At 40.2% G+C, this 72,089-nt stretch overlaps 1 protein-coding gene and 1 pseudogene across 1 annotated transcript; both read right to left on the minus strand.

Moving 5' to 3' along the window:
- Positions 1-18,272: 18,272 nt before the first annotated feature.
- Positions 18,273-41,768, minus strand: LOC121480994 (annotated as a pseudogene).
- Positions 41,769-64,480: 22,712 nt separating this feature from the next.
- Positions 64,481-66,145, minus strand: POU4F2 (POU class 4 homeobox 2). The gene is made up of 2 exons (XM_041737787.1): positions 65,861-66,145; positions 64,481-65,422 (listed from the first exon to the last, which is right to left on the minus strand). The coding sequence occupies exons 1-2, from the start codon at positions 66,143-66,145 to the stop codon at positions 64,481-64,483; spliced, it is 1,227 nt and encodes a 408-aa protein (XP_041593721.1).
- Between the last annotated feature and the right edge of the window lie 5,944 nt (positions 66,146-72,089).

Consider the following 72,089-nt stretch of genomic DNA (forward strand, 5'->3'; position numbering starts at 1 on the left):
CGCTATCCTGGAGACCCAGGATCGAATCCCACATCAGGCTCCCGGTGCATGGAGCCTGCTTCTCCCTCTGCCTGTGTCTCTGCCTCTCTCTCTCTCTCTGTGTGACTATCGTAGATAAATAAATAAATAAATAAATAAATAAATAAATAAATAAATAAATAAAGAGGGACCTGGAGTTATTGCTAATGGCAAGGTCTAAGTATATCTATGGGAATCAACGCTTGCAGAAGGGTGTGGGACCAGATCTCAAAGAACAGAGCTCAAGTAATTAAGACCCAGGGTGAAGAATCCTCTGCTTGTACATTTAAATTGCTAAATTAAGACAGAAGTAGTGAGGTAAAATGAGCCAATGATAAAATCAACTGAGAATGATCCCAGTTGTAGGTAGACCACAACAATAGTTGATTGTATAAACTGATAACTGAATTTTAGGAAGAGAAAGAAAGGAGGTGAACGTCCTGGAAGGGAACAATAGGGTGCAAGCAGAATACCTATCCATCTCCAGCCCCAATGGTAGCAAAACTGACAGAAAGAAAAACAAAAAAGTCTGCTAGGTTGGCAGTGTCTACTGAGGACAGCCCCATTTCCTTTAGAAAGTAAAGGAAATTTCAGAAAATGTAATAAGGATACATGAAATGTTTCAGAAGTTGTGGTAGGAGATGGGGACAAAATAGAATACAGGAAATGAAGAGAGATCTGGAGACTAAGGCCTGCGAAAAGCAAGAATAAGGAGCATATTATTAGATTACTACCAGTGAATTCAACTCAAAAGCTAAAGGCCAGACATGAAAGTTAAGTACAAAATTAACATGTCTATTTATATGTATAAACTTCCCATATCTGATTTAATAATTTTGGATACTTTATATTGCTCTCTAAATTAATTTTCTTTCTGAGTATTGCTTCAAGTCATTTTATCCCCCAAAAGGTGGCTGTTCCAGTTACCATTTATTTATATGTCACAAGAATCTTGTGGGTTAGGAATTTAAGCATGTTTTGGCTAGACCTCAGTTGAGGTCACCACTGGTGGTGCTCAGCTGAAAGATGGCTAGTTTGAAGGATCCAGGACAGTTTCCCTACAGACTAGAGCCTTAGAGGGATGGCTGGAAGTTTGGACTCAGATGGAACTGTCAAACTGGAGCATCTTACATGTGAACTCTCCAGGATGGCAGGGCGGTTATTATATGGTGACTTGCTCCCTCCAAAGAAAGCATCCCAAGAGAACCAGCAGGAAGCTGCACAGGGAGAAATACCAATACAATAAGCCTTTTCTGACCTTGCCTCAGAAATCATGTAGCCACTTTCTCCACATTCCAATGATTAGAAGAGTCCTAAGCCTAGCCCAGTTTCCACAGAAGGTGAATTAGATTCCACCTCTGGATGGGGGAGTGACAAGGTCATATTGTTGAGGAACATGTAAAGTAGGGGATATCGTGGCTATCTTTGACCAATATAATCTACCCTGGTGACACAGTGGTATATACACTTTTTTATACAGGTGATAAGGGTAGATATCTCTGCAAAAGGATTCCCAGGTTCAAGTTCAATATAACTGTAAATTGTATTTGTGATAAATCATTACATTCATACATCTTTTTTCCTGTAGGAGGATCTAGAAGATCCACAAGGGAAAGTTTATGTCAAATCCCAGAGAATTTGGAAGAAGAACTCAGTGGGTATGATAAATCAAGTAAAAAGTTTTTATTGCATACAAATTAGGCAAGATACTAAGTATAAACTGATTCTTCAAACACAAGAAGAATAATTTCATCTAGTACTTGATAATACTAAAAACTGTCTAAAAAAATCACAGATTTACTTTAAAATATCACATAAGTTCAAGCATTTTTCATTTTTTAAGCTATGTGTGAAAATTAAAAAAAAAAAACAAAAAAGTATCTTTCAAGTGAATGTTTTTACTTTCTCCCTCAAAATAAAATTAAATATTCTAATTTTCTATTTCAGATTTCCTGATAATCAAAAAACTGAGACTTAAACCAGCTTTGGACTCAGCAACAAAGCAAGAAGAAATTTATCATGTCACCTTTGTCTTCATAACTATAATAGGAATATGTTTCAAATTAATACAGATAGAATTGTAATAAAACTATGACTACGTTTAGATTGGGTTTTGGTATTGCAGTGTACTAATTCATTCTAAATCATCTAAATTCATAAAAATAATAATACATCTCAAATGGTTAGAAATATCAATAATCATTCATAAAACAAACTAAAATTTTGCTCTTATCCACTCTCCCACAAGAAGAGTGTTATTATAGAATCAGAATTTGGTTGTATCTAATGAGAAAATCATTTTAAACTTAAGGAAATCTATGTTGAATAAATATGGGAAAATATTTATTAAAATTCGGGAAGTCTTTTCAACATAGATGAAAGGATTATAAGCAGCAGAGACTATTGTACCATTCAAAACAGTTTCCTTTACAGAGATAAAGATGGCTTTACCTCTGTAAAGGAAACTTCTGTTTCCTCTACTCACACCACTTCTGACACCAAATGCATGGGGTTTTACACACCAAGCAATTCTCCAATTCTCAGCAGATACCGACTGGCTGTCTTACAATTTAACTCAATTCTGACACTAACTGCCAGGAGTTAGTACAGATCTCAGACTAAGGGATAAGTTCCACAAGATTCTTTCCCACCTTAAATTCTAATCACAATGCCCAGGGTGTCACTTATACTTCTGTCTGACTTGGCTACATACTGGGGACTCCCACAAACCCCTCCTTAACTTCAATAATTTGCTATATCAGCTCATGGAACTTACAGAAACAGATACTTACCTTGCCCGTTTACCATGAAGAATACAATAAAAGATAGAGATAAGCAGCCAAATAGAAAAGAGACACTGGCAAGGAATGGGAGAGAAGGCCTAAGCTTTCATGCCCTCTCTGGGTGAATCACCCTCCCAGCACCCCTGTACATTCACCGACCAGAAGCTCTCCAAATCCTTTCAGATGAGGTTTATATGGAGTCTTGGCAGCATAGGTATGATTGATTAAATCACTGGCCATCACTGATTAACTCAGCCTCCAACCTCTCCTCTTTGCAAGGTCAGGAGATGGGCCTGAAAGTTTCAACACTCTAATCACATGGTTGGCTCCCATTGCACCCAGACTCCATCCTTTAGAGCTTTCCAAAATCCACCTCATTAATAAAAATTCCATGTAGTTGAAAGGGTCTTGTTATGAATGACAAAAGATGATCCTTTCTTTTTTTATTATTTTTTTTATTGGAGTTCAATTTGCCAACATATAGCATAGCACCCAGTGCTCATCCCGCCTAGTGCCCCCATCAGTGTCCATCACCCAGTCACCCCAACCCCCCACCCACCTCCCTTTCCACTACCCCTTGTTCGTTTCCCAGAGTTAGGTGTCTCTCATGTTTTGTCACCCTCACTGATATTTTCACTCATTTTCTCTCCTTTCCCTTTATTCCCTTTCACTAATTTTTATATTCCCCAAATGAGTGAGACCATATAATGTTTGTCCTTTTCCAATTGACTTATTTCACTCAGCATAATACCCGCCAGTCCCATCCACATCAAAGCAAATGGTGGGTATTTGTCGTTTCTAATGGCTGAGTAATATTCCATTGTAGATGAATGGATAAAGAAGATGTGGTATATATATATAAGATGATCCTTTCATGTTTATCATTCCAGAGCTATTTCCAGAACTGGGGACAAAACCCAAATATTATAACAAAAGATGTTTCTTTCACCTTTAGCTCTCTGGAGCCAGGCACAAAACCCAAATCTTAATTTATTTCCTTTCTATGCCAGGAATCGGGTACAAAGACCAAATATGTACTTCTTACACTATTACAACATTACACTGTATAAAGCCATATTTTATACTTTTAGCTCATCATATATCTGACTCTTGAACAACACAGGTCTGAACTATGTAAGTCCACTTATATGTGTATTTTTTACATATAAATATAGTACAGTACTAAGTATTTTGGCTTCCTTGTGATTTTCTTAACACTTGCGTTTCTGTAGCTTACTTTGTTGTAAGAATACAGTATATAGTACATATACAAAATATGTGTTAATCAACTGTTTATGTTATCAGGCTTCCAGCCAACATTAGGCTATTAATAGTTTAGTTTTAGGGGAGTCAAAATTGTATGTGTATTTTGACTGTGCAGGGGATTGGTGCTCCTAACCCCCACCTTGTCCAAGGATCAACTGTATAGTAAAATGTGTCCATGTCAATTTTAAAAGATTAAGAAAAGTCTTCAGTCTTAGGTCCTTCCCCTATTGCATCTTACCATAATAAATGTGCTGAAATCACTTGTTTTCTATACAAGAGCAAAATCTGTGTGCTCATCATCTCATATAATCTGATCACATAGAACTACAAACATACAGAATCAAACAGAGGGGCTTGTGTTTCTAATCTCGGGCTGGGGAATGCCTTGCTAATTAACAAACCAGGTCAGGTGCAGAATTAACAATGACTACAACATATGTGATTACATTAAAATATTCATTCAGTGAAAAGGTCACTAAACAAAGTTAAGAGACCAATGACAAAAGAGAATATGGGCAGCCCCAGTAGCTCAGCAGTTTAGCACCGCCTGCCTTCAGCCCAGGGCGGGATCCTGGAGACCCGGGATCAAGTCCCCTGCATGGAGCCTGCTTCTCCCTCTGCCTGTGTCTCTGCCTCTCTCTATATATGTCTCTCATAAATAAATAAAATATTTAAAAAAAAAAAAAAGAGAGAAGAATTTGCAACAACAGTCAAAAAACCAATGCCCATAAAACACAAATAATTTATGAAAAAAAGATTAATAAAGAAGAAGAGCAGGGAAAAGAAGAAGAGAAAAAGAAAAAGACAATCTAATAAGAAAAAGGATAGAACATAGCATTGGAACTTTAGTTGTTATCAGCTTAAAATAAACTGTTATAAATATGAGATGTTTTATATAAGCCTTACTGGTAACCACAAAGCAAAAGCCTATGGTAGTTACACAGAACATAAAGGGATATGAACATAACACTACAGAATATCATCAAATCACAGAGGAAAAGAGCAAGAGAAGAAGAAAGAAAAGAATTACAAAGCAGCTGGAAAACAAGTTTAAAATGGCAAAAAATCCAATCAATACTTTTTTTTTAAGTGCAAATGGACTAAATACTGCAATCAAAAGACATTGAGTGGCTAAAAGGATTAAAAACAAAAACAAGACCCAACTGCATGTCACCTACAAGAGACTCTCTTCAGCTTTAAAGATTCACAAGACTGCAAGTGAAGGGGTAGGAAAGCATGTTACATAAAAATGGAAACCCAAAGAAAGCTAGGATGCTATACTTATATAAGACAAAATAGACATTAAGTCAAAGACTGTAATAGGACACAAAGAAACACATTATGTAATAATAAAGGGAACAATCCAACAGGATCTAACATTTGTAAATATTTATGCACCCAACATAGGAACACCTAAATATAGGAAGCAAATATTAACAGACCTAAAGGGAGAAATAGACAGCAATACAATAATACTAGGAAACTTTAATACCTCCACTTTCATCAATAGATAGATCATCAAGACAGAAAATCAATAAGGAAACATTGGCCTTAAATGACACATTAGACCAAATGGACTTAACAGACATATCCAGAACATTTCATCCAAAAGAAACAGAGTATGTATGGAACATTCTCCAGGATAGATCATATGTTTAAGCCACAAAACACATCTTTAAAAATTTAAGGTTGAAAACATATTAAGCATCTTTTCCACCCACAATGGTATGAAACCTGTAATCAATTACAAGAAAAAAAAAAGGAAAATTCATAAATATGGGGAGATTAAACAACCTGCTACCGAACAATCAATTGGTCAGCAAAGAAATCAAGAAATATAAAAAATGTCTTGAGATAAATGAAAATGGAAATATGAAATGTCAAAACTTAAGGGATGCAGGAAAAATAGTTCTGAAAGTTAAGGTAAATGAAGCCCAAAATTAACAGAGGAAGGAAATAACAAAGATCAAAATGCAAATAAATAAAATAGAGACTAACAAGATAATAGAAAAGATCAATGAAAATAAGACCTGGGGTTTTTTTTTTTGAAAAAAATAAAACAGACAAAACTTTAGCTAGACTTACCAAAAAAAGGAAGCGGATTCAAAGTGAGAAATGAAAGAGTAGATGTTACAACTGAAAACACAGAAATAGAAAGGATCATAACAGACTGCTATAAACAATTAGACACCAACAAATTGGACAACCTAGAAGAAATGGAGAGAGTCCTAGAAGCAAAAAACCTACCAATACTGAATCATGAAATAGAAAATCTGAATAGACCAATTACTAGTAAGGAGATTGAATTAGTAATCAAAAACCTCCCAACAAACAGAAGGCCACGACTGATGGCTTCACTGTCAGTGTCTACCAAATATTTTTATTTTTTTCCTATTTATTTGTTATTTTTTCCTCCGAATTTTTATTTAAATTCTAGTTAACATATAGTATAGTATTGATTTCAGGTTTAGATTTTAGTGATTCATCGCTTACATACAACAGTGCTCATCATAACAAGTGTCCTCCTAATACCCACCATCCATCTAGCGCATCCCCCACTCATCTTCCATCAATCCTCAGTTTGCTCTTTATCGTTAAGAGTCTCTATGGTTTGCTTCCCCCTCTCCTTTTTTTCCCCTTTCTCATACATTCATCTATTTTGTTTCCTAAATTCCACATAGTAGAATTTCCTAATTCCACAAGTGAAATCATATGGCATTTGTCTTTCTCTGACATTTCACTTAGCATAATACACTCTAGCTCAGGGCACCTGGGTGACTCAGTGGTTGAGGATCTGCCTTTGGCTCAGGTCATGATCTGGGGTCCTGGGATTGAGTCAGTCATCAGGCTGCCCGCAGGAAGCCTGCTTCTCCCTCTGCCAATGTCTCTGCCTTTCTCTCTGTGTCTTTCATGAATAAATAAATAAAATCTTAAAAAAAAATACACTCTAGCTCTATCCATATTGTTGCAAATGGCAAGACTTCATTTACAGATGGCTGAGTAATAGTCCATTGTAGGACTATTGTATACAATAGTATACATTGTATATGTATACCACATCTTTTTCCATTCATCAGTTGATGGGCACTTCTACCAAATATTTTTACAAGAATTAAGATAAATCCTTCTCAAACTCTTCCAAAAAAAAAAAAGAATAAAATCCATATATAATAAAAAACATCCAACAAAATGAGTATAGATGGAACATACCACAACATAACAGAGGCCATATATGACAAGCCCGTAGCAAACATCATACTCAATGGTGAAAAACTGAAAGCTTTTCCCCTAAGATCAGGAATAAGACAGGATGCCCACTCTCAACACTTTTATTCAACATAGTCCTAGCCACAGCAATTAGACAAGTAAAATAAATAAAAGACATTAGAAAGGAAAGGCAATGGTCTCCATTTGCAAATGACATGATTCTATATCTAGAAAACCCTAAAGACCCACTAAATAACTCTCAGAGTGAATAATAAATTCAGTAAAGTTACACGATACAATATCAATATATAAAAATTAGTTCTGTTTCTACAAACTAATTATCATAAAGAGAAATTAAGAAAATAATCCCATGGTATCAAAAAGACTAAAATACCTAGGAATGAAAATTATAAGACACTGATAAATTGAAGAAGTCACAAAAAATAGATAATTCTGTGCTCACGGATTCAAAGAATTAATATTTTTAAAATGTCCTTACAACCCAAAAGAATCTACAGATTCAGTACAGTCCCTATCAAAAGTCCAATGGCACTTTTCACAGAAATAGGAAAACTATCCTAAAATGTCTATGAAACCACAAAAAACTCTGAAGTTAAAGCAATTTTGAGAAAGAACAAAACCAGAGGCACCACATTTTCTGATTTCAAACTATATTACAAAATTATAGTAATCAAAATAGCATGGTATTGGCATAAAAACAGACACATAGATCAATACAACAGAATAGAGAGCTTTATTAATTTACAAGAGCCAAGAATTTACAACAGGGAAAGGATAGTGTTATCTTTTGGCGGGGGGGAGTAGTCTTTTCAATAAGGGTGTTGGGAAAACTGGACAGTCACATAAAAAAGAATGAAATTGGACCAGTATTTTATAGCATACACAAAAATAAACTCAAAATGGATTAAACAATTGACTGTGAGACTTGAAAACATAATTCTCCTGGAGAAAAAACATAGATCATAAGCTCTCTGACATCAGTCTTCATGATTGTTTTGGATTTGGCAACAAAAGCAAAATAAACAAGTGGGACTATAGTAAACTAAAAAGCATCTGTGCTGCAAGTGAAAGCATCAACCAAATGAAAAGGCAACTTAAATGGGAGGAAAATATTTACATATCATTTATCTAATAAGGAGTTAATGTCCAAAATATAAATACAACTCAATAGCAAAAGCAATTCAATTTAAAAATAGGCAGAGGAACTGAACAGACATTTTTCCAAAGAAGACCAACAGGTACATGAAAAGATGCTCAACATCACTAATCATCAGAGAAATGCAAATCAAAACCACACTGAGGTATCACTTCACACCTGTTAGAATAGCTATTACCAAAAAAGAAAAAAAAAAAAAAACAAGATATAACAAGTGTTGATAAGGATGTGGAGAAAAGAAAGATTATTATCTCAAAAAATATATGCACCTCCATGTTCATTGTAGCATTATTTATGATAGCTAAGATATGAAACAATTTAAGTTTCCATTGATAGATAAATATATAAAGAAAATGTGATATATGTAATTATAATATATATGTATTTCATTTATCCCATACATACATACTAATTGAATTTTATTCAACCATAAAAAAAAAGAAATTCTGCCATTTCCAACAATATTGATGGACCTTGAGGGCATTGTGGTAAGTGAAATAAGTCAGACAAACACTATATGTGGAATCAACAACAACAACAACAGAAAAAAAAAAAACCCTCATAGATAGAACAGATCGGTGGTTGCCAGAGTCAGAGAATGGGTAATGTTCAAAATGGGTGAAGGTGGTCAAAAGGTACAAATGTCTAGCTATAAAATAAATAACTAGCTGGCTCAGTTGGTGGAACACATAACCCTTGATCTTGGGGTTGTGAGTTTGAGCCCTATGTTGGGCGTACAGATTATTTAAAAATAAAATTTAAATAAATACCCTTATTTTTTATTTTTTATTTTTGGTAAATATAAATAAATAAATAAATAAATAAATAAATAAATAAATAAATAAATAAAATATGTTCTGGGGATATAACATACAACATAGTGACTATAGTTACCAATGGTATATTGTATTTTTGAAAGTTTCTGACAGAGTAGATCCTAAAAGTTCTCATCACAAGAGAGAATCCAAAGTAGACTCCCCAAGGAGAGCCAGGGCCCTGACCTCACTACCATGAGATTATGACCTAAGCAGAAATCAAGAATCAGACACCTAACCAACTGAGCCACCCAGGGGCCTCTGTTTTTTAGATTCTTTAGTAAGACTTCCCAAAAGTTGTTTAGAAAAATGCATCCCAGTTTACAATAAACAAATACGTTTGTGCTTTTATATCTTAGCTAACACTGAATATATCCTAGTAGATATCTATTGATCTAGTTTTTAATGGACCCTTTATCTTTCTTCCTTTCTCCCACATCTTCTCTTCGAAGGCCTTCCTTCTCCCTGCTGGGAGTGATATGCATATCGCCTCAGGGATGATGGCATATGTGGAAATGTAGAAGACAGAGACATGTTCATTTCGCTCTCAAAAGCCACATTTAAAGGTAAAATATAGGAAGGCTTTAGAAAAATAAATGAATGAGACTTCCTCTAAGGTGGATAGTTTTAATGCCTTCTTCCCAAAGTTACTTTGCCCAGATACAAATTACAAACTATATTATGGAAAGTAGTGTGGCCATGTAATTATCATGGGATTTTTATATTAAAAAAAGGTGATCTAAAAAAAATAAAAATAAAAATAAAAAGGTGATCTAAATTCACTGAAAATCAAAGAAAGGAAAAGACTCCAATGCTGCTGGTTTAATTACTACTCTATTAAAAATATTTTCTTTCCAAATATCTTGCTTTTGTATCTAACTTCTCCAGCTCTATCTGAAATAACAGTTCTCTGTAGCATCATACCTATGAAACTATGAAACTGCAATTGATTCTATGAGGTTAGTGTCCCACAAATCCTGAATTCTGAGTATATGTATATATGGATTACCTCAAAATTTCTTTTAAATATTCTCAATAATTATTTGCTTAGACAATCTAGAATTTACCAGGCTGAATAAATTTGGCCTCAGAGAACAATAACCTTATCACCACTTTACAATCCCTAAACTGTAAACATGTTCTGCACCCATGTTCATGAACATGAACACAAATTTGCATTTCTTTGTGCTCAAAGAAATGCAAATTAAAACAACTATATAATATTTGGCCTATTATATGATCAAAAATTTAAAAGAATAAAAATAACCAGTGTTACAATGTTGAGTGAACAAGGGGGTAGAAATATAAATTGTAAAAAAAGAAAAAAAAGTGATTTGACAGTATGTACTAAAAGCTTTTAAAAACTCTTTGACCCTGCAATTTCATTTCTAAGAATTTATCTCAGGAAATAATCAGACAAGTGAGAAATGATGAAGGTACAATGCTATTTATAAAGTTTCTTTCTCATACTAGCATAAGAACAAACAAATAATACCTAGATTCAACCTAAATTCCCAATAATAATAAATATTGGGTCAAATAATTTATAGTACCTTCATACTAAGCATATTAGTTTTCTATTGCTGCTGTAATAAATTACTATAAATATAGCAGTTTAAAACAATACTCATTTGTTAACCTCACAGTTCTGCAGTTCAAAAGCCTAGGCTGGCTTGGCTGGGTTTTCTGCTGTGGGTCTCAAAAAGCCAAATCAGGGTATCTGCTGAGCTGGGTTCATTATCTGCCCGATCTGGGATGGCAGCTGCTTCCACCATTAGTTAGGCTGTTGGCAGAATTCAAGTCATTGTAGCTGTAGGACTGAGGTCTCTGTTGCCCAGCTGGCTGTCAGCCACAGGCCACGCTCAGCAACTGAGGCCACCAGCATTCCTTCCTATAGCTGCCTCATTCTTAGCGGTAGCAATAGTGCAGAGAGTCCTTCTAGGTTTCAAGACGCTCTAATTTCCCTTCTGTAACAGCCAGAAAAAATTCTCTGCTTTTAAGGGCTCGAATGATTAGATTAGGCTCATCCAGACACTTTCCCCAACTGTGCCATATAAAGTAATACAATCATGACGTGGTATGTCCTCATTAGTCACAAGTTCCTGTGACTAGGGTGAGACATCGTGAGGAGCAGCGAGCAGGGGCAGAGGCATAATTCTACCCTACCATACCACGGACCGAAACACAATAACCACAAATCATGATGGTAGAACTGAATCTGGCTTGCCTGCCCCGAAATATAAACTAGGAATTAAAATTCTGATATGTTTCTATAGCCTTTGGCTGCAATTCTGTAGCACTGCCTTGGGTCCTGGATGCTCTCCGAACCCCTCCTCTAGCACGACCTCAGCCCACCCTGCTCTAGCAATGAAAGGACGGCTGCATGCTACGGCAATAAACCTCTGGGCCACAGTCTGCCCTTTTTTTGCTTGGTACCCATGAAATAGCAACCATTAAGTATTTTTAATACCACCCGTGGATTTGGCAGTATATTTAATAGCAGAAAAGAAGGATATTAGAATACTATTAAGTAAGGAAAGAACACATGTTTACTTAGAATGAATAGATAGATACATAGGTACATTTATGATAGATTTGATAGATAGATACACACATACACACAAATATGTATGTATGTTTGTATTGGCTTATTCATACTAGTGAATATATATGAGAGCAATTCCTGAAATTTGCATGGTTTATTTATATTACTGAATATGCATAGAAGTAATTCCTGAAAGATAAACCATAAAATATTAACAGTTGTTATTTCTAAAAGATAGAATTTCAGGTGATAGAAATCTAATCTTTAAAATTTTCTGTATTTTCCACTGAACATGTATTATCGGCATGATGAAAAGAATATATGATAAAGGCACAACAAGTTCTGTACCTTTCCTTCTATGAGGGGAAAAAAAATCCCTCAGTTTTGAACCTCTATTTCTTAATCAGCAAAATAAACTACATATTTTTCATCCTTTCCAGCTCTATGAGCTTCTGATTCTAAACACGCACTTAACAATGTACTTAAGTTCAATCCTGGTTAAAAGAGGAGGGGGGTGGGAAAGGAAGCCATTAGAGTTATAAGATATTAAGTATTCATTTTGTCCACTTAAAACATTGTAAAAAACTGTAATTTCTTTTTAAGATGACATGATTCACTCAAGATCAAGGTTCTCATTGCAATTGTTTGTTGGTCTTTGCTAATTGTAAAGGTGCTGTAGGTTTATTCTAGCTTTTAAACTGCATTTCCTGAACTGTCATTATCAAAGTAGTGACAAGCACTGAGGATACTGTAGATTACAGTGGAAAAGAGAGAGGCTACATCCATGGAGCCAACATTCAAGATGAAGAACAATGTCCTAACAAGTGAGTAAATAAACAAGACGTATTGCTATAAAAACTTGAAGGTAATAAAAGAGAAAGTAACAGTTGAACTGAGACCTGCAGTATGAGAAGAATAGAGCAGTTTGAAAAAGCCAAAAGAAGCGGAGAGAACAGCAGTGCAAAAGCTCTGCGACAAGAAAGGGCTGGAGTATTTGCGGAATACAAATGAGAATGGTGTGATTGCATTAGAATGAGTGGGAAACAGTGTCACTGAATGAAGTTAAAGCGAAATGTGCAGGTACCAGATTACATAAGTATCCCTTAGACCAGAGAAAAGAATTCAGATTTTATTATATGTATCAATGGGAGGGCAGCTGGATGGCTCAGCGGTTTAGCGCTGCCTTCAGCCCAGGGCGTGATCCTGGAGACCCTGGGATCGAGTCACATGTCGGGCTCCCTGCATGGAGCCTGCTTCTCCCTCTGCCTGTGTCTCTGCTTCTCTCTCTCTCTCTCTCTAGTTCTGTGCCTCTCATGAATAAATAAATAAAATCTTATAAATAAATAAATAAATAATCAATGGGAAGCCATTCAAAACTTCTAAACAGAAAGAGATATGTTTTGAAAGTGTTAAAGACAACTTTGGCGTAGGGAAGAGATTATAAGAGGGCAAAGGTGGTACCTTGGAGACCTATGAGGATTCCTGCAGTAATCCAGGCAAGAGATAGATGAGTATCACTAAGAATAACAGGGTGTCAATGAAGATGGACAAAAGCAAATGGTTTATAACATATTTTTAAGGTATAATCTGCAAAATTTGCTGATGAGACTGGTTGAGATGGTAAGAAAAAAGAGGAAAATCAAAATGGATCCTAGAGTTTTTCCTTGAGCAAAGTGATGATTGGTAGTATATTTACTAAGATGAGAAAAGCTAGAGGAAGATCAATATTTGAGGGTAAAATCAAAAGCTCTGTTTTAAACACAGGTTTGAGATGCTTATTAAACCTCCTACAGGAGAAGTCAAAGAGGCAGACATCAAAGTGCAGAACTCAAAGAGGAAGTCAGGGTAGAGATAACAGTTTGGAAGTCAACAGAATATGAATGGTAGTTAAAAAAGAGAGGCCAAGATGGACATATTCAATTCAAAATTTAGGGACAGTAAGCTTGAATATAGGAAAAGGAAATCAATTATGTTAACATAAAGCACACTAGTATCAAAAAAAACACGCACTTAACACATATTCAATGATTCATTGAGAAGTACAAGCGTTATTAAATGCACATATTTAGGACTAAAGTTTAGAACCTAGAATTACCTACTAAGCAACAACTGGAGAAAAACAATCTCATTCCCTAAGAGAAATACCAATCTGAAATGTCTAGCTTGTTATTGGCAAGTCATTTACTCATGAATAGAAATAGCAAACAAGTCAACAACACTTACTACGAGCCCAGTACTGCTCACCATGGAGTATGGTAGCCATTAGGACTTCTAGCCAAACATTGTGACAAATTTCTAAGTAGCAGTTAATTATAATGAATTCATAATGCTCTTAATTCTGAAAGCATTACCATGGCATGTGTGAACATTTATATATTACAAATGTTGAATATACAAACTTATATTAAGTGTTTAAAGAAGAAATGCAGTAAGTTTGATATGACATTTTAATGATTTGGTAAATTGGATTTTTTTTCTCTAACTTTCAGTTAGATATTGACATTAAGAGGAGAGATTTTCAAAATTCACATTGTTGGAAATTTTTGTAAGTCAATTTTAAGTATACTTTTAACCAAATTTATTTTTTGAAGTTCCCTCTGAAGAAATAAAATGATCATACATAATATGTCACTTCAGAATATATTTGTTGGCTTAGGATAACATTTAACATATGTATACATAAAATTAATTTTACATAAATCCAATACATTTGATAGTCTTCAGATATTTAAACTGATTTATTAGCATCTTTCATGCCAGGTTATGTGTTAGATATGCGAAACACATAAGATACCATTCCTACTTCCAAAGAGATTAAGAATTTGTATCAGTTTTCTCATCATCAAAATTTGAATTTGATTACAGGTTACATTAATATAGGTCAAGAACTTATGTGATAGAATATGAGCAAATGTTTTCATTTTCTTTACTATTATAAAAATATTTCTTCAGCAATAAATTTTAAGGCATTCAATATCATGACTTTTCATCATGATATATTTCCAAAACCTAAGTCCTGAATTTTTTTTTTTAAAGATTTTATTCTTTTGGCCAGCCCAGGTGGTTCAGTGGTTTAGCACCGCCTTGAGCCCAGGGCCTGATCCTGGAGACCCAGGATCGAGTCCCATGTCAGGCTCGCTGCATAGAGCCTGCTTCTCCCTCTGCCTGTGTCTCTGCCTCTCTCTCTCTCTCTCTCTCTCTCTCTCTCTCTCGTCTCTCATGAATGAATAAAAATCTTTTAAAAATAAAAAAAAAAGATTTTATTCTTTTGAGATAAACGGAGACACATGGAGAGAGCACAAGCAGGGAGAGAGGCAGATGGAGAAGCAGACTCCCCGCTGAGCAGGGATCCCTATGTGGGGCTCCATCCCAGGACCCCGGGATCATGACCTGAGCCGAAGGCAGATGCTTAACCATCTGAGCCACTCAGATGCCCCAAGTCCTGAATTTTAATCTGACACTGTTTCTTAAAGATAATTTTACTACACTAAAACACAGATAGGGTGAACAATGCTATGAGACAGGACAACATAAAAGTTAATAGTTGTAAAATGTATCAGGATCTCATTTTTTATTATTGCTGAATAATATCTATTAAATGACATAACAGGGATCCCTGGGTGGCGCAGCGGTTTGGCGCCTGCCTTTGGCCCAGGGCGCGATCCTGGAGACCCGGGATCGAATCCCACGTCGGGCTCCCGGTGCACGGAGCCTGCTTCTCCCTCTGCCTGTGTCTCTGCCTCTCTGTGTGTGTGTGACTATCATAAATAAATAATAAATAAAAAAATAAATAAATAAATGACATAACACATTTTGTTTACCCACTCATCTGTTTATGCACATTTGGATTGTTGCACTTTTTGGCTATTATAAATAGTGCTACTACAAACTTTTGTGTACACCCAACGTTTCTAGCAGCAATGTCCACAACAGCCAAACTGTGGAAGGAGCCTCAGTGTCCATCGACAGATGAATGGATAAAGAAGATGTGGTCTCTGTATACAATGGACTATTACTCAGCCATCAGAAAGAACAAATACCCACCATTTGCTTCAATGTGGATGGAACTTGAGGGTATTATGCTGAGTGAAGTAAATCAATCCGAGAAGGACAGACATATGGTTTCACTCATACGGGGAATATAAGAAATAATGAAAGGGATTATAGGGGAAAGGAGGGAAAATGAGTGGGAAAAATTAGAGAGGGTGACAAAACATGAGAAACTCCTAACTCTGGGAAATGAACAAAGGGTAGCGGAAGGGGAGGTGGGTGGGGGGATGGGGTGACTGGGTGATGGGCACTGAGGGGGGCACTTGATGGGATAAACACTGGGTGTTATACTATATGTTGGCAAATCGAACTCCAATAAAAACACACACACACACACACACACTATATATATATATATATATATATATATATATATATACACAAAAAACAAACATTTGTGTACATTTTTGTTTGGACATTTGTTTTCAATTCTTTTGGAGTGAAATCTCTGGATCATAAATCAACTCTAGGTTTAGGTTTTTGAGGAACTGCCAAATTGTTCTCCAAAGCAGCTGCGCTTTTTATATTTTCACCGGCAAATAGGATTCCAGCTTTTCTGCATTCTTCCAACACTTGTGATTGTTCAACCTATTTGGGTACAAAGAATGAGATGCTGATACATTTTACAACACGGATGAACTTTTAAAACATTAGGCTAAGTGAAAAAAGCCAGACACAAGATGCCACATATTGTCTGAGTCTGTTTATAGGAAATGCCCAGAATAGGCAAAAATACAGAAGCAGAAAGTGTACTAATGGTTACCTGAGACAGGGGACTTAAGAGGAAATAGAGAGCGATTCCTAGTGGGTGTGGAGGTTCTTTGTTCTGAGATCACGTTGTGGTAATGATTGCACACTTCTATGAATATACAAAAATTGCTGGTTGTACATTTTTTAAAGGATATGTTTTGTGGTATGTGAATGATATCTCAATAAAGCTACTATTTGTAAAAACAACAATAAAAAATAATATAGGATACTGATAGCACCCTGTTTCATGTGTGTCATCAGGATTAAGATGAGTTAATATTTAAAAATGCTTAAATAAAAATACTTGACCTACAGTAAATGATAAATAAGAGACTTTCTCATCAAGGTAAAAGTTCACTTTTTTTTTTTTGATACACCCCTCCCCACACTCCAAACACATTGTGTTAATAGCACAAAAATAATTTGTAATATATACAACCAATAAAATATTACTATTTAGAATGTAATAAATTACACAAATAAATAGGAAAGACCAATACTATGTAAAAATGGCCAACTTATAAGAATACACAGTTCATAGGCTAAGAACTCCAAAAAGTCAAGAAAAATATGATAATATAATTACCTTGCAGTTAATCAAGAAAATACATAGTAAAATAACAAGATACATCTTATATGCATCCAATTTGGCAAAAATAAACAAAATTATAATAACCCAAAGTATTTGCGAGAACGTGGAGAAGTAGAACAAACCCTTTAGAAAGCAAATGGACACTATCTAGTAAAGTCAAAGATACTTATACCCTATGAATTGCAGAGCACATACTCTAAAGAAACTCTCTCATATATGCCTAACAAAACAAACATTATTGCATCTTTGTTTATATAATGAAAAACTGGAAATATCTGTTATTATGAGATTAAATATATTGTGGATACAATGGAAACCATATACAGCAGCTAATGAACTAGGATTATATCAACACAGACAAATCTCCAAAAACAGAATTTTGTATAAAAATAAATGCCTCAAAGATATGCATAACATTATAACATTTCAACAAAATTTTAAAAATGTAAAACAATGCTATATATTTTACATATGGATATGTGTGTGTGTGTGTGTGTGTGTGTGTATGGCTAAAGAACAAAAGCAAACTGAGGATAATTAACAACAAATTCAAGAAAACGATTACTTTTTACTTAGTCATTTTATTATTCATACCACAGTCACATTTAATTGGCAGAACAGTTCCCATGAGTATGTCCCATGACAGAGAAATGTCACACAAGGAAAAATAGTGAAGGTTTTCATAAAGTTTGAGGGGAGAAGTGCCAGGACACCAGGCTGGCTGCAGCAAACCTCACACAGTAGTGCAGAGGTGAGTGAACCAAGGGTACTCCAGCAGTAGGGGGCCTACATGTGTTGCTTGAGGCCACTGCTGTTTCCCAAGGAGAATTTCCTAATATTCTTGTAAGTAGATCACTCGTAACACAGATGTAAATGGGGCAATGTGCCACTTCTGCAGAATAAACCTGACAAATTCTGGGGCAAGGCCTACTAATCTCATGTGATAAATGGTTGCTGAATTATGATTCTGCAAATGTATTCCCATAACCATATATTCAGGGAAATTTTACAACCAGTGAAATTCTTGGGCCAAAAGATAAACAGTCAAATGTAAAGAAATGGTGCCATGTTAGGGCTTCTGAAAGAGCCAGAGCAGGAAAGATTGTTCATCCAGAAGATCCTTGCCCTTCTCTTCAGCCAAAGATCCATAGACGCCATCACTTCTCCAGCTGCCCTCCATTGCTCCAAGTCCTTCTCCAATTTTTCCTTGAGAATCTTTTTCTTCTGAATTTTCTTTAACCTATTGAACTCTTCTCAGTCTCTCTCATCCAGCTCTGTGATGATATGTGCCAGGGTACTTTCAGTCTGGGGAATGATGACATGTTCAGTGGCATTTACACACCTGATGGTTCTCTTAATAGCTTCAGGCAAAATAGCAAAGGAAGTCTGAGGAGGCTTAATTCTTTTGGCTAAACTAGTCGGTTCACAGTTGTTGGTTTGTCCCTTCAGGTAATGTTCAAACTGCTGGCAGAGTAACACCAGCTGCATTATTTTTCTTCTCTGGAAGTCTCACTTGGAATTGTAGATAACCTGTGTTGCAGAAGTCCCTTGCTTTGAACATGGCCTCAGCAAATGAAAAGGGAGCTTCTCTCATCACTTCACCCATCAGCATCTTAGTCTCTATTATCTTCTTTAGGATCTGTTGAAATGGAAGAGTTAAGGCATCCGAAGTTTTCTTCAGGAGGTTTCAAACTGTCTGAGCATTCATGACAGTCTGGTGCCACTCGAGAGGGGAAGATTTCAGTTTGGTCTTTGTGACTGGATTGCAGGACATTGATAGTTTGGCTGCAATAGTCCCAGCCCGAGTCTCCCTCCACCCGAGTCAGCTGGTGGTGTCAGGACAGTGCTTACTCTTCGGGAGGGAAGGAGGAAAGTGAAATCAGGGAGGGACAAATGGAGATAGCAATGATATCTGTAATGTTGCAGTTCTTGAAAAATGAAGTAACTGAAGTAAACAGAATAATATAAAGATTTGATAAAGGTAAATGGTGGGAACACAGGTAGATATTACATTTTACAAAGTTATCTATATAATAAAAAATAACTTTTAAAAAATAAGATTTACCAAAAATTTCATGCCCTCTAGTCCCCAAGCAAAAAGGTTTTTTCAAACAAATGCACTACTTTTTCTAATTTTTTCTTGATATTTCATTCGTGATTTAAATTCTTCCCTATTAGCCTCCATGATAAGTACCTTTGATTATAATTAACTATTTAATTAAGAGATAATTTTTAAAACTTTTATAAAAGAGATCCTTTTATATTTACATAGTTATAAAGCATACCCTTTTATAAAGGTTAATATACAATATAAATTATTACCAATTTGCAATAAAGTCCCTTCCATACACTGAATTTTTGTTATGAATGTATACTCTAATTGCTGTTCCATTTTCAGACTTTCTGCAGAGTATTTTTAACAGCATAGACATTTTTATTATTGTTCAATGATTTAAGGAGGAAATTGCTCAAATCTTGACATCATTTTGTAATCATAATTTATTCAATTTAGATTAACCTACCCTTTAAAAAAATATTATTGCTATGATTGACCTGTGAGCCTTTGGTAGACATAAATAAGAAAAAGAATAGTCTTTGCTCTTCCTTTACCCAGTTAATCCACCAGAAGCAATTTAAGTCAAAAAGCTTAGGAATAATTAAATTTCAAAGCAAAAATATATGGAGAAATATAAGCTTCAGATTTTGATACAATAATCTAGCTAACAAAGGATATAGGAATGGGATTAGGAAAATCATGGTCACTCTTATAATGTACAGGATGAATAGATCTTTTTTTTTTTCAAACCATCCAGATTAACAAATTAATTTTTTCTTGTGGTTATCTAGTTGGTTGCAAAACGTTAAGGAGATTGTTTTGTGAGGACACTGTAACAGGCACTGCATACATATTTTTTAATAGGCCATATAATCTCTCCTCTTAAGAAGTATACATAGGAGTGAGGAGTAAAGACTCCATAAAGAACACTGGAAACAATCATAATGCAAAACACTAGCAAATTAATCAACTCCAGGATCTTATTTCTAATATGTGATTCAAATTGCAAGGAAATTACACATCACTATATTTTTATATCTATAGCACAAAATAGTGACAGAATTAGGAGGTAGTTGAGAAGTTTGGGTTTGGCGCCCCAGCCTTGAAATTTTGTCATGGTTTCTCTTCAACAGCTCTATTTCTTCAAGGTTATATTTATATACTTAATGTACACTATGTGCCAGATACTGTTATAAGCATGTTAGAAATAATAATTCATTTCTATAAATAAGATTAAAGTTAAAAGATGCAATAAGACATGACCCCAAATCTCAGTGGCTCATAACAACGTGTATATCTCACTTATCTGTTGACTTTGACTGTGGCTCTGCTTCATGCCCTCTTTACTCCAGGATTCAGGCTGAAGGAACATCTGAGACATTGCCATTCTCACAGCAGAGAGGAGAGAGAGTGGTGAAAATATGTGTTGTATCTTAAAGGGTTTTTTGCTTATAAGTTATATATATATATATATATATATATATATATAACATATATGTATATGTATATATGTATAACATATATATAGTTATATAGTTATATATATATATATATATATATATATATATTATATATATATCACATTCGAAGGCCAAAAAAAAAGATGGCTTGTGTCAAGTCTGACAATGGAGCAAAGATGGGTAATCTTCCCAGGAGGAAGAGCCATGAAAATTGAAAATGTTATAGTGTACCGTCATCATAGCAAGTATATAAGCAAAGATATGATTATTATTATCCCCATTTTACAGTTGAGGTAACTGAAGCATTAGGATATTAAGTAGCTTGATGAGGACCACACAAACAGCTCATAAGTAGCAGAGCCAGGATTTGACACTCAGGCAATTCATGGTCTTAACAACTATACTACACTGATTCCCTATGTTCTTGAACATAGCCAGGATTTGACACTCAGGCAGTTCATGGTCTTAACAACTATACTACACTGATTCCCTATGTTCTTGAACTATTATTTTCATTTCTTCATCAAAATTCTGAAGTTCATTCACACAGAAATATTTGACAGGTAAAAGTTTTAATAGACACTCTCCCAAAGGTATTTGCATTTTAAGGCAATAAAGTCTTAAGATAAAGGTGGAGTTCAGACAGCTGGAGTTCAGAAGCTTAGTGGAAAATGCAGCCTTTCCAATGCATCTGAAATGACATCTAATAACCAGCCCCTTATTCTGTGTATATACAATCCCTTAACTGCTTTACTTGAGGTCTATGCTCCAATATCACCTATTCAGACAGGCCTTTCTTCAAAATCCTATCTTTAAAAACACACATGCATCATTATTACCACAATAGCTACCTCTTTTATTCATTATACCACTCCTCTGCTTTCTTTTTCCTTCATAGGATACTAATTTTATCTTATACAGTTACTTGTTTATTTCCTTATTATTTGTTTCCCTCACTGTTGTGACTTCGTTAAATTAACATTTGTTAAGTAGAGCACATGGTGCCAGATGGCGAGCAATAAAAGACCACAAGAGAAATTAAAATAGAGAAGTTCATTACTGACAAGTCCTAGAGGAAGTACACAGCATGCCTAGAGGGACCACATGGGGGGAAGTCGAGGCAGGGTGCAGTCAGAAAGAGATAGCACCTGGGGCATGTGCCTTTATTATTAGGGTCTATGGGTTGAATACTTTGGAATTCCCAGACTAAGGCTGGATTGGTCAATTTAAACCAAAGGGGCTTTGTAAGCCCCATGGCTGTCTTATATAAGAGACATGCAAGGCCAAGGCCCTCTTATGAGGAAGATAATTTACTGTGAGGGGCTTTGGGGAAGCTTTATCAGGAATTTACAATTACCTATGAGTCTGTTATCAAGGGCATGTGCTTACGTGAGGGAATGTCCAGGCTGTTTGGCCAAACAAAATGGATGCCAAGGCAGCAATACCATAGAGTACCTTAGCTAAACTCTCAACGTCTACTAATTCATACGTCCTATGAGGGTGTAAACATTGTTCATCTTATCACTGTTGTAATCACAGCACCAGGACAGGAACTGGCATATGGTACATTCTTAATAAATATTTGTTGAATGAATAGATGAATGAATGTATGAGCTAATGAATGAATAAACTCAATATTTCCTACCCATAAAAGTGGAGTAAGACTAGCTATGCAAGAAATAGTAGAGAAAGCTCAAAGGACCCCAGCAAGACATTCTTCTTGTCATTAAGAACAATAACTTTTATTGAATGCCAGCTGTGTGTCTGTGTCAAATGCCATGACTACAAAGAAATATAAAATAAAGATCCATCCCTGAGGCTCACAATGTAATTAAGGAAATAGAATATACTTACAAAGAAATTAATAATAATAGAAGGTAATATTTTAATGATTTGTAAAATATTTCAAGTGATACAAGATGTTTCAACTTCATGAAAACAGGTATGTGTGTATAAATGTATATGAGAAATTTTTGTGATTTTCACAAATAAATGCTACTTACTGAAAAAAAGCCACAGCAGAATTATCATGACCAAAGGGATCTGCCAGTAATTTATTGTGTTTTACAACATACCACTCAAGAGCTTTCAAAAGAAGAAAAAAATCCAGTCTATCCAAAATGTATCAAACCATTGTCCAACATAAAATAATAAATTATTAGACATGAAAAATTAAGAAATCATGATCCATAACCAAGAAAATAGCAAGCAATAGACACAGACCTGAGATGATCCAGATGTTACTATCAGCAGATAAGAACTTTAAAGCAGATTTTACAGATTTGTTCACAGGTTTAAAGGAAAGATGATCATCGTAAGTAAACATATGAGCAATCTTAGCAGAGAAATAGAAACTATTAAAAAAAGAGCTGAAGGGAAGTCCTAGAACTGAAAATTATGCTGATGCATATTAATAAATTACTAGATAGGCTTAACAGTATGTTGGAGGCTGCAGAGAAAGTTATAGTGAACTTAAAGCAAATCAAAAGGAACTATCCAACAGAACAGAGAAAAAAAGATTGAAAAAAATGGATGGACACTCAGTTACCTGTAGGATAATATAAAATGGTCTAATATGTATAGTGTCACTACAGTCCCAGATGGAGAGGAGAGATAAGACAAAAATATATATATTTTTACAAATAATAGCCAAAAATTTCCAAATGTGTTGAAAAACATTGCTTAGAGAACCAATAAGCTTAGTGAACTCCAAACAAAATAAATTCAAAGGGAGAAAAAACTGGGTACATCAAACTGCTGAGAGCTAAACAGTAAATCTAAAAGTACTCAGAGGAAAAAAGATACAGAATATATAATAACACAAAGGAAGACTTTGCATCAGAAATAATGGCAGTCATAAGACAATTGAATGACATTTTTAAACCACTAAAGGTGTCTGGGTGGCTCAGCTAGTTAAGCATCTGACTCTTGATTTTGTCTCAGGACATGATCACAGAGATCGAATCCTGAGTAAAGCTCCAGGCTTAATGCAGAGTCTGCCTGGGAGTCTCTTCCTGTCCCTGTGCGCCTCTCCACCCCCCACTCAACGTAGGCACTCTCTCTCTCAAAAATAAAATAAAATAACTTTTAAGAAAACCATAGCTGGGGGCATCACAATGCCAGATTTTGGGTTGTACTACAAAGCTGTGGTCATCAAGACAGTGTGGTACTGGCACAAAAACAGACACATAGATCAATGGAACAGAATAGAGAACCCAGAAGTGGACCCTGAAATGTACGGTCATCTAATATTCGATAAAGGAGGAAAGACTATCCATTGGAAGAAAGACAGTCTCTTCAATAAATGGTGCTGGGAAAATTGGACATCCACATGCAGAAGAATGAAACTGGACCACTCTCTTTCACCATACACAAAGATAAACTCAAAATGGATGAGAGATCTAAATGTGAGACAAGAGTCCATCAAAATCATAGAAGAGAACACAGGCAACACCCTTTTTGAACTTGGCCACAGTAACTTCTTGCAAGACACATCCACAAAGGCAAAAGAAACAAAAGCAAAAATGAACTATTGGGACTTCATCAAGATAAGAAGCTTTTGCACAGCAGAGGATACAGTCAACAAAACTAAAAGACAACCTACAGAATGGGAGAAGATATTTGCAAATGAGGTATCAGATAAAGGGCTAGTTTCCAAAATCTATAAAGAACTTATTAAACTCAACACCAAAGAAACAAACAATCCAATCATGAAATGGGCAAAAGACATGAAGAGAAATCTCACAGAGGAAGACATGGACATGGCCAACAAGCACATGAGAAAATGCTCTGCATCACTTGCCATCAGGGAAATACAAATCAAAACCACAATGAGATACCACCTCACACCAATGAGAATGGGGAAAATTAACAAGGCAGGAAACAACAAATGTTGGAGAGGATGTGGAGAAAAGGGAACCCTCTTACACTGTTGGTGGGAATGTGAACTGGTGCAGCCACTCTGGAAAACTGTGTGGAGGGTCCTCAAAGAGTTAAAAATAGACCTGCCCTACGACCCAGCAATTGCACTGTTGGGGATTTACCCCAAAGATTCAGATGCAATGAAACGTCGGGACACCTGCACCCCGATGTTTCTAGCAGCAATGGCCACAATAGCCAAACTGTGGAAGGAGCCTCGGTGTCCATCTAAAGATGATTGGATAAAGAAGCTGTGGTTTATGTATACAATGGAATATTACTCAGCAATTAGAAACGACAAATACCCACCATTTGCTTCAACGTGGATGGAACTGGAGGGTATTATGCTGAGTGAAATAAGTCAATCGGAGAAGGACAAACAGTGTATTTTCTCATTCATTTGGGGAATATGAATAATAGTGAAAGGGAATATAAAGGAAGGGAAAAGAAATGTTGGGAAATATCAGGAAGGGAGACAGAACATAAAGACTCCTAACTCGGGGAAACGAACTAGGGGTGGTGGAAGGGGAGGAGGGCGGGTGTTGGAGGGGAATGGGTGACGGGCACTGAGGTGGACACTTGACGGGATGAGCACTGGGTGTTTTTCTGTATGTTGGTAAATTGAACACCAATAAAAATTAATTTAAAAATAAATAAATAAATAAATAAATAAACTGTTGAAGGAAAAAACTGTTAAAATAAAACTCTATAGTTAGTGAATATATCCCAAATGGGTGGAATAAAGATATTTGAAAATGAAAAAAACAAACAAAACAACACATTCAAAAACCAGGAGCCCTCCCTCCTGCTGATTAACCTATTGTGAAAATAAACTCAAACCACAGTTTGGCAGCAGCCCAGGTGGCTCAGTGGTTTAGCACCACCTTCATCCCAGGGCCTGATCCTGGAGATCCGGGATCGGGTCCCACGTCAAGCTCCCTGCATGGAGCCTGCTTCCTGTGTCTCTGCCATTCTGTGTGTGTGTGTGTATGTGTGTGTGTGTGTGTGTGTGTGTGTGTGTCATGAATAAATAAATTCTTTTTTTTTAATTTTTTAAAAACCACAGTTTGGGAAAAATTATTCACAATACAAATATATGACATAGGTCTTTTTAAAAAGATTTTATTTATGTATTCATGTGAGACATAGGGAGAAAAGCAGAGACATAGGCAGATGGAAGAAGTAGGCTCCCCACAGGAAACATGATGCAGGACTCGATCCCAGGACCAGATACTCAATCAATGAGCCACCCAGGTGCTCCAACATAGGTCTTATATCTAGAATATAGAAAGAACTCATACAACTCAGTAATAGCAAGATACACATTTCAATTTATTCAATAGGCAAAAGACTTGAACAGACACTTCACAAAAGAGTATTTTTGAGTAGACAAGCACATGGAAAGATGTTCAAAATAGTCATCAGGATAATGCAAATTAAATGAAACAATGAGATATTATTTGATACTCACTAAAATGGCTAATATTTAAAAACTGGCACCCTTAAACACTGGGCAGGGATGTGGAGCAACTGGAACTCTCATGCACTGCTAATGGGAATGTAAAATGGCCAAACCACCTTGGAAAATAATTTGGCAGTTTCTCATCAATTTAAATATATTCTTACCATATTACCCTTCATTCCACTTTCAGGCACTTATCAAGAGAAATCTAAATGACTTGTATGTGAATATTTACAGCAGTTTTATCCATAATATACAAAAAATGAAAACAACCCAATGACCACCAACAGTACAATGGCTTAAAAAATTGTGGAATATCTACACTATAAAATATTACTCAACAATAAAAAAAAATTGATTAATTATAGATATACATAAAGTGTGAATAAATTTGCTCAAACATTATATTGAGCAAAAAAAATCCAGGCACAAAAGAGAATACACCCAATGGATTTACTTATTTAAGATTCAAGAACATAGAGAACTGACTTATAATGAGAGAAAGCAAAACAGTGGTTGCTTCCAGTAGGTAGGAAATAATAGACAGGGGCCACAGGGAACTTTCTGAGGTGACATAAATATTCTATATATTGATTAGCTATTGGTTAATACGGTCATACATTTTTCAAAAATCACTGAATTGTACATTTGATCTGTGTTTTGCTGTATGTAAACTAAAGTGTATTTCAAAAAACAAAAACCACAGCAGAATTTTCAGATGAATTGTAACCTAGTGTTAAACTTTATAAGAAAAGCAGAACTTACAAATACCCAAGACACTGTTGAAGAAGGAGGAGGAGAAAAGCAAGGAAAATACTTTTTGCACATAAAAGCCAAGATTTATTATAAAACTATTGTAATTTTTTTAAGATTTTGTTTATTCGAGAGAAAGGCAGAGACACAGGCAGAAGGAGAAGCAGAAGGATCCCTGGGTGGCTCAGCAGTTTGGTGCCTGCCTTTGGCCCAGGGCCTGATCCTGGAGGCCCGGGATCGAATCCCACATCGGGCTCCTGGTGCATGGAGCCTGCTTCTCCCTCTGCCTATGTCTCTGCATCTCTCTCTCTCTCTCTCTGTGACTATCATAAATAAAAAAAAAAGAAGAAGAAGAAGAAGAAGGAGAAGCAGAGAGCCCGATGTGGGACTCGATCCCGGGACCCAGGGTCATGACCTGGGCCAAAGGCAGACGCTCAACCCGAGCCACCCAGGGGCCCCAAACCTATTATGATTTTTAACTGTGGCATTTGTGAAGGGAGAAATTGACCTATGGAATAGAATAGAGAGGCTGCAAACAGAATCACACACAAATGGAACCTTGGTTTATGCTGGAGATGGCATTGAAAATCACTAAAACGATATCTGATGAGTAGTACAGGAGGAGTTGGTCATTCAAGTTAATATAGAATACACACATAAAAGATTGATTCTGAGTTGACTGGAGATTTAAATGTGATGAGCAAAACATGAAAAATTATTAGAAAAAGTATAACAGAATATTCTTATGATCTCATGTTGGAAAGAACTTTTCAAACAAAAGATATTGATAGATTTGATAGATTAAATTTTAGATTTCTGTCAAAAGACTCCAAAAGCAAAGTGGGAAAAAATTTACAAAACGAGTAATAGAACAAGAATAAACTAAATTTATGAAGAACTCTTACAAAACTATAAGAAAAAGCACAAATACTCTCCTCCAAAATGGACAAATTCCAGTAAATATGTCACAGAGAAGAGAGAAATAACAAAACAAACAGCAACAAAGAAAAACCCAGAGGAAAAGATCAACCTTATTAGCAGCATTATGAGTTCTCCCTTTCTTATGTACTATGTGCTGCGGGAGTGATACCCTAAAGACATAGAGCGGTGCCAAATTATGGGTGATGCAAAAGAAGCAAATGTTAAGATCAATGTTCAGCTAAAACTACGACCCAGACCTGAGTTCACTATCATAATTGAACTTCTCAGATGTCAGAATCTTGGAATTTTACCCAAAAGTAATTTCTACTGGAATTTTATCATTAAAACCAGTAGCAAATTCTTAAAATTTTGACACAGTACAAGGAGAACATTTTATCAGTACTGTCAACTGAAAGATTGCTCCTGTGCTCACCATAAACTCATGTATGATATGAAATAGAAGCGTCCTTGCAACTGAGGTTGATAGAGAAGCGTGTCATTTTAGGAGTTTCTCATTTTTCCTTATCTTCCTTGATTCTGTATATTCTTTGTTATACCTAGATTAAAGATGATTTATCACAGGTATTGTACATGATTTAGGTTGTTTTCTCACCTGGTGAAATTTTTTTTTTAAATTTTTTTTTAATTTTTATTTATTTATGATAGGCACACAGTGAGAGAGAGAGAGAGAGGCAGAGACACAGGCAGAGGGAGAAGCAGGCTCCATGCACCGGGAGCCTGATGTGGGATTCGATCCCGGGTCTCCAGGATCGCGCCCTGGGCCAAAGGCAGGCGCTAAACCGCTGCGCCACCCAGGGATCCCCTCACCTGGTGAAATTTTAACAAAGCAAACTTTTTGCTTTGTTTTGCTTTTTATCCATTCCTCCAAGCTGTAAAGAATTTCCAAAGTGAACTTTTTCCTGAAAAACTCATAGCCTAATGAAATTAAGTGACAAGAAAATAAAAACACTATAAAAAAAATAATTTGAGGGGCACCTGGGTGGTTCAGTTGATTAAGCATCTGACTCTTGATTTCTGCTGCTTGGATCATGAACTCAGGATTGTGAGATGGAGCTCTGCATTGAGCTGTGTGCTAGGCATGGAGCCTGCTTAGAATTCTCTCTCTCCCTCTGCCCCTTCTATCTCTTAAAAATAAATAAATATATAGACTTCTTCATTAAAAATACATATAATAATAATTTGAAAGATTTTTTAAATTAATATTTGAATACTGATACAGCTTCAAAGACTAATTCTACTCTTCATAATGTGATTTCTATTATTCTTTCTTACGTTATTTAAATTTTATAAATATTTACTCACTCTAAGAGAACATAATTTCTTCCTAATGTTATCTAGCTATTATATGCTCCTTTACTTTAAATCTATTTCCTTATAAATTTATTACCTAAAAACTTCTGATTATTTTTGTATTAAAGCTAGCAATCTGCACAATCATCATTAAATATTGCCCTATTTTACTCTTGCAATAACATTTACATTTGTATTTCAAAGAGTTGATAGACTACCATTTTAAATCTATAGACATATTTTTCATTCCAAAACACATGTAGAATATATATCTACATTTGAAAGAAAATATTTAGATAGTAGAAATAAATCTGAATTATATGCTTTGTTCCTGTTGTTGGCATTGCTATGCAGATTCAGTGTGATAGTAACCTATATGATCACATTGCTGATTTTGCAAACATTTAGGATGACAATTGAAGTAAGTATTTGGCCTCCATTGGACTTAGGCTAAACCAAAGACAAAAATTTTGGCCAAATACTTAAGCTAACACCAAACCATGAATGCATCTCTAAAAGGAAGTATGAAAAACATCTATTTCCTAGACAGCAACTTATCTTAAATCCACATAAATATATACACAAATTCTTTATCTTCAAACTTTAAATTTGCCCAGATACAGAAAAACACAGAGATTAGACATAAAGATGCTCAGTGGATCATGCTATTGTTATTCTTGTTCTCCTTGATAACAATGATTTATTCTCATCCATACTGCACTGCCACTAATAAACACAGAAGCCTCTAGGCAACCACCACACATAGCCATAGCCCATCCCAACATACATCCCCGACATGGTCATTGTACTGCCTCAGAATGTCTTGGACTTTATTTTTAAAAAATCTTAAAACACACACACACACACACACACACACACACACACACATACACACACAAACCCCAAGATGTCAATTTCACTTACAAAGGGGCAGGGCAGACACCTGGGTGACTCAGCCGCTGAGCATCTGCCTTCAGCTCAGGGCGTGATCCCTGGGAGCTGGGATGGAGTCCCACATTGGGCTCTTTGCAGGGAGCCTACTTCTCCCTCTGCCTATGATCTGCCTCTCTCTTTGTGTCTCTCATGAATAAATAAATAAAATCTTTAAAAAATGGCGGGGGGTGGTTAGGGAAGTAGGAAAGGGAAGTGTGCTTGGCTGGCTCAGGCAGTGGAGCATGTGACTCTTGATCAGGTTGTGGGTTTGAGCCTCACATTGGGTGTAGAGATTACTTAAAAATAAAATTCAAAAAACAACAACAACAACAACAACAACAACAAAATGGGCACCTGGGTGGCTCAGGCAGGTAAGCATCTACCTTCAGCTCAGGTCATGATCTCAGGGTCCTGGGATGGAACAGACACCAGGCTCTCTGCTCAGCAGGGAGTCTGTTTGTTTCTCCTCTTCTGTGTGCTCTCCCTCTCTCTCTCCCTCTCACTCTCTCCTCTCTCTCAAATAAAATCTTAAGAAAAAAAAAGAATGAACTTGGACAACATGGACTTCATTGTGAATTATGAATAAAAGAATAAAAAAAGTTTATTGAAGGCATAAAAGGTTTGATATGAACAGGAATCATCTGGCTAGAGCAAAATGGTAAAAATAGAAAGGAAAGAAGGACTGAACAATGTTTACAATAGTTTATCTCAGTTGATGCACTATTCTAAAGCAAACCAACTTCCACTTGTGGCAGTGGAAACCTAATTGACTCAAAATAGATTGTGCACATAACAAAAATGAATAACTAGCCTGGACTCTTCAGATCCCACTCTTTCAAATTGCCCAATACTAACAGAGTACCAAGAGTATGGCTCTCAAACATTTTGGTTTCAGTGGGCTTCAGACTCTAAAAAAGTTACTGAGTTATATGTACTGATACTTACCATGTTAAAAATTGAAGCAAAAATTTTAAATATGTATTTATTTTAAAGTAACATTGATATTCCATTACATGTTAATACAAATGGCACATTTTTAGGAAAATAACTGTTTTCCAAAATAAAAGATGTAGTGAGAAGTTTCATATTTTGCAAATATCTTAATAGAACTTAATAAAAGGCTTAATAGAACACAGCTGGACTCTTATAATTGCTTCTGAATTCAATCTGTTAGCAATACACTGTTTGAAAGTATATGAGGAAAATCCAACAGATATTCTCTTGGAAAAAGATGGAGTATTTAACAGTGTTCAGACAACTATGGCTACTCTTCTTTGATGATATACCAAAATTTGACAAATGGCTTTTTTAAAATTGGAGGATGGGCAGCCCCAGTGGCTTAGCAGTTTAGCACCACCTTCAGCCCAGGGCGTGATCCTGGAGACCTGGAATCGAGTCCTACGTTGGGCTCCCTGCATGGAGTCTGCTTCTCCCTCCGCCTGTTTCTCTGCCTCTCTCTCTCTTTCTCTCTCTGTCTCTCATGAATAAATAAATATTTTAAAAATAATAATAAAGTTGGAGGATGGATACCACACTGCTTTAAGACTTAAGAGTAATCAAGGCAGTGTGGTATGGGGGGGGGGGAGAACAATAGAACAGAATAGAGAGCCCAGAAATAGATTTGCATAACATAGTCAAATGATCTCTGACAAAGGATAAAGGACAATAAAATAGAACAAAAACAGTCTTTCAACAAATAGGTCTGGAACAACTGAATATCCAGATTAATCTGGACTCAGACCTCAAACCCTTCACAAAAACTAACTCAGAATGGATGATAGACCTAAATACAAAATGCAAAACTATAAAACTGCTAGAACATAACATAGGAGAAAGCATATATGATCTTAGAGATGGTGGTAACTTTTTAGATACAACACCAAGTCATGATCCATGAAAGAAAGAAAGCATTACTAAGTGGGACTTCATTAAAAAAAAAAAATGCCCTGCAAAAGAGAATATCAAGAGAATAAGAAGCCCAGACTGGGAGAAAAAATTTGCAAAAGTCACTTCTGTTAAAGGACTGTTAGGCAAAATATACAGAGAATTCTTAAAACTCAATAAGAAAAAAAAACTAATTAAATATTGGGCCAAAGACCTGACCAGACACCTCACCGAAAAAAAATGTACAGGTGGCAAAACAGCAAAAGAAAAGATGCTTTACATTATGCGCCATCAGAGAACTGCAAATTAAAACAAGAAAACACTACACACCTATTAGAATGGCCAAAATCCAAAACATTGACAATACCAAATGCTACTGAGTATGCAGAGCCACAGGAAGTCTCAGACATTGTTGGTGGGAATGCACAGCCATTTTGGATGATAGTTTGGCAGTTTCTGAAAAAAAAAAAAACTAAACATATTCTTCCATACAATCTGGCAACCATGATCCTTGGTATTTACCCAAAGGAGTTAAAAACTTATGTCCCCACAAAAATCTGCACATGGCTGTTGATAGCAGCTTTATGTATAATTAGCAAAACTTGAAAACAAGTAGGCTGTCAAATTTAGAAATTCAATTGGTAGCTTGAAAATAATTTAAGCAGTTTGCTCTTTTAAAGGAAGTACCGAGTATTCTTCATTTTGATATACTTTAGCAGAAGTAGAGAAAATTACTTTGGGATCCAGGAATTTGTAAACACTCCTGAAGTTGCTCAAAGTGCTTACATTGAGTTACTGCTTCAATTATTCTCCATTAATTTAGTACATCCAGACAATGGAGTATTACTCAGCACTAAAGTGACTTTTCAAGCCATGAAAAGACATGAAAGGACCTTAAATGCATTATTATCATATGAAAGAAGTCAATCTGAAAAGGCTACAAACTGTTGATGCCAACTATACATATACGACATTCTGGGAAAAGCAAAACTGGAGACCGTACAAAGATCAGGGCTTGCGGGGAGGAGGGATGAATAAGCAAAGCACAGAGAATGTTTAGGGCAGTGAGAATACTCTGTATGGTACTGTAAGGTGGATGTGTGTCAACATACATCTGTCCAAACTCAGAGAAGGAGGCCAAGGGTGAGAATCCTAACATAAACTACTGAATTTGGGTGATTGTGATGTGTCAATGTAGGTTCATCAGCGGTAACAAATGTCCCACTCTGGTGAGGGATGTTGGTGACGGAGGAGGCTATGCACGCGTGGGGGCAGGGGTACATAGGAAACCTCTGCACCTTCCTCTCAATTTTGCTGTAAACCTAAAACTGTTCTACAAAAAAAGTTTTGCATTTTTAAATTTAATTTAATTTTAAAAATCAAACAGTGGAAGTTATGCATGAAAATCTAATAAAAGTGGGTTGGGGTATTAGGGAAAACAGAGACAGGAGTAAGAGCTAGACTTCAAAATGTATATTTTAGTATATGTTTAAAATTTTGTATCACATATTAATTCACTTAATTTCCTCGAAACCAATTGTACTACCTAGTATCTAATTAATGGATAAAAGTTACACAATGTGTCCATCTATATATAGTTTTGTGTTGAAAGATAAACAGAAATTCTTCATTTTCATAGACTTCCCTAGAATGCTTTTATTGATAGCCTCGTCTTTACTGCTTAAACTCATTTGGATTCTCTTCCAATACATGTCCATACATAAAGATGAAAAGTGTAAAACTATTTTATTAGAAATATTGATTTTAAATTTAAAACTGTTGAGAATAAATTGCTTGTTTAAGAAATGCCAGCGGGGAAACAGTGAACTAGGGTGTTCTGTGTAAATAAGCTCTGTTAGGGCATGCCATTCTCCTTACGATTTCTGTGAGGAGATATTGTGCAATCAAGTGTAATTCAGGTCTCTGAATCAGCTGCAGAAAATTCAGAAATCTGTGGCATAGTATTGTCATAGTCGATGTCTATCAACAACTAAAATTCATAGCACATACATAACGCCTGCATGTTCATTGTTCTTCCCTCTCATCCTCTAAATCTACTAGCAAATATTCTCTCCGAGTAAGATCACAGAACGTTTCCAGAAAACGTCTGCCACGAATTCTAAACAAAACAAAGGGAACTTTAAGTCAGGTGCGATCAGCAACGATCCGGCCTGTCAACACTCTTTAGCAAACACTATTCTAGCTCCCCAAAGACTGGCTAACCAGTGAGCAGGGAATGATTCTCCAACCCAGTATTCAAAGGAATCCTTGTTGGGGGATGATCTAAGTTCTTCCTGGCATATCCTTCAGGACACCCTAGTGTACCCTGTCTTCAAAAGCCTTCCCAGGGCTCTATGCAGCCTGGGTAGGAGAATGCTGAAGGACAGCCTCCTTTAAAAGAAAAATAAGAGTGGCTCAGTAGTTGAGCGTCTGCCTTTGGCTCAGGGAGTGATTCTGGGGGCCTGGGATCGAGTCCCGCATTGGACTCTCTGCAGGGAGCCTGCTTCTCCCTCTGCCTATGTCTCTGCCTCTGTGTGTGTGTCTCTCATGAATAAATAAATAAAATCTTAAAACGAAAAAAAGAAAAATAAGTCAGGGCGCCTGGATGGCTCAGTCAGTTAAGCAACTACTCTTATGTACAAAACTTGATTTCTGCTCTGGTCATGGTCTAGGGGTCCTGAGATAGAGCCCGGGGCTGGACTCTGCTCTCAGCAGGGAGTCTGCTTCTCTCTCTCTCTCTCTCTCCCTCTGTCTCTCTGTCTCTCTCTCTCCTCCTCCTCCTCCTCCTCTTCTCCTCCTCCATGTTCTCTTTCTCTCTCTCTCTCTCTCTCTAAAATAAATAAATCTTTTTAAAAATAAAAGAAAAATAAGCCATGCTGTACAGGATTTCAACTGTAACAGTGGTAATTCTCATGTTAGTCAATGCCATTAACCTGGAAGTTTTCAGCAACTATAAATATGTTAATTTCCTTATTAGGTATGTCACTTAAATATATCACTAATAACAAGAAATCATTATGTCAAAACATTTTTTTCGACTTAAACATGTAAAAAATTCCATGGTACCACATTGTCTTTTTTTATTTTTTTTTTTAATTTTTATTTATTTATGATAGTCACAGAGAGAGAGAGAGGCAGAGACACAGGCAGAGGGAGAAGCGGGCTCCATGCACCGGGAGCCCGATGTGGGATTCGATTCCGGGTCTCCAGGATCGCGCCCTGGGCCAAAGGCAGGCGCCAAACCGCTGCGCCACCCAGGGATCCCCATTGTCCTTTTTTAAATAAAGAGTAGAACAAAAATAATTTCGCTCTAAATCTATGAAGACTTGTGGAGCTACCATAAAGTCCTACGGAGCAAGGATTTAGGGAGGTAAGGCTACTTGTTCCTATATACCACATGGCCGCTGATAGCTGTGCTTTGAAAGTTTTTCTGGCAACTTTTGCATTTTCTCCTTTCCCTGCTATTTGCTATTGTTTCAGCTAACAATCTGTGCTGCTTCTTTTCTTCTTTTTTATTTTCCTCTTTTTTTGTTTGGCTTTTTTTATTTTTATCTTTTTTTTTTTTTTTTTTTTTTTGAGAAGGAGAGACAGATTGGGGGATGAGGGTAGGGAATGGCAGGGGGAGATGGAGACAGAATCTTAAGCAGGCTCCATGCCCAATGCAGAGCCCCACACAGGGCTCCATCTCACAACCCTGAGATCACGATCTGAGCCAAATCAAGAAACAGACACTTAACCAAATGAGACACCCAGGTGCCCCTGTGCTGCTTTTTAAAAAACACTAAGGACTAAATGGTAGCTCTCAATCCTTTACAGAACCAAATTCTTGTGCTCTGAGTAGGTCTTTGGTTTAAGATGAAATATGTTATAGTTGAAATCTGGCTTTTAGAAGACAGGTAGATTTATTTAATATAATTCTAATCCTTTGCAGTAACTGTTTCAACTTCTAATCTGCCTCATATCACAAAGACAACACTAGCTATATTTAAACCAAAACTCTACAGTTACCATTTTCTCAAGGTTGTCACTGTTTTCAAAATGGTGAACTCAGTTTCCCCAAGCGGATCCCTCAGAACAAGATATGCACAGGTGATGTAGTAAGTGGTACTACCCTTAAAACCAGGTATGGGAACCCCCTACGCTACATGCTTCCCACCATCCTTGGTGCTCTAGGTTTCCTCACTGCCAGGGAGGGGGGAAGACTTTGGATGAAGGCACTGTGCTGTTCACAAACATGCAAGCAAAACTTCTGGGTTTGGAAGAGGCCCAAGGGCAGAGAGTGGGGGACATGCTCTCCCTCCACCATCACAAAAACCCAAGGAATCCAAAAACTCTGAAAGCTCCATCTTCCAGGTCATATTGAAGATGTATCAGTCAAGGAAAGAGCACAGGACATATTTGAACAATTTGTTAGCTTAATGTGTAGCTTTTAAAAATATAGGTATATGCTATATGAGTGCTTATTTGTACCCATGTTCCAGGAGAGCTAATGACTTATACGTAATACAAATTCTGTGAAAACAAAGAAACTGCTGGGCAGCCCAGCCCGGGTGCTCAGTGGTTTAGTGCTGCCTTCAGCCCAGGGCATGATCCTGGAGACCCAGGATCGAGTCCCACGTCGGGCCCCCTGCATGGAGCCTGCTTCTCCCTCTTCCTGTGTCTCTGCCTTTCTCTCTGTGTCTCTCATAAGTAAATAAATAAAATTTAAAAAAAAAAAAGAGAAACTGCTTATCTTGTGTACTGCTATATTTCCAAAACCAAGCACATACCAGTGACATGTTAAATGAAAAGGGTGTCTCCCAGTTTAAGGTTTAAAAATATTTGGCCTTAAAAAAAAAAAAAAAAAAAGGCCTTTTGCAGTTCCCTTTGGAGTATTAGTAGGTTAGCACACAAAAGGCTTTGAGAATCCTGTTATTTTGACCAAATCCCTCTTCCTCTTTTACTCCAGAGACTTTCTCATATCTACTTTATGGTGGAAAACTTTTAGGAATTACTCACATCCATGGCACATATCAATCATGACTTTGGGAGCATCTCAAGATACCTTGAAATAGACATAATGTACCCTCAAAATATGGTCCTAGATATAACCCAAACATTACAAAAATCTAAGAAATATATTGGATGCTCTTGAAGGAAATAAATATAAGATTTTCTTTTTCATCAACAAATCAAGAGTTCAATAATAGCAAAATATCAATCTTTTCTTAGAATTTTTCTACCTTGGAATTAAAGATGGACGGAGAGAAAAGAAAAGGTTACAAACCTATCATATTAAATTTAGGGTGAAGGATAAATGTCCCATGAAGTTTTAATACTCATTCAACATCTCATTTATCAATTTAAGATGCATTTACTCCTGTTGTCACTAATCTTGATTCAAATGCTGGTCAACTTAGGATTTTTAATTTAAGCATGGATATGCATCATAATTAATACCGATGCTAATTATGATTAACACTTGGTATCAGTGCAAGGTAGAGTAGGACATATATCCTATATATTTTTAATTTAAACTGAAACTACAGGGGGATCCCTGGGTGGCTCAGTGGTTTAGCGCCTGCCTTTGGCCCAGGGCGCAATCCTGGAGTCCCGGGATCGAGTCCCACGTCAGGCTCCCGTCATGGGGCTTGCTTCTCCCTCCTCCTGTGTCTCTGCCTCTCTCTCCCTCTCTCTGTCTATGATAAATAAATAAATAAATCTTAAAAAAAAAAGAAAAAAAAACAAATAAACAAGCTACAGAGGGGCGCCTCACTGGCTCAGTCACTAAAGCGTGCAACTCTCGATCTCAGGGTTGTGAGTTCATTGCATGTAGAGATTACTTAAAAATGAAAACTTTTTAAAAATAAATAAATAAGTAAATAAAATGAAACTGTAGAAAAAAAAAAGTGGGAGTGTAAATTAGAACTCTTTCAGAAACAAGCCACAGAAATCCTCCTCAAACTAACAACCGCATACAAGGATTCATTGGCTCATGAACTGGAAAGGACATGGATGCCTATGATGAATGAATTGAAGAATTCAACTGTCTCCTCTGTCCTCTGTTCTTCTACTTCTTTCCTCTTTCCCTTCTCCCCTTTCCTCATTCCTAGTCTTCTTACCCTTCCATCTCCCTTCATACCCCTTTGTTTTGCCCTTCTCTCCAATCACGGAATTTCTTCCCTACATCAGGAATCCTGGTAGAAGACAGCTACAAGTCATATCCACACAGCTTAGAAAACCCACAGGATAGAATACCTCAACCTTTAGTATATAAAAACTCGAAGAAAGAAGTCTGATTGGCCTAATAACTTGAGTCGCATACCCCTAGTTAGATCAATTAAGAGTTGGGAAGATCTGCTGCTGCTGGGCAGCACCCCCTGCTCTTAATCACAGCATTGTGTGAAGTAAATCCAAACAAGGCAGGTACTCTCACTGCAAGAGGAGTCAAGGGATATTTGATATACACAACTTCAGATGTCCCAAGTGTCAACTGCTAAATGTTTGGAAAGTAATTTGACCACATATACCAAGAATTGTAAATTCATGACTCCTCTCCATGCTAAGAAAATAATCCAGACTGAGAGGTCACATGTATGAAGAAGTGTACTGTAACATCCTTTACATACCAAATATTACAATCAGTCTTCTATGTGCCCAAAAAAAAGGAAAACAAGCAGGTAAATTATGACTTCACAATACAGCATGATGTTGCCGTAATAAAGGATACTGCCTGCTGCCTAGAGCCTGTCTGCTACAAGAATTCTTAACTCAGTGAAAAAAGCAAAATAAAAATCTATATGTACAATTCTTGAAAAATAAGTAGATAGAAAAGAGAGAAGAAGAAACAAACTCCAAAATGTTAATAATCTTTGGGTAGTGAGGGAATGAGTTGTCTTTTATACTTCATATATCTTGTTATATTTTAAGTGTTACATTGTTACCATATTGCCTATTACAAACATAATTTTAATGATGAAAAATTGTTAACATCAAGATCTAATAAATGATTTAAACATAAGATAGGTATTCTTTGAACTCATCTTCCCAATTTTATAAAATATCTCTCAACATCAGTTATTTATTTCAAAATATTATGGCATACCCTATAGATCCAATGCCCTTTACCTACTTCAGGTAAGTGAAAAAATTGAAAAGGAACATACAGAATGAGGTATAAGCTAGTCAATCATAAGATAGAGGAAGATTTGCTTCCCTAACCCTCTAAAATCTATTCCAGTCAGAGACAAGACATCATTACACAGCATGCAGAGCAAGTCAGCTATTTAAGGATGAATTTAAATTGTGTAGAATGAAATGGAAGCAACTCTTTCTACGATTAAAGCAAGATCCAGCAGCTGTCTCCCCAACCCTACCCCATAGCTCAAACCTTCCTATCCATTGGCCCTGGGCCGTGTATACCGACTTCACCTACCCTACTCCTAATCCACACATATCCCCCTTCTTGCCCAACCTCAACATAACCTATTCCCACTGTGATTCACATCACTTAAGTTTCTACTCAGGAGGATGAGGAACGTCATTAAGAATTCTCTCCTAAAAAAAAAAAAAAAAAGAATTCTCTCCTAGTGAAGAGGTGAATAGGGTGAGACAGAGTACCAGGGAAACAGCTTCAGAGACAGAGGCACAGCTGCCCCATCCTAGTTACACTGAAAGACAGTAGGCTGGTTCCTTGCCATGGATTCTCAGAGTTCAGCCTCATAGCAAAATGAAAGGCTGCTTTGAAACTAAGTCTGGGGACGCCTGGGTGGCTCAGCAGTTGAGCATCTGCCTTTGGCTCAGGGTGTGACTCCAGGGTTCTGGGATCGAGTCCCACATGGGGCTGCTTGGAGCCTGCTTCTCCTTCTGCCTATGTCTCTGCCTCTCTCTCTCTTTCTCCCTGTGTGTCTCTCATGAATAAATAAATAAAATCTTTAAGGAAAAAAAAATAAGTCTAATGGAGGTGCAAATATAGTAAGTAGCTAATATTTGTAATAAGTTATTTACTTTTATGTTACCCTTATGTCTTACAAAGTCATCATCTGGTGAAAAGGCACATAATGTACGTTCCTTCTACCTAAAATCTAGCACCAGTTATACTGTTCGCTTGCTCTGTGACCTCAGATAAGTCACTTTGTCTATTTGTCCCTATAATATGGCAAATTTAGACTAATGTTCCTCAAACTTATTTTGGCTGTAACATTTTAGTATTCTATGGAAGCCTTTGTTACAAAGCCTTGGCTACTATACTTCAAGACATAGGGCACAATAAATCCAAGATCTTTTGTTATTGCTTACTAACTCTCCCTCGGGTCCTTCTCACAGGATGAATTTAAAACTCTTTCTTTTACCAATGTGCTTATTACACATACTGAGCCTTTAAGCTCAACTATAAAATCAAAATGCTAGTGTTAAAAAAAAATCACTCATTTAACATTTTGACCGAACATTTTTAGCTATTAAAATTTGGCTCTATGATAAAAATGTAAATAACCACCGTTATGTAAAATAAGTTTTATGCAAAATCTATGCTAAGGAAAAAAGAATGAGTTTTTGAGAGATTGAATAAGAGGAACAGAATGTATAAGGAGGGACACTGAAGACAGAAGACCTGAAGGAAGGAGAGAAGGAAGCCGTTTACCTTTAGATAATGTGGGAACAGGCATTTAAGTCCAAATTACTAGAGCTCAGTTTAAACTCTATCATTTGTATTTGCAAAATTACACCTGGCAAATCACCTTTTGTCATGTTTATATCGTAAGTAATGTTCTACTAAATCCCTCATACAATAAATGAAGACCGATTCTCTTTAGTTACACACACTTGTGCTTCTCAGCTCTGTCCTAGGACTCCCAGCAGGAGTCCCAAGCAGCTGCCTTAGCCATCAACCGTGGCCTCCACTCTTCCACCTTGGTCACCTGCACCATTGGTGGGTCTGCATTTATCAAAGGCGATGGGTCACTTCCTGCCTGTCCTAAAGTGGATAACAGTTTGCTTTCGCACAACATTAACCAGCTTTAGAGTGTTCTCTCTCAGGACTTCTTCTTATGTGCTAACAATAAACAGTCACATCATTAAAAATTTAGAAGTTGACTTCAGAGACAGTGGCCACAAATTGTATGATGATGCAAAACTGTGATCCATCAGAATTAGGAGACTTAAAAGGTTTAGAATGGGCCCAGACTAAGGACCCCCTCCACGGGAAATGGTGCACAGGTATAAGTAAATTAAATGTGTCCAGTTGAATCTAGATGTATAGGTGGAGTGTGTTCAAACGTCTTATTACTTTCATAACACAGATGCCTCCCACCCTGAGAAGGGTGGCAGCACTGGCTGGGGTAGAACTCCCAGCTCTTTGAGGTGCCCCGCATCTCTCCATCTCCATGAAAATTCTTGCCAATTCCTGGGTCTGCTGAGGAGCTCTAAAGCCTTGCTATCCCTCTGCATTCTCATACTAAAAGCTTAGTAAACTGTTTTATTGCCTACATCAATATGTGGCTTAGTTTGGGCGCTTGAGGTGTAACTACAGATTGGAGTCTCTACACATCCCTACAACAGGAAAGGGTGAGTTAATTAAAAGCTTAACTAATTCTCCTTACCTGATTTCCACACTGCCTTTTCTTGTGGCCTGGCTCCTAGCCAAGTCCTGTGAGGCAACGGACAGCCAAAGCCAGCTGGGAAATGTGGAGCTGGGATTATTATACAGTGGCCAGATTATTATATATTAAAAGCAAATAAGACTTTCAAATAGATAGCTGAGGCTTACTGGCATGCTATCATTCCCTTAGCTTTATTGCCACTATGAGCTTCTCACCTAGCAAAATGATCACTGTTCACATCCACAATCATTAAAGCATGGGGTGGCTGTTTCACTCCCAAATACGACATTTTCCCAAAGTATTAAACTGACACATTTTGCAAATAATAAAAGTAAACATCCTTGAAGCATTAGTACAGAAAATACAATCCTCTGATTCCACAAAAAGGGCATAAGAGAAATTTTGCCCAGTTTGCAACCTGCTAATTTCTCAAAAATGTGTAGATTCTAAAAATAAAAGCATGCCATCCTTGTAAAATAAGGAGAGGAAAAATTTTCCTCTTCTAGTTCTGATATTTCTGCTTTCTGGAAACCAAAAGAGTATCTATTCTCAATAAATGATAATGGATAGAGCACTGTTTTCATTGAGCTAAGAAATGTTTACAGTAAACATGCATAAACTTACAATTCTCAAACACATCAAAAAGTATGTTGACTGAAATGCAAACATGAGTTCAGTGACAAAATGGAATCCTTCCTTGAACCTCCACTACAGTTATCTCATTTCACCACTTGATTTTAACAAATAATCGTAGTTTTACATAAGCCAAAAAAGGCTCCAAAGAAAAGAAATTATTCATTCTACCTGTGTCAGTTCAGGGCCTGCGTTGTATGGGGAAAGAACGAGTGGTTGAAATATAAGTTGTCCTTCTCCGATTGACTCATTTCACTCAGCATAATACCCTCCAATGAAATGAGTCAATCGGAGAAGGACAAACATTATATGTTCTCATTCATTTGGGGAATATAAATAATAGTGAAAGGGAATAGAAGGGAAGGGAGAAGGAGTGTGTGGGAAATATCAGAAAGGGAGACAGAACATAAAGACTCCTAACTCTGGGAAATGAACTAGGGGTGGTGGAAGGGGAGGAAGGTGGGCGGTGGGGGTGAATGGCTGATGGGCACTGAGGGGGGAACCTCACGGGATGAGCACTGGGTGTTATTCTGTATGTTGGCAAATTGAACACCAATAAAAAATAAATTTATTATTAAAAAAATAAAATAAAATAAAATCCTTAAAAAAAAAAAAGAAATATAAGTTGTCGCTCCAACTTCTCTACCACCATAGCCCTCGGTTCTTAACTCTCCGTTCTAGCTCTCAGCAGTTACTCATTATGTTCTTCAGGGGTCTTTCTCCCCCAAAGTCTGTCAGTTTTTCAAGGGTAAATCAGGTTTTTACTTCTCAGTATCTTTCAAAATACCTGAAACTCAATAAAAGTTTATTAAACTAATGATTTAAGTATTCAATTTACAAATTATTAATATAGTAATTCCTTGACTCTTGGTGTAAAAGAAAAAAAAGAAAACATCATATCACGGGGAAAACAAGGTCTCAGATCTCATTCAAACCTTGAATACAGCAGCAGAGTTCCCTAATACTGTAGTTACCTCCAGAATACACCTTAGCCTCAGATTCCTATATAAAGCCCAAAAAGTATAAAGGAAACTAGAGAAAAAATTCATTTTGTTCATTTCAGTTCTATGATTGTATCATATTTTGAACACCCTTCATTTTCTACATGCTGAACCCCAGCCTCCCCAGAACATCAAAAACTGGTTTCTTGGGGCTCCTGGGTGGCTCAGTGGTTGAGTGTCTGCCTTTGGCTCAAGTCATGATCCTGGAATTCCAGGATTGAGTCCTGTATCAGGCTCCCCACAGGGAGCCTACTTCTCCCTCTGCCTGTGTCTCTGCCTCTCTCTGTGCGTCTCTCGTGAATAAATAAATAAAATATTTTTAAAAAAATTTTGGTTTCTCGTTCCCAGGTGATTGAGGACCCAGATCCTACATATCCAGCTTGTTTCTGATACCTGGTTCTACTAGAAGCCTGTGTGCCTACCTAACCAGTTCTATTTGGCTGCTCTTTAAATCTAAGCTTATAAGACTGTAGCCACTTCTTACACCTTAGTGTGGGCCCCCGGAGCTGAAACAGTATCTATTTCACATTTCATAGACATACTACCAACACTCAGGATAGAAGAAAATGTGAATTATTATATCTTCAATTTCCTCAAGAAACATAAGATAAGCTTGTATATAAAATACGACTAAAAAAAGAATATGTAATTAATTTAAAAACCTGATAATTGAAACTAGAAATGACATTCTCAGCACATCAAGTTATCTCTTTCTAGTCTTTTCAGGATTATTCTTGACACATACATGGGCATCTACAAATAATCTATACATTGATATAATTCTCTGATATGATAAAGGTTTTTATTTTCTGAATTTCATAGATAAAGTAATTGAGAAAAACAAGATTATTTTCCTAAGTTAAAAAAAAAAAAAAAAACAGAAAATTAACTTCAACATACACACACCAAACCCTTTTATTGCCATGGATCTTACTTACCTCCTTCCAAAATGGATTTAAAGTTACACACCAAAAAAGGAAAGAAAGAGAACTAGTATTTTTTGCACCTAAAATGTGCTAAACACTGTACTGGTAATTCAGATAATAATTAAAACCATGAGGAAAGTAGCACTGATCTCATTGTATAGATGAGAATAGTAAGACACAGTGAGGTTACTTTCCTAAGATCACATAGCTAAAAAATTTTACAATGTAAATTTTTTTAGAATTTCCACCCAGATTGGGACACCAAGGTAACTCTGGTTGAGCATCTGCCTTTGGCTCAGGTCATGATCCAGGAGTCCTGTGATAGAATCCCACATGAGGCTCCCCACAGGGAGCCTGCTTCTCCCTCTGCCTGTGTCTCTGCCTCTCTCTTTGTGACTCTCATGAATAAATAAATAAAATCTTAAAAAAAAAAAAAAGAATTTCCACCCAGATCAAAGCCAATGTATGCCATTTTTTCTATAGTATGCTGAAATAGGTATAATAAAGCCAGAAAGCACATAATCAAATAAATAAATGACAACAAAACACAAGTTATTAACACCTAGAGAACAAGATAAATATTCTATATATAGAAAAAATCAATTTTATTTTTAAAGTTTTTTTCTTTAGTTTTTACTTAAATTATAGTTAACATACAGTGTAATAATAGTTTCCAGTGTATAATATAGTGATTCCACACTTCTAAATAGCATCTGCTGCTAATCACCACAAGTGCCCTCCTTAACCCCCATCACCTATTTAACCAATCCTCCCCACCCACCTCCCCTCTTTGGTAAGCATCAGTGTGTTCTCTGTAGTTAAGAGTCTGTTTCTTGGCTTGCCACTCTTCCCCCCCCCCCCCCCCCCCCCCCCCCCCCCGGTGATCATTTGTTCTGTTTCTTCAATTCCACATATGAGTGAAATCCTAGTGTGTTTTAACCCAAGTCTTAAACCTGCACCAACAGCCAGGGCAAAGAGGGAAATCACAGGGGTAGAGTTCTCATTTATCTAATAAAAAGAAGACTACTGGTTTATGAAAAGGAGAAATACCTTACGAGTTCTAAGAGAGGTTTCTCATGTAGATCACAAACTGAACCTTCCCAACAGAATCCATTTTCTCCATATCAGTTATTCAGAGATCGCAGAGATGTCATTCGCATAGCTGTTTCTTACATGAACCCAAGTCTATAGCCAGGTAAAAGCAATCCAAAATAGTGTGCTGCTAACATAATTAGGAAAAAAATAATGATGGGCACCTGGGTGGCTCAGTCTGTTAAGTGTCTGCCTTCAGCTCAGGTCATGATCTCGGGGTCCGGCTCCCCACTCAGCAGGGAATCTGCTTCTCCCTCTCTCTCTGTCCCTCCTCTGCCACCACGCATTCTCTCTCTCTCTCTCTCTCTCTCTCAATAAATGGATAAATCTTTAAAAAAAGAGAGAGAGACACCACCATGCAAAAGTTTATCTTCTTTAAATCATCAGATCATACTCTTCCCTTCTCATCCCCTGTTCATTAGCAAAGTGTCTTTCTGATAGCAAGGAAGGGCCTGCTGCCTCTGCCAGAACTGCTGGTCATTCTTTAAGTCATTTAGCCAGTCAGTCAATCAATCGATCAGTCAACAAACATTAAGAGTCCACCATGTGCCAAATACTGTGCTAGGTACATGTAAGATCAACAGATGAGGCTCAGTTCAATGAAGCTCACACTCTAGTGGAAGACACAAATCACCTAGTCACAAATATTTATATTCAAACTCCAATAAGTGCTAGGAAGGCACTACATAGTGCTCTGGGAACCAGTAATAGGGGGACACCACCTGGACTGGAGTAGAGGCCAGGAACATGTTAAGAAATGCATCCCTTAAATTACTCTAAAAGAAACGATTCCTAGAGAGTTTTCCCTTAAGTCAAGCATCTTGTTGTTTAAATAAACTTCTTGTTTGAAAGGAAGAAAGGAAGAAAGAAAAAAAGAAGAAAGAAAGAAAGAAGAAAGTAAGCATTCCTGAAAAGGTGGCATGTGAGCTAATATCTGCCTTGTTTTTGCTAGGCACATAATCAGCCATCGATTGGGTTTCATGTGTTCAGCACCACATTAGAAATCATGAAGTATACAAAAAAAAGCCTAACATATATGTCTTTGAAGAAGTTTAAAATCAATTAGGCAGAAAAGACATGTGCACATGAGAAATTAATGATACCAAAAAGCATTAGAGAAGCATTAAGTAAACAGCACAAATAAATGACAATGAGAAAAAGAACTCTAAATCGCTAAGGACTGGTCTAACCAGATAAGATAGGAGGACACAGTGTAGGCCTTACAACAGTGGTTTTCTAATGTTTTAGATTAAAACACACCATAAGAAATACATTAGTCCAATACCATAGGCCAATATAAGCATACAGACATAAATAAAAACTAAAACGAAAGTGTCATGAAACAAAACTTGCTCTCACAATATGTGATCTGTTTCTATTGTTTTTCAATCTTTATAAATTTTTTTTATGCTAGTCACAACCCACTAAATTAAGTTCATTACCCACTAAGGAGTTACAAGCTAACATTTGAAATTTCAAGGTAACATTCTAAAATTTCAGAAGAGAGTTCTGCACACAGTAAAGGTCCTTCACACAGATAAAAGGAAACCAAGAAGTGATTCTCATCCCTTACATTAGTGGCCCAAGCTGACATGACCTCTAATTCCTTCCCAGCACTCCTCCTGCTCCTATGTGATTTCCAGTCACATAGCTACCTTAGCAATGAGGAATCCATGTCCAGCAGGTGGCTATAGCACATATTTACAATTACAATATAACCTTTGCTGAGGCATTATCCTCACCACTCTCCTTTACCACCACCGGCTGCACCAGCCTGACTCTTAGTCCACATGTAAGGCTTCCTCACATGAGTAAGTGAAGACTGCTATCAGAAATACTACTAGATCAAAATTCTAGGGCAGACTCACATTTTAAGTCCTGAGGCTAAACAGAGGGAATTTATCCATTAACCCAGTATATTTCTTCAGAGGCAGTAGTTTTAGGCCCAATTCGGTTTACCAAGATTGGTCTTTTTATAACTGATCAGACCTCCAGTTACTAGAGATTGAAACATACATATCATCCAGAGGAACCTGCCAATTTTCCCTGAATTCTATGGTGACCCCTCGTCAATACCCACCAATGCTGGTAAAAATTTCATCTAGGAAAGACATCTCATTCCTTAGCCAGGCCTATCTGAAACACTTAACTTTTATTAAGTATAGACTTAACAAAAGCCTCAAAAAAATCTGACCTATAGGTCTGATCTAAGAGCCTAAGAGGAATAGTGCTCATCATCACCAGCTTTATAAATGCCCCACAGTCATTCCCTCATGTTTTTTTTTAAGGATGTGATAGTTGTTTAAAAATAAAATGTTAACTTAAACCAAAATAATAATTGAAAATTAAAACCAACTTCAATAAATGGTGTTGGGAAAACTGGGCAGCCACATGCAGAAGAATAAACTGGACCATCCTTTTACACCATACACAAAGATAAACTTAAAATGGATGAAAGATCTAAATGTGAGACAGGAATTCATCAAAATCCTAGAGGAGAACACAAGCAGCAACCTTTTTGACCTCGGCCACAGCAACTTCTTGTAAGACAAGTCTATAAAGGCAAGGGAAATAAAAGCAATAATAAACTATTGGGACTTCATCAGATAAAAAGCTTCAGCACAGCAAATGAAACAGTCAACAAAACTTAAAGGCAACCTACAGAATGGGAGAAGATATTTGCAAATAACATATCAGATAAAGGGCTAGTATCCAAGATCTATAAAGAACTCAACACCCAAAAACCAAACAATCCAGTCAAGAAATGGGCAGAATGCATGAACAGACATTTCTCCAAAGAAGATCTACACATGGCCAACAAGCACATGAGAAAATGCTCCACATCACTTGCCATCAGGGAAATACAAATCAAAACCACAATGAGATACCACCTCACACCAGTGAAAATGGGGAAAATTAACAAGGCAGGAAACCACAAATGTTGGAGATGGTGTGGAGAAAGGGGAACCCTCTTGCACTGTTGGTGGGAATGTGAACTGGAGCAGCCACTCTAGAAAACTGTGTGGAGGCTCCTCAAAGAGTTAAAAATAGATCTGCGCTGACCCAGCCATTGCACTGCTGGGGATTTATCCCAAAGATACTGATGTAGTGAAACACTGGGACACCTGCACCCCGATGTTTACAGCAGCAATGTCCACAATAGCCAAACTGGAAGGAGTTGAGATGTCCTTCAACAGATGAAGGGATAAAGTAGATGTGGTCTATGTATACAATGGAATATTACTCAGCCATTAGAAAGGACAAATACCCACCATTTACATTGATGTGGATGGAACTGGGGGGTATTATGCTGAGTGAAATAAGTCAATCAAAGAAAGACAATTATCATATGATTTCACTCATATGTGGAATATAAGAAATAGTTGAAGGGACCATACGAGAAAGGGGGAAACTGAGTGGGGAAATATTAGAGAAGAACACAAACCCTGAAAGACTCCTAACTCTAGGAAATAAACAAGAGTTGCAGAAGGGGAAGTGAATGGGGGGGAGGCGGGGGGGGGTGCGGAGAAGATAGGCATGTGATGTGATGAGCACTAGGTGTTATACTATGTGTTGGCAAACTGAATTTAAAAACATTTTTTTAAAAAAATTAAAACCAAAATTAATAAATATGTATTTCCCATTTTACCCCATTGGTTTACAAGCCTCTTTTAAAAATCTGAAAGAGGGCAGCCCCGGTGGCGCAGCGGTTTGGCGCTGCCTGCAGCCCGGGGTGTGATCCTGGAGACCTGTGATCGGGTCCCACGTCGGGCTCCCTGCTGGGAGCCTGCTTCTCCCTCTGCCTATGTCTCTGCCTCTCTCTCTCTGTCTCTCATGAATGAATAAGTAAAATCTTAAAAAAAATAAAAAAATAAAAATAAAAATCTGAAAGAATGGTTCTCTTCCTCCACTGGTGGGATGTTAATAATCCAGGAAGTACTAGAGGAATTCTTCGTCTGCCATACCCATCCCCCGTGTTTCACCAGCACCTGCCAGAAGCATCCCCGTACCAGCTCACCTACCCCAGTACCAACATTCCTGGAGAGATTAGGGTCGTCTCCTATCCTAATCTGGCTCACTCCGGGGTTTTTCATTTGTTTGATGCCTGTGCGTTGTAGTCTGAAGAGTACTGATGCGGAAAAGAAGGCATCCGGTCCTCCAAAGCTAGCGTAGACTTCCGCGCATCCATTCCGTTGGGCAGCAGCGGTGCAGAACTGGTTGGCAGTTCTTGTCCCTGAAATAAAGCCTCAGCCCTGGACAGGCTCCAGCTTCAGGGCTGTGGCTCCTACACGCAGGAGCAAGAGGTGCTCTCTGGCAACCAGATCATGAGAGTTGTCTGTGGGGCCTTCATCACTAAAGGACCTGTTAAGAGATTTGATTCAGGCCTGGTTCTTCTTTCTCTAACGTCCCAGACAGTGATTAGGGGCGTTTACCCTTTTGAACCTCCGCACGACAACCGACGGCGGCGCTCAGTCCCGAGCCCTGCGGGGGGAGGCGCGGTCCGGCCCGGGGGCTGCGGCGCTGCGGGCTCCGACGGGTCGCGGTCCCACGTGGGCCAGTGTGGCCTTTACATCGGGAAAGGCTGGGGCTGGGGGAGGCCTGGGGGCCCTGGGGGGAGCCCACTGAAGGTCCGCGGGGCGCTCTCAGCGCGCGACTGCAGGCCCGGCGCCGACCGGGCGCCCGAGTCGGGGCTGCGGGGCCGCGCGGCGGCGAAGGCTGCTCCGGGCCCCTCCCGGCCCCTCCCGGCCCCTCCTGGCCCCAAGGCCCCAAGGCCCCAAGGCCGCGCGGCTGCTGCGAGGACTGCGGGGCCGCCTCAGCCCCAGCGCCCGCGGAGCCCGGGAGCCGTGGCCGGGGCGCGGGGGGGATGGAGGGGGAGGGAGGCAGGGGGAGGCCCTGGCGCGCCCCTGGCGGCGGGTCAGCGGTGGGGCCTGGAGCTGTCCAGGCCCGGGCCCCCCGCGCGGCGTGCGAGGACCCAGCCACGGCGTCCGGTCGGCCACGGGGGGCCGTGGGGGGCGGGGGAGGCCGCCCGAGGCCGCGGGGGGGGGGCGGGGGAGGGGAGAGGCCGGGGGGGGGGGGGGCGGGGGGGGGGGCGCCCGAGGCCGCGGGGGGGGGGCGGGGGCCGTGTCATTTCCACCAACTGGGCTCTTTCCTGACCCAGCCGCTCATCTGTCACCGCTGTCTCATTCCTGTTATTTACATCTGTCTTTAGCATTCTAATTACTCGCTTTATTACTTTAGCCTGGAGGAATCCTGTAAAAAACAACGGAGATGAGGATCCTACCACACAATAAAACTGCCCAAAATCCCCACTGCACATTATACAGAGCACTTGAGAATATTTGTGCTGTTATATGACCTCAATATGTCCTTAGATTGATCTTATTATATCTTTCTTTCTCCCTTCTCTTTCTCCATGTGTGAGTAATAAACTCTTTCAAGGTGTGGACGGCAAGAATAAGCTGTTCGACAAATGATGAAAATGAGAGTATTCTCTAAGAGGGAGATAAAGGGGAGAGAAGGGTTTAAAGAAGACATGGAGGTATTTGGACCAACCCCACCCCCATCCAGTTCCTGAACTCTTGGTTTTATTTTTACTCCATCTGAAAAAAAGTAGAGCCATCTTCACACAAGCTTCTAAGGCTGAAAGAATCTTGGAAATTTAAAGGAGAGAATAAAATGCCTAATGTCTTTCATTATCTTACATTAATCTCTGAGTCCCCAGAAGGCCTCAGGAGGGGAAGTGAATTTAGAGATAGAAGTGGGGTCCAAAAATCACGATGGTTTGAATGTTTTTCTTTAATATAAGATTCAATAGAGGGGAAGGAAGGTGTACAAAATCTTACTAAACTCCTGATAGCAGGATTCACAGATCCACTCAGGACTTGAATCAAAGGAAAGCTGATACAACCTACCAGAAAATCCAGGACAAAATGCAGCTTTCTAAACTGTTATTTATTCCTGCTAGTGAAATTATTGTTGCACTCAGTTGCAATTTTCTGGCTGTGCTAATGGTTTTCTTTATTGTGTTACACTAACATAATCTCCTCCAGAAAGAAAATGACAAAATATATGGATTTTTAGATAAATAACTGAGGTAATTTATTGGCCTTTATGTTCTTCTGATGGGGTGGTTGATAGATAATGTAATAATATGTACATAATTAAGCGGGTTTACTGTACCTCAGTCAAAATAGGTTCAAGGGCAGTATCTCTGTCTTTCAGCCTATGGTTTTCTCAATGGATATTTACTTCCTCCACTCTGTGGAATAAAGGGAAGGCCCCAGGAAGTAAATGAGTAGCACTAAATATGAGATGGGGGTATGAAGAAGATAAAAGAAAACTGGCAAATTCTCTCATCAAGGACCTTACATCAGGGCCTATTTTTCTATGCTCCCCGCTCCCTCTCATAAGGTTCAGGGAGCCACAGTGAATTTGAATTGATGAGGAAAAAAAGAAAACACAGAAGACAAACATAGGCCTTCCCAAAGAAATGGATGACTTATGCCCAGGTCAGGGAGTGGGCCTTCAAAAACAGCTCTTTGGGTCCAAGAGACCTGCTGTCAGAGAACCATGAAGGCTTCTGGGAAATCCTTCATAGTGAACTTGGTCACCAAATGGCCCCTTGCCCTGGCTTCTGGAGGTTGCCCATTCGAGGCATGGTGTAGTTGCTCTTCCAAACTCATCTAAATTACATCAATAACAGAGCGCACTCTTTAATGAGCTCTCAACTTTAAAGACTTGAAGGATATTAACAAGCCGCTTGACAAATGGTGCTTAGAAGCACATTAAAGATGCTGCTAATGGAGCGCATAATGACGGCTAATTTTCGATCAGATATAAATTAGAGCCCCAACAGTTATTTGCCTTAAGGACTTTATGTAAATGATTCTGTTCTGTATAAACTGAAAAGCGAAGAGAGCCTTGCCATTTTGGCAATCCTTGTGGATATGATTAATAGTTCTGCAACAGAACTGGGCAGAGACAACTGATGGCATTTCCATCTAAAAGTCAGTGTGTTTAGGTAGTAAATATGATATCTTCTAGAGTCCTGTGTGCTTCTTCAACCATGAGAGTAAAAATGTCCTTGGCATCTCCTTTGCATGGTTAAAGAGGTCCACAAAAGGGAATCTAGACTCAACTCCCTTGGACGTACCTCACACCCACCAAGACACCCAGAATAGACACAGGTCTTTCCTTCAGTAAGGTTCAGGGCTGCATTATATGCTCCCAAACCACATACCCCCATAGTACCTGCAACGCCACAGACAACTTTCCTGGGAATCTAGGATCTACTGATCACAGTTCTAGAAACCTCTTAACTGTGAAATCATATGACATCTCATTTCTAGCTTTGCACACAGTTCAGGTTCTACAAGAAAGTGCTGGGAAGTGGGGAGGGAATGGGAAAAGGAAAGTGAGGAAGAGGAGGGGACAGAGAAAGATGATGGTTGGTAGGTAGGGGTGTGGTGGGAAGAAAAAGTGAAAAAGAATTCAAGAACAGAAGCAGTTCTGAGAGGTTAGTTTGGAGGAACTCTAATACCTACTCAATTTAAAGTGGAGGAGACATTTGTGTCTCTGCTTTTTTTTCCCCCTTCCCTCCTGTGCTTCCCACATTATAAGTGTTAAGTAAGTGAAAGGGTTTGGGGATTGATTCTTAAAATTGATTTCCATATGACCTGTTCCTGCTCTGACAGTTAAATAGGAAGGCTGGAAGAAGAGTTACTCTAAAATGGTGTTACCTGTGTCCACTTTCTGCTTTATCACGTCTACTAGGCATCAGTTGGGGCAAATGCCCTCTGTAACTCTGGGGTTGCTTAGAGCTGCTTCCAGCTGCAGTTTCAGGGATAGCATCCTTTCCTAAACAAGTGGAAAGAATTTGTTTAAGAGTTGAGTTTGCAAACCTGAAAAACAGACAACTCTAGCTTGTCAATGGCTTATTATAAAATACAAATAAAAACTCAGTCTTTCTGCTGCAGGAAAAGCAAGCGTTGCTGCATCTCAGGACAGTTTTCTCTGCCTTACACATGCAAGATAAATACGGATTTGGGGGGTCATTTTTATAAGCTACTCATGAGCTGTGTTAGAGTTCATATAGAAATCCTGCCTCAATAAGAGAGCTGTTTCTACTAGTGACAGTAGCTTCTAAGATTTCTTCATCTAAGCCATTTGAAAGATGAGAGTAATGAGAAGAGGGCAAGGGGAGGGGAAAAATGGAAGGGTGAGGGATTGAGCATTAAAGAGATTTCTCCTCGACTGATTAAATCATTTTATCTGGGAGTAACTGATACCTAATGGCCAGGAGTTAAATGGTGGAGAGTAGGGATGCTTCTTACCATCATTACTGAGTTATGAAGTAGTTTTAAATTGGGGTTCAATAAATACGATTATTCCCATCTTCCATTAATTCTATCTACTCCTCCCTCCAACCCTCTTCCCCAATCACACATACTCCTACTGCTAAAGGGACATTCAGGAAACATCTAGACATTTCTTCTACCCACTAGTGTAGGATTCTGAAGCAATGGGAGTAAGTGGAAAGAGCAGCCTCACCTCTCGTTTTGTCTGACAGCAAGATCCCGCTCCTCCCTGTTTTCCAACAGCTGGTTTGTGCTCCGTGCTGATGCCAAAACCGGATGATAAAAACTCTACTTTTGAAAAAAATAAAGCTTAGAGTTACGTAAATAACAAAATTAGTGACAAAAGCAAAGAATTCTGGTTTCACCCGGTTTTGGAAGGAATAGTAGCTGAGCTTTTCATTGTGGGAAGCTGCGTTTGCCACATTTCAGCTCAGAAAGTGAGATTTGCTTATCCTTCCACTTTTTTCCTCCTGCCCAGAGTATATAGTTCGAGTCACCTTCAGGAAATTTTGCGATTTTATTTCTAGTAAACAAACGCATGTAACCAAGATGAATTACCAAGTATCTGGGTACTTGGGGTTCTCATGGATCTAATTAAGAATACTTGATGAAATGGGACTGGTTTGGTTCCCCCACGCTGTGCCCTTTCTATTTTATTACAGCTTTCCTTTCTCTTTTGTGTGTCTCCACTGTCTCCACTGGGGAGAGGGCAGATGTGGTCATTCTTTGCATTTCTCCCTCTCCCTGGGGAAAGGTAGAGATTACTCTCCTATTAACCACCAATCTCCCTTCACACCCCCTCTTTTTTCTTGTTCACCTCTCAAACTCTGAGTGAATCCCAGGGAAGAAAAAATAAGACTTGCTGAAAAGGAAGGCAGCATGAAAGGGGAAAAAAAAATCAATGAAATGATTTAGGAAATAGAAGAATGGGCCCCTCTGACAATACTGTAATTAAAAGCTCTCAGGACTGCAAAGTGAAAAGTTGATGAAAGAAAGTGCAAGTTGCCAGCTGATTCTTACTTAACACATTTAGGACCGGTTCACGAAGTTAGAGACGTAACTTAAGGATCTGACCGCAATCGCCTTCAAAAACAAGTCCTCTCTTGAAAGGAATCAGAACTCCTAGTTCAGCAGCCAGGGACTGGGTTATCCTCCTCCACTCATCCTCCACCTCAATGACCAAAGACTCTGGAGAGGGAGGAGAAAGTGGTGGCTTTTTTTCTGGTCCCAGGCAAAGAAGTGGTCACTCCAGGTACCAAAAAGGAAAGTTAGCCAGATCTTGCATTGTTAGTTAGAACCTCCAAGTTGGTACCAAAATGGGACTTCAAACCCTTCAAACCAGGGAGCCTGGTTGCCCTCTCTGGAAGCTACCACAAAGTTCAGGAGAGCCCACGGCCTGAAGCACTGAATCCTGATTCCAGATGGAACACTCCATCTAATTCTGGCCCCTCGCACTCCTGGACCCAGCTGTAGGCAGGCCTTACCCTATGTCCTTCCTGGCAGTCACGGACTCTACCTTTGAAGCCAAAGGTGCTACAGCCAAAAAACACCAAGTCTTGGCTCTGTGTAAAGGCAGGACTGGCAGGAAGGACACCTATGACAAACAGAAGGTCAAAGCCAGTTAGGTGCACTTAAAAAAAACACGAAGGGAGGTGAGTCTCAAGCACCTTCCAGTCCAACCATTTGCTTGGGCTACAATAAGAGGGAGAGATTTTGAGTGAGTTTGAAAAGTTTCATCCAAGTGTGCTGGTACCCAGGGAACAGCCCTGTATGTACCCCCTGTGTCAGTTTATGAATATCCATCTATCTGTTAGTGTTACCTGGATGACAAGTTTCCAGAAAATGACAGAGTTGAAGTGGAGGATCTCTACCTCTCTTGGGGTCTATAGCTTTAGGCCAAGCCTGCGGAGGCTAGGATGTACTCTGGGCAGAGGTATGCACCCTGGCTTTGCTGCGCGACAGGGCCCTCTAGGCCTCAGAGGATGGTCTACACCAAAGAAGAGATACCTCACACCCACCTTCCCCACTTCCAGGTTAATGAATAGAAGTCCATGGATTTAAAACAAGGAAATTGAGAGAACAGGATTGGGGCAGGGGTGGCTATTCTGGGCAGAGGTCAGGGAAATTCCCCAGGAAAACTTACACTTCTATATCTGGACCCTGGACCGCTGTTGAATTTGGAGAATGAAGTGACTGCTTTTTCCAAAGAATTATCTCAAGCTTCCCACCATGTACACACTTCCATCACCTCACACACCTGGCCAATAATTCCCTAAACCAGACCTAGTCTGTCTCTGGAAATCAGGGAGCCTTCACCACCATTTAACCAAATTGCACAGAGAATACAGACTGCCATTTAGCAAAAGCCTGGTGTCCCTTTGGGAAAGTAGGAGTATCTGGCCCTACGTTTATTAACCATCTATCTTCCAGTGAGCCCACCAATTCAGAGTCCCCCAGGCCTTCTGAGAATAACAACACTGCCTGAGTCATTCACACAGAGGGTGTTGATTTAAGCCTTTCAATCACTCTCAAGCCCATCAGTAACTTGTTTTTTGTTTCTGTTTTTCTTTTTTTAATCAAACCGCATTGATTTAACAGGATGACTCTGATGGCATCTTAGAATTCCAGAAGCCAGTTGGCTTCTTTCAAAAACATTTGATACAGACTTCTCATTTCCTTGTCGCCTCATACTATACAGGGAAACCCAGGAGCTACAAGAGAACCTCTCCACCCCATCAAAGAAAACAAAAACAAAACAAAAAACACTCACCAATACACGCAAATAAGACTTTGACTATGCTCCCAGGGTCCAGAAAATGGGGAGGTTAGGGGACAGAGGAAGGAGGAAGTATTGTATTTATGAAAAATTATAACACACATGTGGGAACCCCGACCCGGACACTCTCCGGCTTCTGTTAGCTGGAGCAAAGTCGGGGAAGGGGGGAGGGCGCTCGCTTTCCGCCGAGTGACAGCTGGAGTGATGGCTGCAGACCCGGTGCGGAGGTGGGGCGGGCGAGGCTGGGGGGGCAGTAATTACCAGCCCGGCTCCCGCCTCCCTACTTGAGAGCCAACGCGTTCTCCTCGCGCGTCCAGCTGCGCGCCCGGCTTGCTGCTCCGCCTCGGGGCATCCAGAAGCCTGAGTAGGGGGTGGGGGAGTGCTAGAGGACTTCAGATCGAGGTTCCTAAAAGGCTTCTAAACTAGAATGTCCCTAAGGTCCCATCCTCACAGGTCTACCGAGTAAAGGCAGAGCGGTGACTGCTCGGCGCCCAGCATCCCCCAACCAGCCTGCCCGCTTTAGGACGCGGCCAAAAGTGAGGGTGGCAGCGGCGACGCCAAGGGGGGAGCAGGCCCGAAACGGTGGTCTATGCGATCCGGCTGCCTGGGACCCCAGCTCTCCCCGCGGGGCGAGGGGAAGGCTAGGCCAGGCCCCAGTCTATGCCCGGCACCTCCCCGCCCGGTCCGCAGAAGCGCAAATCAGAAGGTGCAGCAGCTCCTTTGGGCCCCGGAGCCCTGAAGTTAAGTGCACGCCAAGGCGTCGGCGCGGGGAAGGGCGGAGAGAAGCGTGGAAGAGTAGGGGCGAGGTTCTCCACCTCCTCCCGCCGCCTCCCTCCCGCAGGCTGGAAGCCTCACGTAGTCTGGGATTTTTTCAGAATAATTGATGGGTCCAGTTCTCCAGAGCTTTCCCGGTGAGAGCGCGGCGGACCGCGCTAGAATTTAAATAGACGTGATTAGTAAAATGCGAGGGGGCGAGGCGCCCGGGCCTCCTTCTCGCGGGTTCCCGGCTGCGCGCCTGGCAAGCAGCCTGCTCCCGGGGCTCGGGGGGCCACGCGGGGCCAGGGCCGGCGAGGCCGGCGCGGGGGGACGGCTCTGCCCCTCCCACCCCCACCCCCACCCCACCCCCACTCCTACGGACTCTGGCCCTCACGCCCTCCCAACCAGCTTCTCACCGAGGTGCACCCGGATCTGGAGGAGGGAACTTGGGGCTGGCATGCAACCCAAGGCCCGCGACGTGCAAAGTGGTGCTAAGCCCCAGCCGTGGGTGCCAGGATCTTGACTCCTCCAACAGCGCCAGCGCGGCCGGGCGCGCGCCAAGCCTTAGCCCTGAAAAGCCAGCAAAGCCTCTCGGTAATCGCTTTCCCCACACCCTGCTTCTCACACACACAGTTCTCTTTCTGTACCTCCGCCCTCACCAGTTGTTTTCTCTCCAGGTTGCGGAGCCTACGCAGCCAGGGCCTCGGAACTCAAAGCACCCTCCACTTACCCAAATCTCTAGGAAGGTCCCCTCGACAAAGAAGTGACCTACGCTGGGAAAAGCCTTCGCCTTCGCTGACTCTCCTATCCCTATCTCATCGATTTGTTCCTGAAAAGGGGGCTGTGCATTCTTATAACATCTACAGCCAATTAATATTGCATTAACTCTATTTTAAAAAAAAAAAAAAACAAAAGCACCAGAATACTGCACCCTATCAAAGCCATCTATTATTCACGGAAATGTAATTGGAGACCTAAGATATGTGTTACGGGCCAATGGAGGAAAACAGAATCGTGACAATATTTCAGAGAGGAAGGGGATCCGAGGGTATCTAATATTTAATTTCAAATCTGTGGTTTTCTAATTCGAGATTAAAAGCAGTCACGTCTTTGAAGCCAGACAGTTGGTATAAATGTACAGTTAAAATATTCTATTCCACGGTCCCTAGACAGAGCTCTCTGCTCGTCCCAGGCTTCATTAAATTTTTATTATCATCCCAGACTAGAGCAGGGAATGAGCGGAAAGACTGTCCATCTAATTGCAATTGATAAAAAAAGCAGCTCTTTAGATTTCCCTCCTCATTTTAATATATTAACAGCAGTTTTCTTCGTATGTCCAGTCTTTCCCAACCCTGTGATACACACAATCACTTTATCACACAGATACATTTTCCACTTCCTACAGGCACCAGGCTTGGCTGTCTTCTCTGCCCTTTGAGAAGGCCTTGGGGGGTTGGTGGGAGTGGAGAGAGAGAGAGGGTAGTGGAGGCTGGCTTTGGAAAGTGATGCTATATGAAAAAGAAAAAAAAAAAGGTGACATCAGTTTCTTGAAGCATCTGGCGGAAAGATCAACGAGAGACAACATTTGCACTAAGCTGGTTCTTCCTGTGGCAAGATGAAAGCATATTGTTACCCAAACAAAACAAACAGATTATTAGACTGGGCTGCACTTTTCGACAGCCTTTCCACTCTGTGGGATAAAAGCAGAGTAATATTTTCATTTTATTTCTTTCTTTCTCACTGCTACCCCCATCTCTCTCTCTCTCTCTCTCTCTCTCTCTCTCACACACACACACACACACACACACACACACCTCAAAACATTTTTTCTTCTTGAGCCTTCTTCATGTGTTGCTAATCTGACTGTCATACCACATGACTGCAGATGTGTGTGTGTGTGTGTGTGTGTGTGTGTGTGTGTGTGTGTTCAGGGAATCTATCTCAACAAGGGTGCTTTAAATTTTTTTGAAACTGGTGTAAATAAAGCTTTTCATCTGCAGGCATTGAAAATACAGGATAAAACCCACAGTTTGCTCTCTGAGCAGCTTCCTATTATCACATCGCCACTTAATTTTATTTCTATTCTCTCCAAGTTAAATAGAAAGACTAGCTCACAAGGGAGCTGCCATGTGCCTACAGACTGGGGATGTCAAGCAGAGAGACTCACTGTGCAAAGTTAATTTCAATTCCCGAGGAGGATTTCACATTCCGGCTGGCTCTGACCCACAGTAATTAGCTGAGATAACTAATGATTACTTACTTATTCCTTGTAATTATCTGGATTTAATAATTTGCTGTGTAATTTATTAATTCACTCATAATAGCTTTTCAGTACTGGGAGAGGCTCCTTTAAAGGGGCAACGCAGGAAAAATTTAGTGATTTTTTTTTTCTCATTGCCATAAATCTGTCTCCTGACAAATGTAGACTTCAGGAACATTTCTATCATCATAACTATCCGGGAACCTTTGTCTTCCTTTTTGTCCTATCAGAATACCAATCTAACTTTTTTTCCCCCTTCTATTGCAGCCCCTCCCTCCAAGGCCAACTGAAAAGTGAAGTACAGTTTTGAGTTCTAATGTACACCATTTACCTGGAGATATAAATTGTTTTTACCAAACAATTTACCAAACAATTTAAAAGGTAAATTTCGAAAATTATTGCCATGGCATGGTTGGAAAAATTTAAGTTTTATCCTCTGAATAATACACCTTTTAAAATCAAGTGGATTTTAAAATGTCTTTTCCACCATGTCCTCAAGAGTGTCCCCAATAGATAGATCAAAATGAATTCATTTAAAGCTTGAAATAAAGCATTTTTTATGCCCCCAATTCCAAGTCTCTTGGCAAAGAGAGGCTTCAGAATCTGTCCTTGACAGTAAAAAGAGTTAGTTATGTATCGTTGTTTATTTTTAAAATACACTTTATAGAAAGTAGAAGAGTATTATATGGACCGTAAATCATAATTATTTCACTTGATTTTTCATATTTCCATTCTTTTTCCCCAAGCTACGTGTCAATGAGATGTAATCCAACGAAGAACTGACCAACTATTTAATGTTAAATATCCAAAGGAAACTGCACTTTTTCTGGATAACATCAGAATACAATTGGTATAGAGAATACTCAGATATCAACCAGCACTTACATGATCTTTGCTGTTAGACATTTATTCCATTATAGTTTAGATTTAGATGATTGCATTGAACCAAAAGATTGGATCATTTGCATTTGGAAAAGTTTAAAAAAATAAACTGCATAGTTCTGAAATGTCAAATTGAAGATGACTAGGTGTGCTAAGTCAATTCATAAAATATCTCTTTCTAACTAAATAGTAATTGTGGACCTTGGAGAAAAAAATTAGGAAATGAGTCATGAATGCTAATGAAATTATTTCATTGATATGACAAGGCTCTTTACCCACAATTTGCTTTTTATCTACCTCAGTATTTTGAAAGCCAATACTAAACAAATATCTCTTAGCCATTTATACAGGATTCATTCTGTTCTTACCTTTACTTTCTTCTTTAAGACCAATCCTTGTCTCTCCAAATCCCTTTGGTTTGTTTTGATATATCTCTGCAACTCTCACTAATAAAAACTTTCAGAATATATTTCTTTTTTAAAATTCTGATTTTTCCATAAAACAAAAACATTTAAGTAAGCTTAACTAATGATTATAGTTTCCATCTTATAGGCAAGAAGGTTTCATTTACTCTCATAATAACATAGAGAAGATGTAGTTCAAACTGTGATACAGTTTTAAAAGTGCAGGAACATGGGAGACAAAAAATACTTAGTGAACGAGGGGGAATATATAGGCCTTCACTCTCAACTGTTGAAGTAAATGGATAGTTAACATTATGTCATTTTTGTCATAAAAATCTTGGACAAACATGTGTACATGAAAGCTACCATGTACTTCAAATTCACTAAAGAATACCTGTTTTATTTCTGTCAATATATTTCCCAATTTCTACTACTTTTACAGTTTTTTTCTCTTCGTGTAAAGATGTTATATTTGTAGAAAGAAAACACTAGCGCACCTGTCAGTCTTCGAATGGACTCCCCTTTCTCTTAATGCACATATCCTAGACTTAGATAACAGCCACATTGAGGGGAAAGGGGGTTACTTACTAAAGAAAATGTTAATCCTAGATCAGCAAGGTTGGCTTGCTACACACTCAAGCCATTTAACTTATTTTCTCCACTTTGGAAAAAGTAAGCTGAAAGTTCTCCAGCTGGCTGACAGGGCTTGGTCAAACCTGTGGTGGAGTAGGACTAAGTTCTGTGGTTACTATCCGTGGTGCTGAAATCAGGACCTAGCTGTAGTGAGGTAAGGGCTGGCTATTTGAAAAGATTTTTCAAGAAAATTGAACCTAGGAATAGATGGCAAAGTAGATGGGACTTTCAACCTCCAAAATATAAGAATAAAATTAAACCATCAATATCACTGTATCTGGATTCACAATTCTTTTAAATCCCAACAAATTTCAGTATTTCCTTTAGCATCTATACAATATATCTCATTGTTTCTAAATGGACACACAGATTTTGTCTCTTCCAGTGTCTTCCTTATTTAAGTTGTATAAAAAGAAGCCCCTCCACTTACTATCCATTAACTCTAACAGGTTTTTTTTTTTGTTACATCTGAAAATCATGTTCTCTAACGACATTTAATCTCAACTTGAGCCACTTATAACAATTTTCATTGACTCATGGGACATTTCCTAACTTTATCTTCAAAATAAGAAACATGCCCCAAAAGTTCCATATTAGGTCACAGCTTGGAGTGGCAGAATTTCCCCTATAGGATCCCCCTTCCTCTTGTTGGACCTATAGATTAGTAAAGTGTTCTTCCTCTTCTAGGACCTATAGATTAGTAAGGTGTTCTCATCATTAATAATGTATATATCTAAACCAGAGCTTTCTCGAAAAACAAAACGCCTTTAAAAACCTAATATGTTGCTTAAAATGGGTGGGGAAGTATTTTTAAATGAGGATTAAAAATTTTAAAAAGTTTGTATATCAAAGGCAGAATTTCTTTGTGCCAGATGACCATTAGATTTCCACCAACTCTGATGTCTGAGTGAGTGATAGAAAGGGGGTTAACTCTACTCCTTCCAACCACTCAGGATTTCTTCCTCCACCCACTTTCCCTATTACAGAGTGTAAGTTGGTGTAAAGGTTATGGAAATGGAGGAAGAGAGAGAGAGGAAGAGATGTACTTTACTTTATAAGCCAGTAACCTAAGTGCTCCCTGCTCTGGTTGGGACACTGCTTTCCAGGAGTGGTGACTGAACTGAAAATTATGATGGGCCAGCCCCTAGGCCTCAACTAGGGTGTCCTACCCCCAGAAATAGACCTCTTGCCACACCCAGTCTCCCAGTGCTGCTGAAAACTAAACAGAGTTCCTTTCTTCCTTTTACCCATGTAATACCCTTGCTCACAAAGATTCTCTTTGCAGAATTATCGCAGATCTGGAGAAGAGATTCAAAGGGAGGTATGTAGAGCCAAATATCACAATCTCATGTGGACAGAAAAGCAAAGCACCCTGTAAGATGAGCTCTAGCTATTAGAGGTCTATTATAAACCCTGTTCTTTTGCACCTTCCTAGAGAAACAGCCCCTACTAAATCCAAATCAGACTATGATAGCAACTCTATAATAAATCAAAATGCTCCTGCTTTTAAAAAAAATCCCCCATCAAAATAATTTCCATATAAATGACTGAAAACAACATCACATTTTAAAAGCCATTTAATTTTAATAGTATATTTTAATGAAAAAAACAGCATACTTTGCCAATAAAACATTAAAATCATCTTTTCAATGAAAGACAATCAAACAACACCAAAAATAACTTAATACATTACCATAGTAAATAAACCATCTATTAACAAAAAGAAAAAAGAAACAAGAAAGCAGATCATATACAGAACTCAAGACTTCAGAGAGCCTCAAATGGAACAGCAATACAGCAAAATTTGTAAGAATATATCTATATGTGCATCATTTTGAATGGAATATTTACAATAGATAAGGTACCAGTCACCATGTACCTAATTTGTTGTTGTTCCAAAAGAATTCTACCAAACAATGTGAATTTACAAGCAGTGCACTGTCTTTCTTATAGTTCAGATTAGTTTTTCTACAAACAAACCTCCAAAAGGAAAAACTGAAGGATTCTTGTAAATGTTAAAATGTAATCAACAAAGCAATTGAAAACAAGAAGATTGAAATACCTTGGTGGAATCTTAGAATCTGGAAGGGCAAACACCAAGTGGCAAAATGCACCTAAAGCTAGAAAATGATGCATCATAGTCATGCTTCCAATTGCTTCACTTCTTTTCTTCCATTAGAGGTGTGTGTGTGTGTGTGTGTGTGTGTGTGTGTAATGGTGAGTGAGAGCGCGCGTGTGTAGTGGGGACAATGTGGGAATCCCCCATTAAATATGTAACAAAGTAAACAATACTTTGGACAGTGAATCAGGTCTACACGATTAAGACATCCATTACTGAGTGTCGACTCACAAATCAGAACACTACCAGTAAAAACAAAGAAAAAAAACAATCGTCATTCAAAGTGAGAATATACAAATAGGCCAAAAGGAACACAGTATAAGAGGAGAGCCATAAAAATTCAATAAACTCGTCAAACATAAAATTGTTTAACTCCACTAGCCATACGTTTCCCCCGTTTTTTAGACTAAAGTTTAATTAATTAGAATGTGCACAAATTAAGTTGCTAGAGAGATAAATTAATAATTTACAGAGGGTTGTTCGGCAATAATCTAATAGCTTTCAAGATCAGTGAACACAGCAGGCGCAACTCCTTTCTTAAGCATTAACACTTGGGAGAGGGAGAGGGGGGTAAGAACCACAATAAAAATATATATATAATATACAGTGTAAATGCAGAAAATCTGCCATCTTTTCTTTTTAATTCAAAATACTTTAGAGATGTCTCTATCACATTAAGCATCAACTCTAGTTTAAAGTTTCAGTCCTGAATCGATTTCTATTTCTGAAAAATAGCTGCAAAGTGTACTTTTAAACTTGAACAAGGGCGATGTCTTTAGGAATAAAAACAAATCTTACTTGATCATTTTGGGGGCCTTTCAAAAGGCTGTCTCGTCTGCCTTTCTGCAAACAGCCAGCTCCAGACTTCCTGCGAAGAAGCGGAGGTGCCTTTTCCGGATGGGGTGGGGTCAAAGGGGACAACTTTGCTACAACTTGACAAATCCCTTCTTTTGTTTTTCTTTCCTTTGAGAAACCGTTTCACCTTCTCACCGGGCTTGGCCTTTGCTCGCTCGTGCGCTCGCTCTCCAATCCTCCCTTTCTCCGGATTCACATTTACTGGAATTGCTTCTGGTAGCCAAAAGTGGAAAGAAAAGAGGCAGGAGAGAGAGGGAGGGAACAGAGGGGATGAGGAGGGGCTGTCCCTGGAGAGACCCAGGGTCTCCTAAATGCCGGCAGAATATTTCATCCTTTTCTGTTTCTGCCTCTGGTTGCAGAACCAGACGCGCACCACGTTTTTCTTAAGGTCCAGCTTCTCGGCGATGGCGGCGATCTTCTCGGAGGAGGGCCGCGGCTGGATGGCGAAGTAGGCTTCCAGCGAACGCTTCTCCGGCGCCGCGATGGACGTGCGCTTGCGCTTCTTCTCCGCGCCGTTGAAGAGCTCGGGCTTGGTGAGCTTCTCACGGTGGGACTTCTCGGCCTCCTCGAGCCACGCTTGCAGGATGGGTTTGAGCGCGATCATGTTGTTGTGCGACAACGTAAGGGACTCGAACCTGCAGATGGTGCTCTGGCTAAGCGAGCCCACGCCGGGGATCTTGAGGTTGGCCAGCGCGGAGCCCACATCAGCCTGGGTCACCCCCAGCTTGATGCGTCGCTGCTTGAAGCGCTCGGCGAACGCCTCCAGGTCCCGGGGGTCGGCGTCCACGTCGCTCATGCAGCCCATGTGAGAGGGCAGCCCGTGCGCGTGGGCCATGCTGAGCGCCGCTTGGTGCATGGGGTTCATGGTGGCCATGTGCGGCGCATGAGCTGGCGTGGACACCACGGCGCCGTCGGGGCCCGCCATGGCACCCAGGGCCAGCCCGGGGCTCAGGTGCTCCAGCAGCTCGCCCTCAAGCGCCTGATGCGGCTGATGGTGGTGGTGGTGGTGGTGGTGGTGGTGGTGGTGCGTGCCCGCCAGCGCGGACGGATGCGAGATGGGCACCGACGAGGAAGAGGCAGCCGACGTGCACGGGATGGTGTTCATGGTGTGGTAGGTGGCGTCCGGCTTGAAGGGGCTGTGGTGGGGCGGGTGGTGGTGGTGGCTCTTGCTCTGGGAGACGATGTCCACGGCCGCCAGAGCCTCGGCGCGGGCCAGCAGGCTCTCATCCAGCCCGCCGAATATATTGCTCTGCAATTGCAAGTAAAAGGCACACATTACGCTCAGCAGGGAATTGTGCGCACTCTCTCCGGAAGCCCCGGCACAGCGCTCGACAACGCCGCCGCGCCTACAACATTCCCAGCACGTTAAAATAATAATAATAATAATAATAATCCTGAAAGTAAGCAGGTGAGACGAAGAGGAGGCAAGCCACTGAGAGAAGCCGAGTGCACGAGGAGGAGGAAAGTAAGCTTGCAAACACAACACAACACAACACGCGCACAGGCAACATCCCAGGTCATAAAAATTAATATGAAAGAAAAGACCCGCTGAATACATAAGAGAGAGAGGGGGGAAATTGGTTGGAGGTGTGGGGTGATTTGCTGTGCAGACATGAAAAAAACATCAAGCAGATAAAGGGGGCTGTCAAAATGTGCCTTTAAGCGTTGATTATGCAGGAATACGCACCGGTGGGGTTGGAAGACACGCTCTCCGCATCGCCTCCGAGCCCCCGCCGCTGCTGCCGCTGCTGCCACTGCTACTCGAGCTGCTGCTACGGCCTCCGCCGCCCCCGCCGCTGCCGCCGCCGCCGCCAGCACTGCTCGAGCTGCTAGGGGAGCTGGCGGAGGGCGCCGCGGGCGCGGAGGAGCCGGGCGAGGCGCTGTGCAGTGCGGAGTACTTGGGCTCCACGTGCAGGCTGCCGCCGTGCGGCATGCTGAACGCCTGCTTGCTGTTCAAGGACATCATCATCATTTTCCCGGTCCGCCCGGGTGCTCGTCCTTAGCGCACGCACTGGTCCCGCCTGCCGGGACCCTCTGGAGAAGTGCTGGGTGAGCGCAGGATCGGGGAAGGGCAATGCAAAGTTGCGCTCTCCCGCAGCCGCTCCCAGCTCTGTGCGCCTTGCGGGGACTACGCGCTCCTCCTCCGGCTCCGCCGTCAATCTGGGGGGTTGCTGGGTTCGGCTAGGCGCTGGCTGCAGACCTGGGCGCCCGAAACTGCCCCCGCGCCTCGCGGCCGCCGAGTTATACTCCCTCTCCCCGCGCCTGCCCCCTACCCCCGCCCTCTCTCCCTCCCTCCCGCGCGCCTCCGCCCTCCCTGCCTGGAAGCGCCCGTCTCTCCTGCTAGGATTCTAGCGTCGCCCCTTCTCCCTCTTTGCTCCCTCTGAAGTCAGGTCGGTTCGGCTCTCCCGACACCCTCCCCCCTCTCCCGCCGCGCCCTCCACCTCCCCTTCCGGCCCCCGCCCGCGCGGTGAGGCCGCCGCCCCTTGCCGGCGCCCCGCCGCTCTCACTCACTTGGGTGTCCCAGCTCAACCCCACCCCACCGTCCGGGTCTGCGCTCCAGCGGCCGGGCCGAGCTCAGCGCCGGCCTCCAGCCCCTCCTGCTTCTTCCGCCTAGTCTCCGCCGCGCAGGGAAAAGAAACTCCTGAATAAAGTTGGGGCCAAGCCAGCCTTGGGTGGGCTTTTTACCCCAGACTATTTGGAACGTTTCTTACCTGGTTACTTCCCCCGTCCTGCTTACCGCTAAGTTCCAGGCCTCCGCCCCCACTCGGCCCGCCCCTTCCCGCGGCTCTGGTGACCCCGATCTCCTGCTCCCCGCCAAAGGAGAGGACGAGGGTGCTGCCCCCGATCCAGCGCCTCCGCGCTGCTCTGCGCTTCCGCCCCGTGCACGCAGCAGCTGGCGCTCGGCGCTGCGCCCCCTCGGCCCGGCGGGTGCCTGGTGCCGAAGAGACATGGGGTCGACAGGGCTGCAGGGCTTTCTCTCACTCGGTTTCTCGCAGCTCTCAGCGGATTGGACAGCCACGCAGCCAGCTCGGATCGCCTGTGCGCATGCGACTCCCCCCCCCCAGCTGCCCGCACCCGCCCCCCGCAACCCTGTCTACTACCCCTCGCCCCAAACCGACACACACTCCTCTTCACCCTCTTTTCTCGTCCTCCACATCTTCCTCCTCCTCTTCCCCGTATCCAAGTTCAGTGTGAGTTGGGTCTTGGGCGGATCCACTGGCAAATCCTGCCACTGATTTTATTATTCTTCATTAGCCACAATCAAAAGAGGAAGGGGCAACTGATGGAGGGAGAGGCAGGGCCAGAGATCACAGAGCGCATGTGCTGCTGAACACCCACACGCACCTCAACACACACACATGCACACACACACACCCTCAGGGGTTGGCACAAGCCCCACTTATCTTCATTTCCACAGCCGCTTGGCGCAGAGAGCCTATTTTTAGCCAACACTTTGCTCACACTTCTGTCCCAGTGCAGACCACTCTTCTTAGAAGTGGACACACACTCTTAGTTCAAATTGTAAAAGCAGGAGACAACCTTTCCTACACACACACACACACACACACACACGCATAAGCATCACCTTCCCTCCAACCCGCTCCTATCTTCTACTTCCCTCGATGTTAGGGGCTGCTGTTACCTCCCCAGAGGTGGAAGGAGTAGAGTAGAGCCGAGGGTGAGGAGGCCCTGAGACTGGACACTGCAGTCCGCGGGTGGCCTGACCCGGACCAGGGTGACTGGGCGCAGGTGCAGGCACAGGGTGCCTGGGGAAAGCGAGCAGGTGCGAGAGCAGGCGGCAGGCCTGAGAGGCGCTGGAGCGCGCTGGGACAAAACAGAGTGGAAAGGAGCCTGGCGAAGGGGGGCCCTCGAGTGGTCAGCGCCCGGAAGCCCCGCGGCGGCAGAGGGTGGGGGGTCGGCGGTTCACCCCTAACCTCAACGGAGCGGGATGGCAGGTTCAAGTTGGGAGCACAGTCCCCCGGAATCCTCGGAAGGCGGAAACGGAGGGCGCGCCACTGGCTCTGTCCACGGTCCTTAACCCCTCTGCGCTCTCCTGCGCTGTCCCCGGGCTTGCCTTTCTCCCCACTATGTGGAGGAAAATAAGAAATAGTAACTGAAGGGGATTCCTCCCAGTACTGTTCCTGAGCATGAGACCAGAGAAGTCTAGACACGAGACTGGACAAGGGGTGTTGACATGAATGAATGTGGCTTGCGCTGGACGGTTCGCGTAAATGCTTAGGTGTTTAATTTCTACCTCGACAACAGCCACGGTAATTTTCAAAGAAAAAAAAATGACATTGTACAGCTCTCACTGTCTCAAGCTTCGAGAAATGAAATAAATCAAAGTTAAAAGCTTGAGTATCATTTAATTATAGTGCGAATAGCGCTTTGAAAGAAGTAGAACAACATCTCTAAACAAATTATGACTGAGCCAGGAAGGAATTATTAGATTGAAATTTCATTTAGGCTCGGGAGACACCGCGCTTCACTGTGTAATCTGCTATGCCTCATCTGATTTGTATGCTTAATTCAGCTTGACGAATTTATTAGTTTTCATAATAGTGAAAAAATTGAGCAGCACTATGGGCTAATGCATTGTGTGTACTATAAATTGTATGTCATCGTGGAAAGGCTGAAGTCTATAGAAATCTTTTATTAATGTCGGTATAGGAGGGAGGATTTTTGTGTAAGCCTTGGAGAGGTTCATGCCAAACTCCACTGTTGCTGTGTCTCACTGGTCCATTAGCACATCGTCATACTAATTAGACTACTTCATCAATGATATAATTTCAAACTTCAAATTATGTTCTAATTAACAAGGGTTGTCCAATTTGCTTAATCTTCAAAAGGCTTTGGAGGGTCTAATTAGTATAAACTGTTGAGCATCTCCAAAGCCTAATAAAAATATTAAATAAATTAAAATATTTGGGGTATGTTTTCTGTCAGTACTGGGCCAAAGGGCTAGAGTGAGATTGGAGGAGGAAAATAACTGGAAGACAAATGTTCGCATCTACCTAGTTCCCCCCAGATTATAATACTAAGTGAATCACAGGAGAAACTTTTGGGCATTGCACCTTCTAAACAGTGTGTTTATATGTTTAAATAAAGGCATAATAATATCAAGGAGAAAAACCACATGGGGAAAAAATTCTTCTCTTTCATTAGGTGCCTAATTAGATGTAAAGTGAAAAGCAACCCTGAGGAGTTTCCCAAGCATTATTGTGGCAACAGTCTGCTGAACTTGGATTGCAAAATCAAATATTTGGGGGTGTTTTGAACCTCTCCCTGTCCCCTCCCCCTTCATTGAGCTTAATTACTTGCAATAGTTGTTTTAATGTATGTTGTCACCTGGGAGTATTGAGAAATGCATATCGTTAATATGAATTAATCTTGATTTTAATAGCAACTGACAACTGATCTCCAAAATGCTAAACACTTGTCACCACTTCATATGGTAAATAAGGTAGTATAATACATTCATGAAATAAAGAGGGCACTGTTGAAATGACTGGACAAACTTTGTTTGATATGGAATTGATCAACTAAAACTATTGTAAGCAGGACAACTCCCAAGAGAATATTGTCCTGATGGCTAAAGTTCATATATCATTACATTAATTTACTATAACTTTTTTTTAAAATCTCTTAGAGATTTCTCAGTGATATGTCTAATTCCAGACAGGAAAAAGGAAGCTCTTTATTCCAATTGCCAACTTGAGATAAATTAATATTTAGTTGAGCAATTCGAGTTTATTTCCCTGTATTCCATTACTCCTAGAAAATACATACTTAAAAAAAAAAAGCAGGTCGCAGCAGAGTTAGATTTCTCCTTTTCCCACTTGAAGTGGAAAATGGACAGCAGTGATTATGTTGTAATATAGAAAGAAAATGCAATTCTTCCTTAATCACCACGACTTGCAATCTTGCGATCTCTCCTTCCAGGAGTGTTCAGAATACCAACATCTTTACGATACCAATAAAGCCCATTTTGGTTTTGCCCACAGGCATTGCTGCAAAGTGCTCCAGTGAGTGTGGAAGTCACCCTCCGAGGAGGAAGGAATACTCCAGCTCTCCAGGTAAGGGAAGCCATCTAAACACCTGGAAAGTTGGGGATAGACCCAAGTGGTGTGAGTGAGCGGCCCAATATCCAAAATCTTCTTCATATGATCTCAAAATGCACTTTTATACGCATGTACCTATCTGCGCTGGTGCCTCTGCACAACCTTCAGACCTACCTAATAAACTGAAAACAGAGTAGTGATTTTTTAAAGGCAGAGAAATGGAAAATGTATCAAATGTGTGACTACAGGAGGAAAGCCTTTCTTCTCACCAAGCTCTTTGTTCGACAATAGCTTCTGTCCCATACGCTGCCAGATGCAGACAGATGTGACCATCTTCCCCCTTGGGTTGGCAAGGGGTCGCTTGAGGTTCCACCCAAGCTCCGGAGCAGCGGAGTCCCCGCAGTAGGCGCCCTCCCACGACCCGGAAATCGGCCGGAGCTATCCCGAGGGGAGAAATCACTGTCTCCTATTTGGTATCTGGGTCCTAATTTACTATTAAAATTTTAAGCCGTGCATTCATATTTTACCGGACCTAATGTGTTTTTATTAAAGTTTAATCTAATAAGGACAGTATGATTTCTTTGTATTTCACACAGAATTGAGTTGGACGACAGGGAAGATTTCTTAAAGGGCAGATTTGACCCTATTCATGCACCATTTCGATCTCAGGTAGACAGGGCTTGGGGAAAGAAAGAGGGAAAGGATAGATTCCCCCCAGGGCACCTCCTCAAGGAGGTCATCCTGCTCCGGATTCTGAATAAAACCGGACCCTCTGAGCTCTCTCTGGACTCAGTAGCTTGGGCAGAATGGTGGTGGTGGTGGGGGGTGATTAAACTCCTCCATGGCCTGGCTATTCCAGGGGAGAAAAAAAAAAGGAGGGAAATATCTCTGAAATTGAGATTTCTGGGAGCGCCCCGCGAGCTGGCCGCGGAGGATAGTGCCGTGGAAGGAAGCTCTCCTGGGTTTGATTCGGCCTGAGATAGGGGCTACGTTCCAGGAGTGATGGGTGCGCTTTGTTCAAACGTCTTCCCTCTCCGGTTATGTCCACCTTGCTCATCTGATGGTCCCTAACTTTCTCCGCTGGCTCCCCGGGAACCCCGAGGACCCCGCACTGGGGCTTTGAAGGAGCTCCTCTATTGTCCACAGATGCCGGGCTCCCTTACGTCCGATGGCACAGCCTCCTCTCGGCGCTTTCTGGCTAACACTTTCTCCACCTCCAGCTGCAAGCAGTCAGCACGTGTCTCCGGAACCCTCTGCTTCCGGCACTCCCCGGGCCCTTCTAGGTTGAAATTCGGACGCGGCAATCTCCCAGCCGGGCGCCGAGAGGGGCTAAAGGCGCGTCGGCGGGCGCGCTCTGCGGGTGGGGAGACGCTGGGGCTGGGCCGGGGCCCCGCAGGCGCCGAAGGAACCACGTGGGGCTTTCTCTAGGTAATTCTGGACGGAGAGAGGTGGCTGCGCAGGGGACAAGGGGAAGAGAGGGGGGACAGCAGACAGCAGAAAGGAAAGCAAGCGTTCCCTCTTCCCGGGTGGTGGGAAGGACGCGGAGCTCAATTAAAAAAAAAAAAAAAAAAAAAAAAAGGCAGACTGGGAGGAGGGGGCGCGGACACAGGCAGCCCAGACCCGCAGGATGCCCGCCAGGCTCCCAGACGCCTTCTCGGTCCCGCCTGCTAGTGTGCTGAGGCTGAGCGTGGCGAGGGACCCTCACGTGGGGACAGCGGATTGGACCCTCTGGAGTCCACCAGGCTTTGGAGCAAACAGCAGGTGCAGAGGAATTAAGATCTACCAAAGGGAAGGATTCAGCCCTCCGTACCCAGCGCCGCACTCCCCACAGCGCGGGGGCGCGAATTCACACGC

This window comes from Vulpes lagopus, chromosome 23 (genome assembly GCF_018345385.1).
Source record: "Vulpes lagopus strain Blue_001 chromosome 23, ASM1834538v1, whole genome shotgun sequence".
Lineage (NCBI taxonomy): Eukaryota > Metazoa > Chordata > Mammalia > Carnivora > Canidae > Vulpes > Vulpes lagopus.

What these genes read in the sequence shown, in the direction of transcription:
- POU4F2 (XM_041737787.1), bottom strand. Translation starts at nt 66,145, where the DNA reads ATGATGATGATGTCCTTGAACAGCAAGCAGGCGTTCAGCATGCCGCAC. An exon ending in CGTGTCTTCCAACCCCACCG is followed by an intron (nt 65,423 to 65,860) that starts GTGCGTATTCCT and finishes TTGCAATTGCAG; the next exon opens with AGCAATATATTCGGCGGGCT.